Source organism: Lissotriton vulgaris, chromosome 12, assembly GCF_964263255.1.
Source record: "Lissotriton vulgaris chromosome 12, aLisVul1.2, whole genome shotgun sequence".
In the NCBI taxonomy this organism is placed as follows: Eukaryota; Metazoa; Chordata; class Amphibia; order Caudata; family Salamandridae; genus Lissotriton; species Lissotriton vulgaris.
In genome coordinates, this window is record NC_141700.1 from 646,365,993 (window position 1) to 646,438,081 (window position 72,089).

The following is a 72,089-nucleotide window of genomic DNA, read 5'->3' on the forward strand; positions in this document are numbered from 1 at the left end:
TTGACTCCCTTCTACTTTCTTTCATTCGCCCTTGCTTACTCACTCATTTTATCCTGCTCTCCCTTTCCATTTTTAGCTGCATCGCTCTCTCTCTCTCTCTCTCATAAATGCTTGAAAACAAAAGGCAAACGTGCGCCATTTGACAAGATCAGAGGCCTATATTAAACTCTGTAGTCTTACTTTTATTTTCATTAGGAACTAAAAACTACAGTTCCCACAACCCTATTGAAAACGTAAGCCATAAAGCAACAATTGTGATACCTGCATTGTACAGGCTGTAACACTCTCCACTGCAGCCAGAAAGACTCTGGGCCATATTATCAAGAAAGGGCGATACATTATCCCCGCTTTTATTGGCAGCAAACTGCCGCTAAAGCGGCGATAATGGGCTTGATAATATGCCCTTGTAAATTCCCATAGCTTCCCCATTCTTCACCTTCAACCGTCTCAAGGGCAGGAAGTTTACACACAAAGGGGCATAGTGGACTTCCGTAAGTCCCATTTGGAACAGGTAAATCATAATTTGCAGCCCCCTGACTTGGAGCCCATTGTTGTTTTCTTGACATCCCTACTGCTTCCACATCTGCCCACCTGCCCAAGAGGAAGATTATATATGGTAGTGATGGTTTTATTGCCGAATTTTATCAGGCATTTGATCCCGTGCTTATTCAATGATTGTAATGATTGTTAGAGGTATACTTTGAGGCCAAGGAGTCTGAGGTGCTCCCCTTGGCTCTGAGAGAAAGCTACATCTCTGTGATCTTAAAACCTGGATTCGATGTGTCCGATTAGTCTACTTATCGATCATTTACAATGGTCAATAAGGACACAAAGGTGCTTTGTAGAGAATTTACCCTTAGGTTGCATTCGGTGATCTCACAATTAATTCATGATGACCAATGTGGTTTCGTACCCAGATGTAGCACCACAATGAATTTATGGAAGCTGATACATGTGCACCATGAGATGAAAGGTAGAGATTAGGAATTGGCAGTTGTCTCCATTGATATAACCTAAGATTTTAACATGGTCGACTACCATTATCTTATGAAGATGAGTACGAAGATGGGGTTGGATGTATGTTATCGTGCTTGGGTGTGTCTTTTATAGTCTTTCCGTCATAAAAGATTCCCTTTGGGCACCTTAATTCAGAGACACCAATTCTTTCAAACACATAGACAAAAATTAATATAACACAAAGGCCCATCAATTGAAGCAATACAAAAAGTAATAACAAAATTCTATAAAAACTATTAGATTCAGCTTGCACAGTTTATTCATATATATTAAAAAACAGTTAAAATAAAGACATAATTAAAATTGGGAACACAGACAATATAAAGAAGGAACACATTATATACAAAAAATCATAAACCCTTCCTATTACTAAAAAATATTTCGCAATAGTCCGCAACAGTCAGAATAATCCTTCATCAATGTATATTGTACTTCTCCCTTTGTTTGAAACAAAGGGAGAAGTACAATATACATTGATGAAGGATTATTCTGACTGTTGAAGAATATTAATTTTTAATGTGTACCTCCTTTTTTAGTAATAGGAAGTGTTTATGATTTTTTGTATATAATTTGTTCCTTCTTTATATTGTCAGTGTTCCTAATTTTAATTATGTCTTTATTTTAACTGTTTTTTAATATATATGAATAAACTGTGCAAGCTGAATCTATTAGTTTTTATAGAATTTTGTTATTACTTTTTGTATTGCTTCAATTGATGGGCCTTTGTGTTATATTAATTTTTGTCTATGTGTTTGAAAGTATTGGTGTCTCTGAATTAAGGTGCCCAAAAGGAATCTTTTATGACGGAAAGTCAAGTTGTGGTACCCTATCCCTTTGGTTTTTGGGTCCCTCTCTCTTTTATTAGAGATTATGTGTCTTTTATAGACCAATAACGCTAAGGTACAAGTCGGTAAGTTATGCTCAGATCCATGGAAGGTGGGCAGGAGCACTCATCAGGGGTTTCAGTTATCGCCTCTCCTGTTTGCTATAGCATTGGAGCCTCTAGCCATCCACATCCAACAGGTCATGGCTGAATGTTGGATCAGAGTTGGGCAGTTAATCATCTGGCATCCCTATATGCGGATGACACCCTTTTCTATCTATCGACCCCTCGGAGTCCCTTCCCCTCCTATTACATTACCTGGATGCCTTTGGGGAGCTATCAGGCTTTAGGATGGATCACAGGAAATCTTTGGTGTTTCCTTTGGGAACACTAGTTGGTTGTGAACTGAACATGTTGCCTGGATTGCCCCATCATTGGGAGACAGACCGTTTCCGATTCCAAGGGGTTATAGTGTCAAACTGCCCCCAGAAATGCATGCATTATAATAATGGGAGGGCCATTTAGGGCCTGCGGTCCTCTGTTCAATTTTAAAACTCCCTTCCACTCCACCTCATGGGCCAGGTGGGAGTATCTAAGATGGTGTTCCTCCTGTGTCTGTATTCTATGCAACACTTGTTAGATACTCTCCCCCATGCTTTTTTTCAGGTATTACGGTTCCTCATTACTACGTTGATATGGGATGGGGTAGGAACAGAGTGGGAAGGAATTTCCTTTCTGACTGTTGGAGGAGGGGGTGTAGTGGTCCCTAATCTGGAGCTATTTCATTTGCTGCTCATTGGCTTGCTGAAGGTGGAACTGGGAGAAATCAGTTTTTCAGGATGAGGAAGGGGAGACCTCTCTCCTGCTGTTCTTGATGGCGGGTGGTCGGGATGCGGCACCAGTGGCATATCTTATTTGACACAGACAGATTTGCTGTGGGAATGGATGGCCAAGGTAGAGTTGGGAAAGGCTCCCTTGGATAGGAACTTGGTTTCTGGATCCGAGCTGGATCTGTAGATATGTCTGCCTCACAGGAGGGTGGGTGCAAGACGCAGGGAGACCATTATCCCACCGAGGATTTTATTACATTCTAAGCGGCACAGAAATGCTTCCAGGTAGGGTGTGGGCAATGTTACAACATGCCAGTAGAGCAGCCATAGTTAGGGATATATGGCCCACTTTCCTGTCGGCCCCATGTACGTCGATTACTTTTTGGGGACTGTTAGATTTGGGTGGGTTCCGCCATTTGGTCTCCCAATTGTACAGAGCCATGATGGCGGATTATGTACAGGTCCCGTTTCCTGCTCGGGTGGGCAGGAGTGGTGATCTAGGGAAACATCTTGAGGATGCGCAGTGGACGAAAGTGTGTGCTCTGGTACAGTCCATATTGTGTAATGCCAGATTTAAATGTATACACTTCTATTTTTCACACCGCACATATGTGATGGAATGGACCTTAGTAAGGCATGTAGTTGTCCCAGATGCCAGGCCCCTGGGGCCTCTTTTTTACAGATGGTGTGGAATTGCTGGCACTATATGCATTCTGGTTAACAGTGGTGGAGCGTGTGAACGTAGTGGTGCGAATACCAGTCACAGCAGAACCTATTGTTTGCTTGTTGGGTGACATTCATCGGCGAAAGGGCCGGAAAATTAAGTTCAAGTTTGTGCATTTACCACTGCTACTTGCCAAATGGTGGGTAGTGATTACCAGGATGTGTTCGTTAGGTCCTAGTGTGGAAAGATGGATAGCGGATTTGGCTGAGTGTGTAGTGGCTGTGATTTAAAAAATGCACATGTGATGATAAGGTGGAAGAGGACTTGAGGGTGTGGTTGGATCTTCTCGAAAGGTGTGCACTCCTAGGGGACACTCAATTGCACTCACCGACAGAGGAGGGAGACTCTATTGACACAGAGAATGGCTGAATTGTGCCCTGATTGCAAAGGAGTCTGATATGGATGCAATGCTCCTGTGATATTGTTTGATACGAGTTGTATAATCAGTGAATCTTTGTGACATAGTTGGGGATGACTAGTGATTGTGTAACTGTTTTTGTTACTTTTTGACAAATCACATTAAAAAAGTATTTTTAAAAACTTGTGTTTTCTTATGAGTTGCATCATCTTGGACCAAATGTGTGCAAATTGTCTAAAAGTAACAATATATAAATTAGGCATCAATTGCTCAAGAAGGGGGAATGGCTAACAAAATAGCAGTCAAAGAGCAAGTCCACATTCTAAATTTCACCTTTACACATACAATAAACAGTGATATAAACATCACTGAGATTCTTGCCTCAGTCCTTTTGAGGTTTTATTTTCTCACATAATTCTCTATGGCTCCTCTAGCAAACACGTTGGAGCTATATGCAATTGAATTCTATTGACTTCCTCTGGGCTATTTGTTATAATGTTGAATTCGTAGTAGGTGTCCTAAATTCATGAATATTTGATCCGCTCCATTGTGTTTTTTATCCTTATTATATAATCTTGGGTAGTTCTTTACAGTGACGCCATGGTGCATGAGTGCACCAATGATTCTTGGAGAGTGCTCGGTGCATCCAGTATTCCAATGTTCATGCACCATGTTGGGCTTGAGAGCCGAGAGCTGTGAAATGTTCTACGAGCTGAGAGCTGGGACCCACAGTGGCAGGTCATTGAGGAAGCATCAGAACTAGACCCTTTAGAACTGCAAGATGATGTTTGGAGATAGCCAATAAGGTTCTTCCTGAAGTAATATGATGACTTGGTGCTTAAATCCTGGAATCCTGTCAGAAGTTATTGCACCTCAGTAATGCAGCCCACAAGGTACTCTGATTGTGCCGGTAACGCTAGTACAGAGATTGGTGGCACCACAAAGAGTGCTGTGGGTTGCTTACTAAAACTCATACCCCGAAAAGGCTTTTCTTATGCAAATTGATGGGGCATTCCAAGACCCACCAACCCAACTGCAGCATTTCCTTTACCTTTTGTTGTTGTCATTTCATGGTAGTGCTGCGCATGTCCCTTGGCCGATGCTGCCCCACCCGTTTTTCGAACGTTCAGCACTGGAGCTGAACGTTCGACGCAGCCAACTGGCTAATCATGAATGAGAAAGCACACATGTTCATTTCCTCTTGACATTGAATCCATGAATAAATACCATAAAAAATACAATAATATTGCGTTGAATGACCTGACTGACTTACTTCTTCCATTGTCCTCACTCTTAACAATGACAACTCATGATTATGCTATGCTTGTCCTCTTCTCTGTTGGTTGTGGCTTTGAATCAAGAACTAGTTCACTTCAGGATTCAATCATTACAGTAGCCAGTGGTGTTTACAACCATGGAACATTGTCACCATTTTGCACCAACCCCACAATCCCAGGCAAATAGGTTGATGCACGAGCATCTGTGAGCCTGGGGGAGATCAAATGGAGTAGGCAAGGTAGCATTCCTTCTCAGCTGGCTCCATGTCATGCTTCCTTCGCACTGTCGCTCACTGGATCATTGCCAACAGCTCAAAGTTGGGTTTGCAGCCACTAAAGCACATATGTAAGGGTCAGTATAACAAGACTTGACTTTTGACAACAGAGTAGGGCACAGAACATCACACCTTTTATTCCATCCATGGCTGGGTGAGAGAATGAATGAAATTGGCAAGCAAAATATCATGTGGCAACTCTAAGTTTTTTGGCCCACGCCACCAATGTGCCATGAGAAGAGACAGTCCTAAAATCATCCACTCCTGTTTCCATGAGGCCAGAATCTTCCTTCAACACACTGTGGGCCAGATGTAGGTAGGCTTTTACCGGGTGGTAACGGCTGAAAATCGGTAAAATCGGCCGTTACCGAGGAAATGAGATGTAGGAGGCCATGAATTACCGACTTGTGAAAAACCGAGTCGGAAACATACCGACTCGGTAAGAATGACCCGGTAAAATTACCGTGTCGGAATATACCGTATACATAAATACCGAGTTGGTATTCTCCGACTCGGTAAATCAGGAACGGTAAAAATTAGCCATGGAGATGTAGGTAAGCAGAAAATTACCGATTCTGCCGAAAAACGGTATTAATTAGTCGGTATTTACCATGCATTGAAAGCAGGTGGTAACCAAGGGAGGGCTATAAAAAAAGTCCCAAAATGCACCTCAGGACCCATGATGGCGGCTTTTTACATCATAGCAAGACGGCAGAGACTACAGGCAGCAGGACAGAGAGAATGGCTAAGGGAGGAACAAGTGTACAGGCAGAGGATAACACTGTTCCAATTGACAGAGCCTGAAATACTGCAGAGGTACAGGCTACACCCAGACACCATCAAGCAATTGATCAGGGACCTACACCCTCTCCTGGACCACCCAACACCCAGGGCCCATGCGATCCCACCTCATGTCCAGGTGCTATGTAGCTTACACCCGCTGGCCTCAGGGAGCTACCAGAGTGTGATAGCTGCAGTGGGTGGCGTGTCCCAGGGCTGCCTGTCCCGCTTCTTCAGGCGGTTTATTGACGCCATGATGCAGAGGATGGGGCATTATATTTCATTCCCTGTTACACCGGCAGAATTAGCCAAAACCAAGACTGACTTTTATCACCTGGCACACTTCCCTCACGTGATCGGCTGCATCGATGGCACCCACGTCCCACTCTGTCCACCTGCAGCCACAGAGCACATATACCGGAATCGCAAATCGACGCACTCCATCAACGTCCAGGTCATATGTAATGCAGGTAACCTCATCACTGACATCGTAGCCAAGTTCCCCGGAAGTAGCCATGATTCATTCATCTTCCAGAACAGTGGAATATACACGCGCCTACTTGCCGGAGAATTTGGAAATGGATACCTGCTAGGTAAATCACATTGACACACCCTGACACTCACATAAGATCTACGTCTCATGTACTTGCAATTAATGTCTATCTTTCTCCCCCTAGGCGACAGTGCATATGCCCTGCGGTCCTTCGTGCTCACTCCCTACCTCAACCCATCCACCAGGAGTGAAAGGCGATACAACGTGGCTCACAGATCCACACGAAACGTAGTTGAGCGCACATTTGGGCTCCTAAAGAGCAGGTTTCGCTGCCTCCACAAGAGTGGAGGTGCACGGCAGTACACCCCAATCATCTGCTGCAAAATAATAGCGACCTGTGCAATGTTGCATAATCTCGCCACCAAGCAAGGCACTGAGGTGGAGCTCACATATCATGAGAACATTGATGACGACCCAGAGGTGGCAGAGCCCCAAGCTACAGTGGCAGCAGCAGCTACAGATGGGAGACTGAGACGGGCAGAGGTTACACAACAATATTTCTGAGTGAGTAAAGAGACACAGGCATGAATGTAACTTTGTTGAAGTAGTTTAATAATCACTACGCCACAGCATTGTTAGCTCACATTGGGCTCACTAATACAAACACTCCATGAGTGTGATGTCACGGTTAACACCACCGTGACTACAGCCTTGGTTGGAGTGCTAAGTCATTGTTTGTGGGCACGGGCCACAGGGCGGGGCTGCTGTGGCTGTGAATCTATGTCCTCACGCTGGCCTGTCACACTTCCACCACGCCTGCCACTTCTCCGTAACTCATGCACAGGAGTGCCTGCACCACTCCTGCTGGCGGACCCCTCGCTTTCGGCAGCACAAGTGTCGCCTCCAGTGCCAGTCTGTTGCGCGAGCACCAGCTCCATTGCAGAGGTCATCCTGGCCATGCCTTCACTTAAATTGTTGCAGCACTGCACTATGGCAGTTGCAAACGTGTTCAGGGCTGTGGTTTGCTTGCGCGCATCCACACGGGCCTTGCGTCTCGCCAAATGGTCCCTGTCCAATTTGTCACACAGGACAGTCATGCACTGTGTGATATCCGATATTCCTGTCGCCATGGATTGCATGCTCTCTGCCATTTCCCCTATGCCCTTGCCTACTGCATCCAGTTTCTCATTTGTTGTGCGTGCGTGCCTCTGAACCCCCATCATTGCTTTCGCCTGCAGGCGCTGCACCTTCACCATGGTGGCCTCCAGTCCGCAGAAGACACCTTCGACTTGCCGCACATCCTCTTCCTCCCGTGGACGTCGCCCTCGGACACTGGCCCGCGTGACTCTGGGAGTGGGCTGCTGCTCGGTATTGCCTCTGTCCTGTGTGCCACCCTCCTCCTCCTCCTCCTCCGATGATGTTTGCAGTATTCTGCGAGGGGGCACATCATGGCTCCTGACTCTTCCCAGCACTGGGGATGGTGATGTGGGGGTGGGTGATAGTTCTGCCGCTCCTGTGTCCTGACTACCGAATAGGAGAGGGGATTGTGGATTTTCAGCAGTTGCCTCCTCAGGTATCGGGGCTGCCTGCTCTTGGTCCTGCCCTGCGTGAGATGTGCTAGGTCCGGCTCCTTCCCTCCTCTTCTCTCTGACCTCAGCTGTGCTGCGCTTTGACTCTCCTGTGGACAGACATGGACATTGTGTCAGTTATGTTGATCACCTGTGTCATGTGATAAAATACACTTCTATTGCACTTTAGCCTGTCTCTCATTTGCCTATGCTACTTGTCTGTTGCTCCCCTTGCTGCAATGCACGCTGACTGCTCTGAGGTATCTACACGTGACTACATTTCACAGGATGCATTGCAGGACATTAGTTAAACCTGTTGTGGAGTCTGATTTGTCCTGTGAGGGGAATTGGTAGAAGGGTAAATGATAGTGTTTTTGCATCTTACCTGGTTTCTTGGCTCCTCTTGCTGAGCTGTCTGCGTCTCCTATTCCGTGTATGCATTCCTTCTCAAGGGTGGATGCAACCATCTCCTCGATGTCGGTGAGTCTGGGGGCTCTGTTACTTCCTCCGCCTGTAGCATCACATTCCTTGCGGTGGGCAGCAAGCTTTTTTTTGGTGATAATGCGGATGTCATACCACCGTTTTTTAAGGTCTTCTAGGTCACGGTGGGTGACACCAATGGCATTTACCTTGCCTTGTATGTCCAACCAGGTGCTGCGTTTGATGGATTCTGCAACATGCAGAGTTTGCTTTCCTAGAATTCTGCCATGATGTCTGACAACCTCCGAAATCAGCACCTGCAGTTCCTCCTGGCTGAACTTCTGCTTCCTTTTGCGCTCTGCAGCTTCTCTCTGTGCCTCCTGGCTCTCCATCTTGCAGTGTATTTTTGTCTCAGGTAAGGCTGCTCCACACTCTGTCCTCCTGCTCTCCTGACTGTTTGTTTCTGCACCTGCATGGGCGTGGCCTGTCCCAAGTACTGGGGTGTGGTGGTTGGATCTGATTGGTTAGTTCCCCTGTGGCTTGGAATTTGGGTGTGGTTGAAGTACCTGATTGGTTCACAGGCGCACATGTTTGTCAGTTTCAAAATCTTCGGCGGATAGTTCCGACACGGTAAATACCGGGTCGGTGTTTACCTACTCGGTATTTACCGGGTCGGAAGTTGCCATTCATTCCTATGGGCCGTGGCACCGGTGGATCGGTTTGGGTTTTTCCGTCTCGGATTTTACCGTGTAGGTATATTCCGAGACGGTAAATACCGTTTCCGATTACCGACTGGTTCCGAGTCGGTATTTGTTACCGCCTTCATTACCTACATCTCATTTTCCTACTCGGTAATACCGAGTCGGTATGACTCGGTATTTAAGAGGTCGGTAAATAAAATTTACCTACATCTGGCCCTGTGTCTCTTAGAGTGACTCAAATGTCAATCTAGGAAACTTAATGGGTTCCCAGTAGAAGTGCAATTAGTTTTAAACATGGATAGACCAAGCACATTTTAACTTTTGCTTTCTTTCAGAGCTTTGTTCTCAGTCACCAAAATCCATTGACGCCCATTAAAAGCCCTAGGTTTTTACCCTTCCTCTGCACTAGTCCTCATTAACTAAGAAGCTCTGCCACTGAGGATGGCCATATATCCAATCTCCTTATGATGTCTAAAATTTTTCTTTTATAGGCACCTTCTAAGTCCCCTTGAATTATGTTTCTTAGGTTGTTGTTGTAGCGTGTCAAATGCCAGTGGTTCTTGCAACTTCATATTTATCTTTGAGAGGGTCCTTAAATTCTGTCAATTACATTTTCTTACCTGTAAAAAGTTTTAGAACAATTTACATGCTATGATATGTGTAGCATGAAATTCCAAAATATTGCGCAAAATCCCTCTCTTGAGAAGGGGCGCATGCACTGAAGGTTGTGTTTTATCCAGAGTCTAGTGGCAGTATCTAAAAAGCTAAAGTCCAGCTAGTTTCAGCAGGAATTTTCATAGCTTTCATTTTATATAACCACACAATTAAGTAAGCCAGAATGTCTCTAATCATACGTTTTTCGACATACTTGAGAAGACACTATTGATATTTCAAGAGATATCCCAGTTACAGTTTATTGTAAAAACATTAAAATTAAACACATTCTTAGCATGTTTCTCTGCTTTGCAACCACACATCGAAATGACATGCTCTGCACTACAGCCTCAAACGAGCAGTCATTGCAAGTATCTCCATTTCTCAGTGAATGCAGAATCTGTGACATGAAAGCAGTTTAATAGAGAATATAACTGGGAAATATTTGGGATGGGGTGTAAAAGTATAAGGAATTTGCATAGAACATTCATTTACATAAGATGAATCATTTCTAGAAGCTTGAGGGCAAACTTTATAAAATGGGTATGTAATTCAAATCAAATCTTTCTAAAGTCTCTGAAGAGGCATGTATTCCTGTACATAGGAAACATGACACTGATCTGAAGTTATCAATATTCCAAATGATGACCTTGGTCTTTAGAGCATGTAGAGTTCCTTCTAATATTTCCCTAAAGACATAGCTTCATTTTAGATTTCCAAAAGACATTTTCTCCATACAGATATATTTTAGTCTTGCTATCCTTGTGTGCAAATGGATGAGTTCGACTTGATGCATAATTTCATAAATGTCGCAACACAACTGGAGACAAGAACTATAGACCTCTGGGGTTTTTTGCACTGTCAACTTTTTCCGCATATCTCTATTTACGCAGATTGCCATTCATGATGCTTGATGTTACTAGTGAGGCAGAATGATATATGATTTTGGAAACCCAACCTCATCTAAAAAAAGCCCTATAGCTCATAGCACCTGATTAGAAGCATTTCCATCTGCTAAGAAAATTGCAGCTAGAAGAAAGCCTATGGTATGACCATTATCCTTCTATGTAGTGGCCATCTTTCGGTGTTCTTACTGTGAATCATAAAGCCATGGTAGTCTTTACTAGCAAATTTTGTCATTACATGGACCACCCGCCAACCTGTTTGTAATGATTTATGATAATATCCTTCTGTCTGTTTTGAGCAATCATGTGTTTACTGATTTGTGGAGCACTCTGGTCTTCTTTGAGGCAACTTCAAATAATTTGAAGTAACAGAGACAGACAAATAGAGAATGACTGAGTAATCTGGGTTTTTTTTTTAGAAAGGACTTTATAGGACATCTTATATTCTTCGTGATGACATTGATAAAACTTTGGTAAAATCAAAATCAAGGAAATGGAGAAGTTCACCCTATTCATGCATGTTTCAGTTAATGTGTTAGCATCACATGTTAGTTTTAGGCACCGGCACAACATTATGGGGAAGGACACGGCACCTGACTTCAAGGGGCTAATTTGGGTGACAGGGATGCTGTTCTGCCATGGGCCCATTCATAGTATAGAAGAGATTAATATTTAATTCCCTTAGGAAATGCAAGAAACTTTTTTCAGGTCTCAGGCGTTGTAGGACTTCCTGTACAGTTGACCCTTAGACGCTAAGTGACCTTGTTCCTAACCATTTGTATCTGGATGTGCTGATGAAGAGAATGCTAAGAGAGGCAGAAGATAGGGAAAGTGATAGTGTATACGGCTCAAAAACTTTGGATAAGTACGTGGTCATATAGAGACTTACGGATCATGCAAATAGTCTTGCACTGTTACTATAATTTGTGCAACAGCCAGTGTAGCGTTTACAATGCAGGTGTAAGAAGGCAAAATATGAATAGTAATTTACAAATCAATGGATCCTTATCTTTTTTTTAAAAGACAGACACATTTACCTGCATCCATTCCAAGGGGATGCTTTTATCTTTAAAGACCGTCTCAGTTATTTCTAAGAATGATGATACAGGATTGAAACACATTTTTATTATAAAATTCACTCAGAAATCCGTGGCACCTAGCAATTTTTCCAATTTTCCCCACAAGCCAGCTGAATTGCCACATACCTAGTAATGACTCTTCATCTGCATGCCTAACATCAAAGAGAGCTTGGATCACAGACACACAGCACAAACTGATCTAATGCCCCGCTCTAAAGTTACTATTTCTGTGAAGCGGCTTTGGCTTTACATAGCACTAAAGCATGATGTACAAAGGGTTCCCAATTATTCTAAATCCCACGTATTCTTCATTGAGCAAGTTGAAGTCCCACATACTAATTAGGTGATAACCTGAGCTTGATAAGCTGACTTCATTGGATCAAAACCACATCCTGAATTATTCATTATTAAAACACATTAGACCATTCATCTTGGCTGTGGCAGCATTTTCCTTCACTTTTCATAAATCAGGCTAGGACAATTTGATCTCAAAGAATAAGTCTCTGTAATAGTATGCAGCACCTATTTTAGAATCACCACCAACAAAGTTCCAACTTTCTGTTAATACCCTAGCTGTTTGCCATCATGTTGTTTTTTTGTTAAATTCAATTGCATTAGTCTTGGATGGATTGGGGGGTAAGGTCTATTAGAACAGAATCATCCACATGAAGCACAGCTGGGATTTGCTTTCCACCCAACTTTGAAGAAAATGTAAGCCCTATCTCGATCTCATCAAGAGTATCTAAGCTATATAAATTAAATTGAGGCGGGCCGCTGCACATCCCTCCGTCACCTCTGATTATAGTCTACCCAATCAGTTTAACTTCCTTCATTGGCCCATTTTAGAAAGATGCAATGCTATATATATGACAACAGCAGTAACCACTTGCAAGATATGACTGGAGCCAACTTGAATATTCTGCATAGCAATTCTGCAGATGTGAAAAGCACCACATGATCGCAGTGCCAAAACAAACTATTTTGGCGATTTTGGCCCGATAAATTGTCAACTTGTGTCTGTAACAACCACAGTAGTGATATTTCAGTACATTTTCTTTTTCTTTGTTTTGCTGTCTCAGAGGTGTCCCCCGACCAAAGGTTGTGTAGGCCCACCTTGCCTAGGTACATGAAACAGCATATGGCACAATATGGGTGCAGTAAGTGCATTGCTACCTAAGCTTGAGGAAAGACACCTGTTTGGGAGTCTTGGTGACCCCCACTTTGCATAGCCAGCTCTTAGGAATGATGTTTCAAGAGGTGGCTGTTTGGTGAGGTTCGCGATGAGTGGCATAGAGCCTCTGGTGACTCAATGCCCGTGCATAATTAAGAAAACTTCCCATCACTGGGGATATTGGAAAACAGGTCTCCACAGGGAGAAGAGTGGGGCTCATGGTCACTGACTTCGGACCTTCCTCAGAGTCATCTTAAGGGTTTTTGGGGACTTGGGCAAAACATTTTCAGCGGCCCCGCGTCCTCCGGTCTAATGCTCTTTTGGACTCAGCCATCTGCCTTGAGGCACAGCCTAATCGCCCTCCTCTCTCCCTATTGTCCTGCTGCTCACTCTTTTCACCCTCGTGCTCTCATTTCTTCCACTCTCCCTTGTTCTACCCGTTATTGTGTCAGTTCTGTGCTTTGACCTGTGCTTTGTCGTTTGTACAAATTTTGCTGCACTGTACAGTCTTTTGTGCCCATTTTGCTACTCTGTCCAGCCTTTTGTGCCCGTTTTGTTGCTTTGTCTAGTCATTTGTGCCCGTCTTTATGCTCTTTGTCATACTTTGTGCCCATCTCATTTCTTTGCGCTCGTATTGGTACCTGCTATGTTTTTGGTGCCCATTTTGTTGCCTTTGTCCAGTCTTGTGTGCCTGGTTTGTGCTCTTTCTCGTCTTTCGTGCCTATTTCTTCTCTTTGTGCAAGTATGTGTGCCTGTTTTGTTGCCTTCTTTTTGTGCCTGTGTATGTTGCCTGGACTCATTTCTGTGACTGCTTTTCTGCTTTTCTCCTCCTTTCTCCCCGTTTCTTCCCTAGACCAAGGGACTTTCTCCACACACCCCCTCCCATGCTTTCCTGCCTCTCTCCTTCCCCCTCACCTTACCTGTTTCTCTCGCATTTTGCTCATACCTCCCCTGCCTGCCGATGCCCGCTCCTCCCTAGCCCTACCCCGCACACTCCTCATCCTAGGACCTACTTAATGGTGGCCGCTGCACGATCCCATTGAGCAGGGGCTTAGGTCCAAGATCCCACTTACCTTGGATTGGTCCTCCGACCAGTCTAAGGCCCTTTTGGACCCAGCTATCTGCTTTGAGGTCCAACCTCATCACACTCCTCCTCTCTTCATCTTCGTCCTCTTACTCACTCTTTTCACCTTCTTGCTTATGCTTTTTCCCCTCTCGCGTGTTCTACCCGTTATTGTGCTTTGAGCTCTTCTTTGTCATTTGTTCCCCTTTTGCTTCTCCGTTCAGTCTTTAGTGTCTGTTTTGGTGCTCTGTTCGTTTTTTTGTGCCCATTTTGCTGCTCTGTCCAGTCTTTTGTTCCCTGATCTGCCTGCCACCACTGGTATCGTAGCGCCATACCGCCAGACTGCAGTGTGCTGCCTCGCCTCGCTCACACTTCTGCTATTGCCCAATTGAAGATCGCATTTGTTTCATAGCGCTAGATTGCCTGATTAATTATTAATTTAATAATCAATTGTTGTGTCGTAGCGCTGGATTGCCTAAGTGCGCTTTAATTATATTTACAATTTTGCTGCGCTGCCTGTGAAATTGACTCGTGCCTGATTGTGCCGGTGCCACTGACATTTGCATCGCGCTTTTTCACTGATTGTGCCCCAATCCTGCTTCGCTTTTGGCTTGCTGCCATTTTGTTTCTGTTGTTGTTGTTGTGCCTCCCTGCCTGGATCTCCACCCCGCTCCCGCCTCCCAGCTGCTCCTCCCTCCCACTGATACAGTAAGCCCCGCTCTCCCATCGTAGCGCCGTGACCATCCTGTTCCTAACAGAAGCGGTCACTCCTCACGCTGCTCCCCGATCTGCCTGCCACCACTGGTATTGTAGCGCCATACCGCCAGACTGCAGTGTGCTGCCTCGCCTCGCTCACACTTCTGCTATTGCACAATTGAAGATCGCATTTGTTTCATAGCGCTAGATTGCCTGAATAATTATTGATTTAATAATCATTGTTGTGTCGTAGCGCTGGATTGCCTAAGTGCGCTTCAACTATATTTACAATTGTGCTGCGCTGCCTGTGAAATTGACTCGTGCCTGATTGTGCCGGTGCCACTGACATTTGCATTGCACTTTTTCACTGATTGTGCCCCAATCCTGCTTCGCTTTTGGCTTGCTGCCATTTTCTTTCTGTTGTTGTTGTTGTGCCTCCCTGCCCGGATCTCCATCCAGCTCCCGCCTCCCAGCTGCTCCTCCCTCTCACTGATACAGTAAGCCCCGCTCTCCCGTCGTAGCGCCGTGACCATCCTGTTCCTAACAGAAGCAGTCGCTCCTCACGCTGCTCCCCGATCTGCCTGCCACCACTGGTATCGTAGCGCCATTCCGCCAGACTGCAGTGTGCTGCCTCGCCTCGCTCACACTTCTGCTATTGCCCAATTAAGGATCGCATTTGTTTCAAAGCGCTAGATTGCCTGATTAATTATTGATTTAATAATCATTGTTGTGTCGTAGCGCTGGATTGCCTAAGTGCGCTTTAACTATATTTACAATTGTGCTGCGCTGCCTGTGAAATTGACTCGTGCCTGATTGTGCCGGTGCCACTGACATTTGCATTGCGCTTTTTCACTGATTGTGCCCCAATCCTGCTTCGCTTTTGGCTTGCTGCCATTTTGTTTCTGTTGTTGTTGTTGTGCCTCCCTGCCTGGATCTCCACCCGCTCCCGCCTCCCAGCTGCTCCTCCCTCGCACCTCCCCTTCCTCTATCCACATATGATAGATGCCTCTGCGCGCAGCGTTCACGCGCAGCGATCGCGCCCTATGCGCGCCGAAGGTGCGCCAAAGGTAAGCCCGTCTACGCCCGTCCGCGCCTGGACCGCGCCCAGCGCCAGACCCCCTGGTCCACGCAAATCCCATTCCACCCGCATAATATACGACGCCGCAACGCTCTCAGCACTTAACCCCGGCCCACTCCCAAACTGCTACCAAGTCGCTCCAGGACACACCCATGGACCCTTCACCTGCCACTCCTGCAAGTTCGACTGCATCAGGACCCACACCAAATCCACAAACTCTAAACAGAGCTCGGACAGTAACCACCTAAAGTGCTTACTACTTAACACCCGCTCAGTCCACAGACACTCCATCGAACTTTGGAATCTACTCGACACTAGATCGCCGGACGTCGCCTTCCTTACAGAAAAATGGATGAACGCCTCATCAGCCCCCGACATCGCCATAGCCATCCCGGACACCTACAAGATCATCCGAAAAGACCGCATCAACCAAACAGGAGGAGGCATCGCCATCATCCATAAGAACACCATCCGCATCACGACCAGCTCCGACGATAACCTCGCTACCGCCGAACACCTTCACTTCCAGATTCACACCGACCCCAAAACCACACTCAGAGGCACCCTTATCTACAGACCCCCAGGACCCCCCTCACAATTCAGTGAAGACATCGCTGACTTCATCCGCCCACATGCCCTCCCATCCGAGAACTACATTCTACTGGGAGACCTTAACTTTCACCTGCACAAGAAAAACGACAACAACACCACCACCCTTCTAGACAACCTGGCCAATCTCGGACTCAAACAACTCGTTGACACCCCCACCCACTCTGCCGGACACACGCTTGACCCTATCTTCACCTCCAGCAAGCACATCTCCTTTGATCACACCACAGCTCTCCATTAGATGTACCACAGCTGCGTTCACTTCCACTACAAAAAATCCACGACCCATAATCCCCCACAACCTATTCCCCGAAGAAACTGGAACAAAATCACCACCGACCAGCTCTTCTCGTCGCTTCAACAAAACCCCCCTGCCAATTCATCTGACCCAAACCAAGCAGCCACCAACCTCACACAATGGATCACCCACATCGCAGACGAACTAGCACCCTTGAAAAACCATCTAATCAAGCAAGGTAACAAGAAAGCCCCCTGGTTCAACGATGACCTTAAGAAATCCAAGAAGTTCTGTCGAACTCTCGAGAAAACCTGGAGAAAAAACCCTACCACTGACAACCTGGCCTCCTTCAAGAACGCCACCCGCAAACACCACCAACTCATCCGATCCACCAAGAAATCAGCATTCAAGGATCGACTTGACAACAATGCCCAAAACAGCAAGGAACTATTCAACATCGTCAAAGAATTCACTAACCCCTCCGCAGGCACTAACGACATCACCCCCTCCCAAGACCTCTGCAACTCTCTATCATCATTCTTCCACAACAAAATCGCCGAAATACATAACAGCTTTCAAAACCAGTCCGAAGACCAGCCCACTACACCCACCTCCGAACCAAAACCCCCCTCTAACAACCTTTTTCGCCTGGAACCCAATCACCACTGAAGACACCATCCGCCTGATGAATTCCATCCACTCAGGATCGCCAACCGACCCTTGTCCGCACCACACCTTCAACAAAGCAGACTCCATCATTGCACCCCATCTCCGAGACGTCATCTACTGCTCCCTCAACTCCGCCACCTTCCCGGAAAACTGGAAACATGCCGAACTCAGCGCCCTTCTGAAGAAACCCACGGCTGACCCAACCGAACTTAAGAACTACCGCCCCATCTCGCTCCTCCCATTCCCCGCCAAAGTCATCGAGAAAGCCGTCAACAGTCAGCTCGCCGCCTTCCTCGAATCCAACAAATCCCTAGACTCCTCTCAATCAGGCTTCCGAGCCAAACACAGCACCGAAACCGCCCTCATCGCAGCAACAGATGACATCTGAACACTACTGGACAACGGAGAAACAGTTGATCTCATCTTACTTGACCTCTCTGCAGCCTTCGACACAGTCTGTCATAGCACCCTCATACAATGCCTCAGCAACATCGGAGTACAAGGAAAGGCATTGGACTGGATCATATCGTTCCTCACCGGAAGAACCCAGAGAGTCCGCCTCCCCCCTTTCAAATCAGAGGCCACCGAATTCATCTGCGGCGTACCACAAGGATCATCGCTCAGCCCCACCCTCTTTAACATATACATGAGTCCCCTTGCATCCATCGCGCGCCAACACAACCTCAACATCATCTCCTACGCAGACGACACCCAGCTGATCCTCTCCCTCACCAAAGACCCAAACACCGCCAAAACCAACTTACACAATGGAATGAAAGAAGTAGCCGAGTGGATGAAGAACAGCCGTTTAAAACTAAACTCAGACAAAACAGAAGTCCTCATCTTAGGTCCATCCCCCTCTGCCTGGGACGACTCATGGTGGCCACCGGCCCTCGGAACCGCACCCATACCTACGGACCACGCACGTAACCTGGGCTTCATCCTGGACTCCTCCCTCTCGATGACCAGACAAGTCAACGCCGTCTCATCATCTTGCTTCAACATCCTACGAATGCTCAAACAAATCTTCCGTTAGATCCCCACCGAAACAAGAAAGACAGTCACCCACGCACTGGTCACAAGCCGATTGGATTACGGCAACACCCTTTACGCCGAAACCACAGCCAAACTACAGAAAAAACTGCCAGACTCATTTTGGACATTCCTCGGCAAGCTCACATTTCCAACCACCTGAAAGACCTCCATTGGCTCCCTGTCAACAAAAGGATAACGTTCCGTCTCCTCACCCACGCACACAAAGCCCTCTACGACCTAGGACCCGAATGCCTCAACACGCGTCTATCCTTCTACACCCCCTCCCGCCAACTACGATCGTCCAATCAAGCCCTCGCCGCAATTCCGTGCATCCACAGATCCACCATGGAGGGAAGATCCTTCTCCTACTTAGCGGCTAAAACCTGGAATTCTCTCCCCACCCACCTCCGCCTCACTCAGATCCACTTCTCTTTCAGAAAGCAACTAAAAACCTGGATATTCGATAAGTAAACTCACCTCCCTCCCTCAAGCGCCTTGAGACCCTCTGGGTGAGTAGTGAGCTATACAAATTTTGGAACTTGAACTTGAACTTTCTAATCTTGTGTGCCCATCTCATATCTTTGTGCTCCATATTTGTGCCTGCTTTGTCTTTTGTGCCTGTTCTGTAGTCTCTATCAAGTTTTTTTGTGCCCGTTTTCTGCTCATATCATATTTTGTGCCCTTCTTGTCTCTTTGTGCCTATATTCATGCCGTTTTGTTGCCTTATTTGTGTTGCCTTGACTAGTTTCTGTGACTACATTTTTGCTTTTCTCCTCCTTTCTCCCCCTCTTCTCCCCTCGCTCCAGGGACTCTCCCCACACCCCCTCCCATGCTTTTCCACCTCCCTCCTCCCCCTTCTCTTCCTTGCGTCTTCTCCTGCCGGTGGATTCCTGTCCCTCCCTAGCCTCACCCCCACCTGCTCCTTCTCCTCCCACTGGCGTAACGAGAAGTGAGGGGGCCTTCCTGCACGGTACTTAGAGGGTCCCCCTCCGGGCTCAATCAGGAGCTCTCCGGCCACAGTGCAGTGCCGAGGGGGCCCCTTGGAGCTAGAGCCCCCCCCCCGCAACGCGGGGGCTGCGTGGGCCTGTGTTACGCCCCTGCCTCCTCCAGTCCAAGACCTACTTAATGGCAGCCGCTGCACAACCGCGCAGTTGGCGAGCAGAAGGCTTGCCATATGCAAGCCTGTCTGTGACCATCCACACCTGCCTGCCCCTGGACCGACCCCAGCACCAAGGACACCACCCCTACAGCTACACTTTCTCTGATCAGTGTTCTTCCCAGGATGTACATGTAATGAGAGCAGGGGACTGTGGGGGGGATCCTTAATGGATGGTCTTCATAATTCCCTCAATGTCTTCTGTGGCAAAGGGCTCCAGTTTGTTAGATGCAGTTGGGGAGGAGGCTTGAGGAAGAACAGTGATCAAGACCAACCTCACCACCACCATCAACTCCCCCATCCTTAGTGGAACCTTCCCAGATAGCTGGAAACAGGCAGAAGTCACAACTCTCCTGAAGAAACCCTCGGCAGACCCGAAAGAACTCAGCAACTACAGACCCATCTCGCTCCTTCGTTTTCCCATCTGAAGTTCTGGAGGAAAGGTCAACAGGCATACTCTTGAACGCATTATATATATAGTAATTCTAAAAGAAACACAAGTGAAAATAAAACAGCGCCTACGAATGGGGTGACAAAGATATATGGTTTTACTATTTTTCTTTGAATTATTTTTGCCAGAATTAATTCAGTTTGGCTTCCCGAACAAATATGGTTTGTTTGACTTACCTTAATAGTATTTTTTCTCCACTCATCCATTTGTATGGATATTTCCCTAGTCCAAGAGCTGCAGTGATTATTGGACAGCCCCCTATTTTTTAACATTTAAAACAACTCTGGGCTGCCCTGCAGCGTCACTGTCCTGCCAAGCCCAGCATGCACAGTAGGGTATTGACATTCTTACGTTTGTGAGGAACAATGGTAGTCCAAGGCATCCACCCGAGGGAAGGACTAGACCTCAGGATTGTATGTAAGATTATCGAGTGCAGAAATGTTGTACTACAAAATATTACAGCCAGAAAATTGACCAACATAATTTTATTACTGCACATATATATATGCTAAATAAAGGTTTACTGTTCTTAATTCCTTCTATATGTACATTGGTCAGGTAAGCCAAAACATAGGCCAGGTATATAAAAAATCAGTAGATCTTCGTATGCCCAAATTTACTTCACCATCAGCATTCTCCAGCAAATATAAGGTGAAGGAGAGATTGGGAGACAGACTTTCCAAACAGCCTTATGTAATAAATCCTTTCAGGAAATGTCTTTATTCAAGCAGGACGAGCTTTATTCTTTATAAGACACCTGGCCTCCTCTGTGTAGGAGCCCTGCTCCTCACAAAACTTACCATGAGTGGTCTACTCTCCAATGTGGGCAAAGAGCACCACTTTCATCCAACTAGCCCTGACTTCTAGAGGGAGCTACTTCCTTGTAGTGCAGTTCAATAAGATGGGAAAGGATCCAATTCAGGGTAGTGGGGGTAGGGATCTTGCAAGGTATATGGAAGGGCCCTCGCTATGGATTTAATCATGAGCTCTCAGGCCAGAGTACTGTGCTGAGGGGGCCCCCTGCAGCTTGGGGCACCCCTGTCTGTGCTACGCCACTGGTTATTCCCTGATGTAAGGAAATCATGCCAAACACTGTTTAGAGGAATTAGTCCTTGGAAAGGAAAATGTAAGAAATCTTGTTGGGAACTTTCTTTCCTGGTCATACTGTTAGGGCCATTCTTCCCTGATCATACTGCCTAAGTTCCAAAGGTCTTCCCAACCCCATTTTATGTACATCTGTTCTTTGATAATGTTGGCCAGTTGCTGTATGGTGCTGTGACAAATTGGGTTGAGATGCAGTCTGGTAACACAACTGCCAGCTTTGGACCCTCTGGACCTTAATGCAAATATGGCTTCAACACGTGACTACAGTTGTGTCATTCTGGGCAAAGCATTCAAGATCTAGGTGGTTGACTTTGTGAAATACAATTTTGAATATATGAAATTAAATTCAAAGACGTAGACACTAAATCCCACACAACAGTCATGCACGCTCCCATCCATACCACTGCTATGGAGTAGTGTGTTACCTGTATACAAATTTACTTCTTCATCAGGGGCACGAAGCACTATATAAATGAAACCACAGTACAACCTTATAGGTGAATGTTGAGATTAACCAAATGACAGCATGCCGTCTTTCAGAGCTGCGGCTCTGACTCATGCGTCTTGCATCTTGCAAACTAGCTTCCGAAAATATGAGTCTCCTGGATATAAATATGGTAGCTATTTTATTTGCTTTAAAAATATCTACTTTCCACATAGCTTACATTATTACCATTGCTTAATGTTAATATGAAGATAGAATCTGCAATCCTGTGACTTGTCAAATGTTGTCAAAACTTGTCAGTGTTCAAAACATTTTACTAAATTGTTTACGAATCAAACAGATAGCAATGCGGAATGTAGTAACATGATTTCAACGTGAAATCGAATGGTATTTAAGATCTCCGATTGCTAAAAAGAATAAAATAAAATTAGTCCTGGGCAGAAATTGCAGAGTTTAACTCAACGGAATTCTGTGGGATTACAAAAAGCACCACGCTGCACGCCAGAGGGCGCAGCTTCTTGAGTTCAGTTTGCTGCCTTCGAGTAGATTTTCTACTCGAAGAGCAGCTTTCTGACTGCGAATGGTTTGGACCTCCTGCGACCGTCTGTGTTGGAGGAATCTTGCCAGGTGCCCTCCTAGTGACTGAAACTTGGGCTAGGGGAGGCCAAATCTTGCTTGCCAACTTAACATTGGCGAGCTACGTGCAAAAAAAACTCCGCCACGTGGCAGTTGGTGAAGTTTGGTTGGAAGTCTGCATTACACGTGTAACGCTGAGTGGCCAAAACTTCGCCAATTTCATCAGCTGAGCGGAATATATCGTCCACCACTAAATAAAAGGTCAAAATAAATAAATAAGGTACTCAGACATAATGAAAAAAATATATATAAAAAGATGAGCTATTGGGAGTATAGAAATTCTATTGTAATACATGATTATCAGCTAGATCCATGAAAGAAAAATCGGCTCGCAAAGGGCCAGATTCTGAGAATCTGGCCCTTTGCGAGTGCAATGTTTGCATTTGGGATTCATCATCCCAAATGCAAAAATCGCTAATAAAGAATTCGCAAATTTGCGAGGATTAGCATTTAAGGAATCTCTAATAGAGATTCCTTAAATGCTATTCATGAAACATTTAAAAATTGCGAATTCGCAATTTAGGAGCGCTATTTACCACGAAGTCAAACCTCGTGGTAAATAGCGAAAAACTTAGAAAAATGCATTTAAATGCATTTTTCTAAGTTGCATGTTACACACACACATGTCTTTTGGACATGTGTGTGCGCAACACCAATGTAAATTCACATTTCAGGGGTGCTACATGGTGTCCTTTGGACACCCCTGGCACCCTTGAAATCACATCCTTATTTGCGATTAGCAAATTGCTAATCGCAAATAAGGAATAACTCCCCATTCATTCCTATGGGCCTTCAGGCCCATAGGAATGAATGGGGAGTTATTCCTTATTTGCAATTAGCAATTTGCTAATCGCAAATAAGGAATGTGTAGGAATCGCAATTTATTTAGCGATTCCTACATGAATCACATTTTGCAAGTCCTTAATAGCGATTCCTTAATAATCGCTATTAAGGACTCGCAAAACGGCACTATGATGAATCTAGCTGCTAGTTGTGTAAGCATAGATTCGGTTTGTCGAATGTTCTTAAGCTGAAATTTTTCATAATGGAACTATTACTAGAACGGCAGTCTTCAAGGAACTCATAATACTTTTATAATTAGATGTGATATTTCAGTCACAGAGGGGTCCTCTTTATGAAACACTGCTCTTGACGAGTCCTAGCTCACGCGCCCGCGCCCCTTGCCTTGGTGTGAAAGCTGCTCCGAAAAGCAGGCAGCTGGGCAAGCCCAGCAGCATCCCTACCACGGCAAGGGGTTCAAGCAGAGCGGGTACCGGGTGGTACCGCTGCATGAGGCGCGAGACTGCAGGAACATCTCACCCTTCTCCGAGCATCTGGCAGATTCAATCTGCTCGTGATTTTTATTATCGGTCTGAGCTTTTCAGTTTACTGGCTTGAAACCAGAGTCACTGCTCGGTTTTAAAAGTTTCCCTGAGTGTGGGGGAGTTCAAGGCACAACTTCATCCAAGCACAGCCTAAAGATTCGAGAGTTGTTCATCCATATGTGCCTAACCTTGCTTATGTTTACAAACTCTGAGCTTACAAACATTACGTTCTCCTGGGTAACTTGTAATATTACTAAATTATATGGAATAATATGGAAGTTTGTAAGTGGTATTTGGAAGTATCTTGGGGGCGCACGTCCCGGAAGGTACCATTCCAGGTCCGTTCGGTTCCCTGACTTTCTATTCTGCTGCGCCACGATATCTCTGTTTAAAATCCTAGTAGGTGGGGCCTTTAATCCGATACTAAAGTTGCTGAAATTTGAGGTTAACAGGTGGAGCGTGACCAGTCAGCACCCACAACAGGCCCAGCGATGTCATGAAGCGTTAAACTTCACAAGTGCGACACGAGGTCATAATTCGAAATTGAGAATACCCCCAAAGAAACATAAATTACCAAACGGGTATTTTGAGTGGCCTTGAGTAATCCCCTCAGTGAAGGGACTGGCATCATTGTTTATATGTCACTCATGTTTGCCACGGGGATTAAAAACCTTCCCCTGGCTTGCAAGCTGAGCCACACATCTGTAATACAGCCTTCACCGGCATGATGGAGAGTGAGATATGAAACACTAAACCAGCGCAGCGTTTTTTTTTTTTTTTTTTTTTTTTTTACACATCCCTTCCAATAAAATCTATCTGTTGTGAAGTTCAACTATGCAAAGTGACTTCAAGCAATAAAACTTAATAGATCTGGTGGGTAAGACGCGTGGAAAAATATTTTAAAGGGGGAGTAATCCTGCAAGCATAAATCCAAATGTGTCTAACTCACACGTGTAATCCTAAAAAGCACTGAAGTATTATGCAGTAAACCACATCACTTCAGGATTGTCCATTCCGGATGTTTTGACATATTAATGCAATATCATCAACTAAACGTGCAGCATTCTGAAATAGCACTCCAGCCTTAAAAGTATAGGTTGCCCATATTTTAGTCCGGGTCCAATGCCACAACATCCACCAGGTAACCATTATGACGCAAAGGTGTCTTCATGTTTTAAAGCGAAGTGTACATGACAATTCAGGCTAGCTTATGTGTCTTCCTTACTGACTACGTCACACATCTGCTGTAGTTTTAAATTTAAACAGTTACATCGTTAGGTCGGAGCAAGTTTATGTATACATTGAGAATGCATCCATTGTAGGAGCGAGCTCTGGTGGTACATGCATGGCGGAGTGTGCTGTAGGTGACATGGAGCGCACAGTGATTGATACGTTATGTAACAGATTATTAGCTAATATATCTGGTTGTACTAGCAGTGCACAGATAGGCTCATATAAAGTTGGAATTATGGCATATTAAAACTGTCGTTTAGGGGCGCCAGTCGAAACAGCCCATGAACTTGTTTCATCAAGGAAGCAATTCATTCCCGACAAGGCTTCGTGATAACAACCGTAATAGCTCACTGTCGCCACCTCCTGGCTACCTCGCTATCAGTCCCTTACAGAGAAGGAATTTGTTTTATATTCAAATATGATAGTTAAGATTCGGAACACCAAGTGCTCAAGCAGGCGGCACAGCCCCTTTCCTGGCTCTCACGATAAAAATCAATTATGCAATGCATCGTTGACAAGCACGTCATCCTGATGAGGCAGTCCTTCATTTGCTCGAGGTCAACTTTTGTTATTTAATTCATTTATGCGTTTTCAGTAGCACGGACGTCACCCGAAGGCCGAGCTCTTCTCAATGAGTACAAGTAATGACAGGAAATAATCGTCCAAAAGCAGACGTTAAGTTACATGAGGTAAAGCGACAATTGTGAAGCAAACAAAATACATGAGGTAGCCAACAGTGCATTGCAGAAGGGTTAAGTGATAAGTGTGCGGTTGCAAGAGAGACAAAGTACAATTGGAGGTAAAATACTGCAATATGTGATAGACACTCAGGCCTAGAACAAACGTAAGGTAGGAGATGGTGGCACGTGTGCAAGCAGCAAAGGCAAACAACGGTTACAAGGGAAAATACAGTATAATTAGAGGTGAAATACTGCAATACAACAGAGAACTGGGAATGACATTTGGCGGCTACGGGCATCTGCTAGTGCGTGCTCTAACAAATCTCAGATATTGATCTTGCAGTAAGTTGCCAGGACATTCACTGTCATGATTATTACAGCACAGGACATGTCTTTCACAAGCCCACCACTTTGCTTGGACAAATATCACTGGTTTGCCATTATCAGCAGATACAATAATGCTAATAGTCACCTGCCGATCCCCCGTATAATATGTCCGGACAAAAACAACTAACCGCCAAGGAATCTCTGTAAGAGGTGTGGCTTTTGTAACTAAGGGCGTGGCCTAAGACCGTATTTAAGCAATCCCCATCAGAGGTGCGGCTTATGTACCTAAGGGCGTGTCCTAAGAACCGTTCTAGGAAATCTCCATAGTGGTGTGGTGAAGGGTCTGCGATAGAGGTGCACCTAAGGGCTTAGTAAAGGAGGAGAGACTAAATCACTCACCCAAAATGCAATGGTCACTATCAGGCTTAAGCATCTGAATAATGGGTTTAAATTAAAGGGTTACAGCGGCAATGGTGGGTTCAAGGTGAAGGGTGCCTCTGTAATAGATCCCGAATGTGATGTGCGGGGATATGTAACGCCACTAGGTAAACAAATACATGAGGTAGCTAACAGTGGATTCAGAAGGGAAGAGTGACAAGGGGCAAGTCACAAGAGAAACAAAGTACAATTGGAGGCGAAATACCGTGGCAAATGTTCCACAGGGACTTAAGAGATGCTTCCCTGATGGCGCCCTAATTACACGTGACACACCACCTGCGGGCTATAAAATTGTTGCCTTGTAAGAATGCTCTTAGGTTGGGTACACTTGTCTGGACTGGGGGTGAACATATCCCTCCTGGATTTACAAGTAGTTCGAAACAGCAAAGTGAAGTAGCTAGGTGGGTGGGGGGCTCTGTCATCGATGGGGGCCTCCTCCAGAGCTGTGGCGGAGTCACAGGGCGATCTGGAAGCAGATGGACAGTAGGGGTACCTCTGCGGCAGAAGGATTCAGTCTAAATACCTCCTCCTGGCACAGTAAGGGTGCCTGAGCCAAGAACCTGGAGCCGAGGGGGTTCCAGGAAACAGCGTCGGCGCCCCGTTAGTCCTTCGGGCGGTCGGGGGGCCTGAACCGACCGGGGGTGTGCCTCATCGCTCCGCCCTGACAGGGGGGGCGGGAGTAGAACGAAATAAAGTGATAATTTACTGCACCGTCAGAGCATCGACTCGCCGTGCAAGATGGCTCCTTAGGCATGCGGGTCAGCGAGGGGCTGCCGCATTGGATCGCCTGTAAGATGACCCACCTTATCAGCTCTTGTTGTACGAAATAAACCTGCACCACGGTTTCCCACAAATATGTCTCATGAGTTTCCTTGGTATTTAAGTGTTAACGTGCGCAGTGTGGAACGAGCGCTGGCGGTGTGGGCACTATGCCGCTGGCCGCGCGACACAGAGGGGAGCATGGGCGAGACAGCGTCTTAGTCCCACACGTCGCACGAGAGGAGCCTTGCAGCACAACCCCCCTCCTTGCTAAACTGCCAATGGGAGGGCGCTCCTAGGCAGGGGGGGCGTTCCCAGGGGTTTTATAGCAGGCCCAGCACGTTGCTCGGTCTTTCCTGCCGCGTCGGTTCCTCAGGCTGCTCTGCGCTGTTCCCACCCTAACCCTGACCCAGCGGCAGAGCGGAGGGCAGAAGTTGGAACTTTTAATTGTCATGTTTTGTGTTGCAGGCGGAGTCACAGGGCGATCTGGAAGCAGATGGACAGTAGGGGTACCTCTGCGGCAGAAGGATACAGTCTAAATACCTCTGCCTGGCACAGTAAGGGTGCCTGAGCCAAGAACCTGGAGCCGAGGGGGTTCCAGGAAACAGCGTCGGCGCCCCGTTAGTCCTTCGGGCGGTCGGGGGGCCTGAACCGACCGGGGGTGTGCCTCATCGCTCCGCCCTGACAGGGGGGGCGGGAGTAGAACGAAATAAAGTGATAATTTACTGCACCGTCAGAGCATCGACTCGCCGTGCAAGATGGCTCCTTAGGCATGCGGGTCAGCGAGGGGCTGCCGCTTTGGATCGCCTGTAAGATGACCCACCTTATCAGCTCTTGTTGTACGAAATAAACCTGCACCACGGTTTCCCACAAATATGTCTCATGAGTTTCCTTGGTATGTAAGTGTTAACGTGCGCAGTGTGGAACGAGCGCTGGCGGTGTGGGCACTATGCCCCATACAGGTATGACAGGGTTTTCATTCTAGATTGCTATAACAGATAGCCACATGGCCACTAAACACGCATTGAATATGCTCTGTCTGGAGAGAGAAACAGGATAGAACTTACTAACAACAAAACATACAACAGGCAATTAATTTAATGTGTTCAACCTGCTTTCCCTGTTTTTTTACGAACAGAGGGGCATATTATCAAGACAGGTGATAAAATTATCGCCGTTTTAGCGGCAGAAAACTGCGGCTAAAACGGCGATAATGGGCTTGATAATATGCTCAATGGAATTCCAATTGAAGCCCATGTTAGATGTCCTTCACATTTAACATGGGCTTCAATTGGAATTCCATATAACATATTATCAAGCCCATTATCGCGTTTTTAGCGGCAGTTTTCTGCCGTTAAAACGGCGATAATTTTATCGCCTGTCTTGATAATATGGTTGTTTGTGGTGCCCTGTCTCTCCCGCGTTGGTAAAAGGGAGGGAGACTTTTTCTGTCCTGTCCTTCTATGTTTATATAAGGAGAGCGGTGTGTGGCGCCCCAGTGCTGTGTGCGTGAAACGTCTGTATAGATTGTGAGGATGGATAAAGCGCAGTTGCTTTGGGCATTGCTGTAAAATGTGTTTCAACGTGATGTATGTTGATTGACTGTTAGTTTGCGGGAAAGGCATTTTGAATGGCCCTCTTCTTCTGGTGTGCCTCTTCCAGTCACCTCTTTCACTCCTGCCTCGAGGCCGGTGCTGATGGAATCTTCTCTCCCCTCTTTCTCTCTCTGGAAATGCCTTTCTCCTCTTCCTTTGCCTCCACCACAACCCCCCCCCCACCCATTTCTTCCACTCCTTTTAATTCTGCCTGGCAGCTGCTGCTGAACAACAACAATCTTCTTTGTCAGAGTTTAGCAACTGCTACACTGTGTGCAATTTGTAGAAACACCTGAAGCAGCTTCTCAGCATCCTTGGCATCTACACTGAACCAACTGGGCAAAAATGTGTTCACCCTGACAATTGCTATCATTCTTTTTAACCAATAGTTTGTTAGAGAGGGTACCTCTTAGTGCATCATGCTTTGCAACTGAGAGTAACTATGTTAATGTTTATCTCCAGCCGCACCACTAATGTAGCAGTGCTCACTCAAGAAAGTATAAATCACCAGCTGCAGACCCAGCGAAAGGAGAATCATCAAACCAATCACTTCCAAAACTGCATAAGCTTTCAAACTATATGGGGCATTACTTTCTCCCTCTCCCTTTACCCTCACCTGGTTTCTCCTCTATGCCTCCCCTTCCTCATTACCTGATTCTACAGGCATCTCAGACAGCAGCTGTGCAATGTGGACCCATCCGATGTTTTGAGTCGCTGGTGCAATCATTTGGGGGGCTGCTGGATTGTTAGGGGGTCTGAATCAGGGTCATGTAAGCTCCCTCGCCTGCCTTTACTACCACTCCAGCAGTGGCATTTCAACTCAGACGTCAAGGCAAAGAGGACAAGGGTATCTTCCCTGATTGGGGCTGGTAGGCCCTAGAATGGCTTAGGACCAGATGTTCTGCTCCCTTTTATGTAATACAGGCCCACTCCCTCATAGCACACCTATGCCTTTACCAACACTCTCAATATCCTCCAAATTACCATGTCACTGCCCACAACTCTCTTGCAGTGCTGCTCCTACCCACACCCCTACCATGTACTCTCAAAAGGAGCTATCATTTCCTACACACATCCTAACCCCAATGCTTTGCCTCAAAGCTCAACACATAGACTCACCCTCTCACTGCCTAAATCTATTCTCCTTACAACCTTTCCCACCTTCTCCGGCATCCTAAATTCCACGGTCTTCCCATTTCATCCTCTAATATTCACCCTTCCAAGCCTCCCAGCTCTCCATTCGCCCACACCTACCCTGCTTCTCCTCATCATTCTATGGCAGTGAAGGCTCGCATAGGGCATGCTGCGGGGCGGTGCAGCGGGATGGGGGAGGGCCAGGGTGGGGGGGGTATTAATCTCGGGCATACGATGGAACGGAGGAACGTAATAATTACTTTCCTCCGTTCCGTCGTATGTCCGAGTTTACTACCCCCACCCTGCCCATCCCCCACCCCACCCCATCCCCCGCAGCACGCCCTATGCGAGCCGCCACTGTTCCATGGTAACCTCTTGTAAATGGTCTTCCACCAACACTTGACCCTAAAATCTAACCCCTCTCCACTACTCAACCTCCTATTAAGCCTTCTAACCCCCCAGCCACTCAATGCAGAAACCTCCAGAATAAATCCCAAGCCCCATCTCCACCTTTCTCAAGCCTCCAGTCCACCGCATTCTTCCTGACTTCCATCAGGTGTGCCAATTCACCTAACCAACATCAGAAAAAATTGTTACACCCTCCCCCAAAACGAACCCTTGAAGAGAAACTAGCACTGTCTAGAAGACAAAGTAAGACTCCTCCCCATCTCACAATGCCAACATTCAAACAATCAGCAACTACTGATAACACTAACAACTCAATTCCCAATATCTCACCACCCAAGCACCATACACTTCAACCAATCATTTCACAAAGTCACAGCAATACTTCTCTCTCTCTCTCTCTCTCTCATCTCTCATGCATTGCAGAATTCAGAGACCAAAAACTACACCCTAATGCTCCACCTCAAACACAAAACAAAGGCACACCACGCCACTCCCCCTGATTTTGCATCTCCTCTGCTACCAAAAATCGGCCACAATGCATGAATATCGCTGAAAAGTCAGCGATATTCATGCATTACCGAGCTAATGCTCTTAGCCATGTTATCCACCTCCCATTGGATAACATGGCTAAGAACTGCTCAGGGCAGGTGTTAGCTTTTGGAGATATTCGCGCTGAGCGGGAATATCTCCAAAAGTTGGTAATAGGAGATAGCGATGTTAACGACTGTTTCCAGTCGCTAACATCTTGGCACGCTCACTTTGCATGTCATTAGTGATAAATATCACTGACATGCAAAGTGGGGCCCAAGATGGTCGCTATCTCCTACTAGCTGTCACTAACTGGTGTTAGCGACAGCTAGGTAATAGGGAGATAATTTTATCTCCGCTTTCTTGGCTTTTAAAGGCAAAAAAGCGGAGATAAACCCCCTTGATAATATGCCCCTGTGTCACCTAAATTGCCTGTTAATAAATGTGTGTTCAATGAGCGAGAAAAAGTACCACATCTTGGACTTACTAATGGAGGCAGAACTGAAAATACTCTTCATAACCGAATCACGCCTTGAGAAGACATGGCTTCAACACTATATGAACTAATTGCACCAGATTATCACACCATTAAGCATAACTGCACTGGTAAAAGAGGTGGCAGCTAAGCCACAGTATTTAAGGAAGCAAGAAATTCCATTAAAGATGAGGATATTTCCATGTAAAGTTGTGAAAACTACCTGAGAAGCAATCACAGCCTCACTTTCTCCTGAAAATTTCTCCTACTCTACAGACTGCCTCCCAGGGATGGAACACTTCCAGACACCTTTTTAAACTCAGTATTTGATGTATCTACCAGATACACAAACCTGTGTATCCTGGGTGACCTGAACATCTGATTTGATAAAACGAATGTGCTGTACCCCAAACCTACATCTCAGCTATTGATAACCACAACTTACGTCAGCTTGGTCTTCATCCCATTAACACTGTGGGCTCACCTTAGATGCCATCTTCGGCAACTCGGAATTAGTCTCCTTTCAAAAAATTACTTCAGTCAATTGGACAGATCATCATATATTTTTCTTCCAACACAAGATCCCACTGCAAACATTAGCCAGTCTAAACTTACCCAAACTCCCTAGAGACCTTGAAACAAGGTAAACATGGAAGAGCTAGAAACCCATCTTAGCTCTAACATAGGTCTGGAGGCAATACACACATTAGAGAAACTATTTGGATGGCTCCATGCTACTCTTGATTTATTAATCCCTCAGATAACTGCAAAAATACAAAAGAAAAAGGCCCTTGGATGAATGCAGAATTAAAAAAGAGATAACAACAAAGCACAATGCTTCAATGGACCTAGCAAAAAGCCAAGAACTCACATGACAAAATGCACCTACAGAGATATTAATGATGTATATGTCAGAAATCAAAAAAAGCCAAAATGCTTTACTACTCTAGTGGAATCCATAATGTGAAATACCCCAATAAAGAGCTGTTAAAAAATAATGGCAGAATTAGACAACCTGTAAAGCTTCCAAGGAACCCTTCCCAACTCTCAGGAGTTTTGTAATAAACGTGGGACTCATTACAAAGCCTAAGCAGATTTGTTGGAATCATACTTAAAGGCAAAAAACTAAGGGGCATATTTACGAGTTCTGGCGCATCTCTGCATATCAGCAGAGATGCGCCAGAACAAATGCGTCACGCAAAACTACCCTTGCGTCATGGCTGATGCGCCGCATTTATAATGCGGCGCGCCGTGGGGCAAGGGTAGGCAGATGCGTGATGCATCTCTTGACGTAAGGGCGGCGCATCGCTGAAGTCGCGTCGCAAGCGCGTCGCAACTCCAGCAATGCTCAGGTCCGCCCAATACTTAACATGCTGCGTCAGTCCTTACGCCTGCCTGAAGCAGGCATAAGGAATTGACGTAGCATCGTCGCCGGAATGCCTGCGTGAAATCTTGTAAATTTCACGCAGGCACTTTTGCGAGGAGCACTGATGCCGGAACGCCCACCCTGCGTGGGAACGCCCCCATTGTGGCGCTGGGCTTTATAACGTGACGCATCTCCCTAGATGCGTCATGTTGTAAATGCCTCGCAGGGATGCGCCACGTTTACGCCGCTGTTGCGTCACGCAAGGCGGTGTAAACGTGGTGCAAGGGGCTTGTTAATCTGCCCCCAAGGGCCTCATTTATGAAGGCCTTGCGTCACTGGTGGGTCACTTTTTCCCATTTTAAAAGTGTTGCACCGGCAGCGCAAGACCTTCATAAATAAGGCACTAAGATTGTGTGAAATTCACGTAATTTGCTTTTGTGTAATTACGTAAAATTTTGCCAAATTATAAGAAACTAGCAGCCCGTCCCGACGTTGTCCGGGTATGAATTTCTGCCAGCCAGTAGTATATTGTTTTGTAGGATTTCGTTTTGATAGCATTTCTTATCTGTGACAGGCCTGTGAAACGCTCTGATTCACAGTGCACTGCTGATGCACTTAAGAGTGCGCGTTCAGTAGTGTGTGAACTCGAGTTTCCCTACTTTATTTTTCCTTGCAATATTATATAGCGCAAACTCGACAACATGGCATGAGCGCAATTTACATTACAGAAGACCACATTCATTTGTGGTAGGCACGGGGAGACAAAGCGATTTGCCTAAAAATCACAGGATGTTGAGCTGATGCCGATATTCGAACGTAGCTCCCCAGCTCTAAAGTTCGCAATTCTAGAACTTGTGGCGGGAGGTGTGTCTAAAAGTGTATGTCGGTGCTGGCCATGAATGAGAGAGACCTGTGCATTTTTCAAATGGGTGGTGAAAAAATGTGAGTATGTTGCTGGAGATGTGGGCCGCCGTGCCACTAATGTACTTACCAGAGGAGGGTAAACACCCATTATTCTGCAACTTTCTTTCTGCATACCATTACTCCGCATACTTTCATTACGAAAGTGCCATGACTCCGCAATGCCATTATAACGCATGGCATTACATTTTATATGCTTTTACCACGCATACATTTACAACGAAATTCGTTGTAAATGCATGAATAGTAAAAGCTTGTTTTTGTTTAAATTTTAGATAAGGTAAGTATGGGTATAGGGGTATATGTTTTGGGGTACTAAGGTATATGTTTTGGGGTGTTTGGGTATTTTAAGGGTTCAGTTATAGTTTTGGGTTATGGGGTACAGGGGTAGTTTTAGGGTTTAGGGATAGGCTATGGGTTTTGGGGTACAGGGGTATTTTTATCGTTCAAGGCTTGGTTCGGGTTTTGGGGTATAGGGGTATTTTTAGGGTTCAGGGGTAGGTTTGGGTTTTGGGGAACAGGGGTATTTAAAGGGTTCAGGGCTAGGTTTGGGTTTTGGGGTACAGGGGTATTTTTAGGGTTCCGGGGTACGTTTGGGTTTTGGGTTACTGGGGTATTTTTAGAGTTCAGGGCAAGGTTTGGGGTACAGGGGTATTCTTAGGGTTCAGAGGTAGGTTTGGGTTTTGAGGTACAGGGGTATTTACAGGGCTCAGGGCTAGGTTTGGGTTTTGGGGTACAGGGGTATTTCTAGGGTTTAGGGATAGGTTTGGGTTTGGGGTAAAGGGTATACTTATAGGGTTAAGATGAGTTAGTGTTTAAGGGTGTTGGGGTATTCTAAGGAGTAAGGGTGGGTTATGATTATGGGGTGCAGGGGTATTTAAAGGGAGCAGGGTGGGATTCGTTTTTAGGGTGTAAAGGGTAATAAAATAAAATAATAAATAAAAATAATATAAATAATGCAATTTAAAAGAATAAATGTTTTAATTAAATAAAAAAATGTGTATATATATATATATATATATATATATATATATATATATATATATATATATATATATATATATATATATATATATATCACAATTAAGAATTGACCTTTTCAAATTCTGTAGAAAAGTCAGACTATTAAAATATTTTAAAGGCAAGACATACCCTTAGAAACTCAAGTCTCCTGAGAAAGAAATACCTTCTCTAACCGCAGGGGATATAGAGACTCTCGCGGTTATGAATGACCTGGCGGAAGAGGGAGATCCCCTAACCATGATACCACCGACAGTCCAAAGTAGGGACTGGGCAGGAGTGACTCAAACGAAACCAGATAGTCCTTTCAAACCGAAGTCACGTTTTTGTCCTATGATGCCAGCTGACGCGATCGACACCTTCACAGATGTGATGGTCAAGGAACTTTGGAGCCATTGCAAGGCAACAAGTAAGAAGAAATCTGCAAGTGACAGCCTAACTTTGCAGCAAAGGAAAGCAATAATGAACCTGAAAGGAGATGACAAGATCATATGTAAACCTTCCGACAAGGGAGGAAATGTTGTCTTAACGACAAGGGATTTTTATACCAAGAAAGCCCTATCCCAATTGGATGATCATAGGAACTATGTGAAAGTGACCAGAAGGACATTTGATGAGAGTGTCCTTGCATATCGTACCCTACTCAACAAATGGTACCACAAGGGAATGCTTAGTAAGGAGGAATTTGCCCTCCTGGAATGCAAGCACCCAACGCTACCAACCTTTTACCATCTGCCTAAGCTGAATAAGCACCCAATGTGTCCACCCGGACGTCCTATTGTTTCGTTTGTGGGAAGCCTGACGGAGCACATGTCAAGGTTTGTGGACTACTTTCTCTACAACTTTGTGAAAATGTTAAAATCATATATAAAGGACACAACTAATTTTCTTCTCAAAATTGATGAACTGAATTGGACAAATTACTTGGTAATGATGACACTTGATATTTCAAGCCTCTACACTAGCATGGATCATCTCCAAGGGGTAGAAGCAATAAAATGGTACTTGGAGAGAAGGCCTATCAATTTCACTGCACACAATGAAATGTTGCTTGAATTTATAACTTTTTGTTTAAGTGACAATATTTTCCTGTTCCAAGATCAATTTTACAAACAGATATGCGGCACCGCGATGGGCACCTGCTTCTCCCCCAGCTACGCTAATCTTTTTGTCGGCTGGTGAGAGGAGCAGGTGGCCTGGGCGGCTGAGAATGCAGTCTGGACAGGGAATGTGGTATCTTGGAACAGGTATATCGATGATTTGTTCATTATCTACCGAGGGACAAAAGAGTGTGCAGAAGCATATGTTAATGTACTAAATAATACCAATCTCAATCTTAAATTCACTGGGGATGTCAGTACTGAGACAGTTAATTTTTTGGACCTTAAGGTGTTTATAGCCGAAAGAAGAATCTGTACTGCACTGCAGAGAAAACCGACAGCCGGTAACTCTATACTACATGCACAGAGTTGCCATTCAGAGAAAACTATATCCAGTATACCCTACGGTGAAATATTAAGAATAAAGAGAAATTGTACACAGCAAATTGATTATGAGAGAGCAGCCAAGGAAAGTATAATGAGGTTTCAAGTGAGAGGATACAATAAGGAGACCCTACAACAGGCCAAGTTGAAAGCTGACAAAAAGTTGAGATCTGAATTAATCTCTGATAAGAGTACAGGAGCATCCAGGAAACAATTGGCTGACAGAAACCGTATGAGACTGATTGTTAACTATTCTAGTGATGCACATGAAATCAGAAAGAACTGTGTGAAGAACTGGCATATACTCAAATCCGATCCGATTATCGGAAAGGATTTACCTAAATCTCCATTAATGACTTTTAGGAGAGCTAGATCTTTGGGCTCCAATATTGTACGTAGTTTATTAATTTATATATTTTTTGCAATTTTTAAAGCGCTGCAATTACCCGTGGGTGTCTCGGCGCTAACAGCTAAAAGCTAACTGACCAGAGATTAAACACTGAAACAGTGAATGAAGGTGATCTACGAGGAATGTCATTGAGAAAACAGCCAAGTCTTTAGCTGCTTTCTGAAGACAATCAAAGATGGACTAATCTTTATGTTAAGGGGAAGGGAGTTCCACAATTTCGCCGCTGCTATGGTGAAACATCTGTCTCCCCAGGTCACTTTCCTTGTTCTAGGAATCTGAAGCATGTGAGTCGTGTTAGAGCGCAACGTTCTAGGGGTTGCCAAAGGTTTAAAGGAACTTCTCAGGAATTTAGGGCCCGTGTTGTTTATTGCCTTCTAGACAATACAGAGGGTCTTGAACTTCGTGCGACTTCTGACTGGAAGCCAGTGCAGTTGGTCTAGATGTCCAGAAACAGAGCTGTATTTGGGAATGCCCAATAGAATTCTGGCGGAGGCATTTTGTATTAGTTGCAGTTTGGAAATAACCTTTTTTTGAGCATTGAGGAAGAGGGCGTTGCAGTAATCAGTGCGAGAAAACACCAGTGTGGATATGAGTGTTTTTCCCAAAGCTATGGGAAGATACGGTAAAAGTTTCTTTATTTTCCTTAAGATGTTAAAGGAAGATGACACTACCGAATTCGCATGATGATGGAAAAGGAGCTTGTTGTCAAATATCACTCCCAGATTTCTGACTTTACTAACAGGTTGGGGTGGAATTCCCAATTCCTCAGGCCACCATGAAGGGGACCACAAAGGTTGAATATTTCCAAACAGCATAACTTCCGTCTTAGATGAGTTGAGTTTTAAGCAGTTGGAAGCCATCCAACTGCTAATGGCCCTCATACCATTCTTGAAATTTGCTGCGACCGTGGGTCCATCTTTGTGTATAGACAACACCAGCTTAGTGTCGTCAGCGTATGTTGTCAAATTGATGTTATGCTCTTTTATTACCCTCGCTAAGTCCGAAACATAGATATTGAAAAGAGTCGGACTTAGCGAGGAACCCTGAGGGACTCCACAGGGAAGGCTGAAAGTAGGTGAAGTAAAAATGCCCAACTTGACAGCTTGTCTACGATCAGCCAAGAATGATGTAATGAGGTCCCTAGCTCTATGTTTGATGCCGATGGCCTCGACACGGCCGATCAGAGTTGCATGATCGACCGTGTCGAAAGCCGCCGACAGGTCCAGCAAAATCAAGACAGCCTGTCCACCCTTATCCATTGTAGCCCTGATTTCATCTGCCGCCTTGATCAGGGCGGTCTCTGTTCCATGACCTTGCCGGAAACCGAACCGGGTTTCATCTAACAGGTCATTAATATGAATATAGTCAGATAGTTGTTTATTCATGACCGATTCAAAGATCTTGGCTGGAAACGGCAGAGAGGCAATGGGACGATAACTGGAAGATAGTGTGGGGTCCAGGGAAGGTTTTTTGAGAAGCGGCCTGATAATGGTGTTTTTCCAGATGGTAGGGTAGGGTAGGGTAGTCATTGTAGTAAAGAGGAAAAACCCTCTCCATTTGGTAAATTGGCAGGGTTTTATCCTTGCCTCAAATGTAAAGCTTGTAAGAACAGCAAGAAGGTGAATAGTTACCAAGTACCGGGGATGAGAGAGCCAAAAAAGATCACTAGTTTAATGAACAGTAATACAAGCCACACAGTGTACTGTCTTGTGTGTCCGTGTGGCTCACGCTACATTGGTAGTACAACTCATCCAACCAAGATTAGGATCTTGGAAAACCTGAGGGCCATACAGAATAAGGATCCCACATATCCACTTCGCACTGTTTCATCAAAGCAACAGAAAACTCCTGAGCTTTTACTGCATGGATCAGGTGCCTGCAGATGTAAGGGGAGGGAATAGGTTGCTACAGTTACGAAGGCCGGAATCTCGTTATATAATAGAGAACCAAACCAAAAAACCAGGTGGCCTCAATGCTGGGGAAGAGTTAGTAGTCCATTTATGATTTTCCTTTTAAACTGAATTTTCTTTTGAAACTGAATTTCCTTATACATTGCAAGATTTATACAAGTATGCACCTTTATTCTTCTGTGTGTATGCCCATTCAGGGCTAAATTGTTTTGATGAATGACATATTCTATGCACTACGGATAAGCCCATCCAGGGCGTAATTATTAGTGATTTCAACTTGATTGACACCACTTAGTAACGGTGGTTTGTATTGCATATGAAGTCTTTTCTTTATGTTCATTGATGGGATGTATTTAAGCATTGCCTGATGGTGACGCCGGCCTCTAATTGAGAAAGGTGGTTGCCGAAACGCGTCTGTGAGAGAGTGATTTGCCAATAAACTTATTGGACCTGTCCCTGTGAGTGCTTTGTGCTTTCTGTGCCAGAGTAGCATAGGTCTTAATGTGACCCGCGTGGTTCCGTCACTCACCATCACAGCACCCGGCCGTGAGTGAAGGGAAGCAGACGGGCAGTAAGCTTCTATATATATAGCGTAACAGGCCATCTTCTTTGAGAAATTCACAAAGATTCATCAACCGGCGCCAAAGTTATTCCCAATAGAATGTTGTGGATTTCCTATGTAAACTAGGTCCTAACTATAACTACCTACTAGCGACCGCCAGTAGGTAATATATATATATAAAAATACACATATATACAAACATATATTTGATGTTTTAATAATGTACTTTTACAATGTATATGACTTTACCACACATGCATTTGCGTTATAATGACATGTGTGATAATGTCATATGCGTTGTAAAAGATTTAGAAATGATGTCTTTGCAGAGTAATAGTCCGGCGTTATAAAAATTGCGGAGTGATGGTATGCAGGATGTTGGTTTGCGGAATATCATCACATATTCCTGGGGGAGGGATAGTCCCTTTCTTGCTATTTCCGTGGAGGCGGGCCTTGCGTCCGGATGTGCGTGGCACGAGGCCTGTGCGCAACAGAAGTGGAAAATCTCCAGTGTGTGAAGTTAAGGCGAGATTACATTTCCCGCACAATGGCCCCTGCTTGTGCTCCTTCCGGCCCTTGGGAATAGCGCCATGCCTGACCTCCATACAGTAAAGCAGGTGCATGTCACTGGGAGCGCGGGGGAAGCACACCCGGAACTGGAATGTACAGAACCTGGGAAGAAAAAACATTGAAATATTGGGGACAACGCTCGCTTTTTTTTTCGGGAATCCCGTGCCCCGCACACGCCCATGCCCCCACCACACGCCCACAGCACACAATATGAGACATGGCATGAAGGGCGGAACGTACCACATGCCCCCAGCGTTTGTCACAACCCCAGCACACGCCCACAGCACAACGCAGACACGCCCACAAGGGACTACTTTGCTGGCACGGTTCTTTTACCTTTTAAATGTATATGGTGGGCGTCTGCATAGCCTATGTCCTTCTGCTGCAACTACCCTTTCCAACACTGTATTGGGTGTTGTGATTGGTGCTGTGGTTCCTGAGATTACCCGCCTCAGATGTTTGGGCTCTCTCTTTATTATATTAGTATAGATTATATGTTCCCACACAGAATGCAAATCCACCATTTTATGTTTTCTCATATCAACTTTTGACTCAAGGACACATAACAGCAGTTGCTTGCATTATGTTCCCAATGCCTTTGCGGTAAATTTTTAACATGAATTTCACATTTGTGGTACATTTTTACTGTGAATGGTGCATAATTAAGAGAAGCAGTGTAATGGCGTTATTTCAGGAATGTACTACTTACATACAAGCTCAATGCAAAATTCCTGAAATTGTGCAAATTGTGTCAATGCAATTTAAATTTCACCCAGGCCCAAAAAAACTATTGCTTCAACCCACTTGCTAAAAGCAGCCCCATTGGAAGGACCACACCATCTCTGTTATCTTTCCAAGAACAATTTAATGACCAATTTCCAGGATTAACTGATGGCTAGCAGACTTGCCAGCTGTCCTTCCAAATCTTGTCCCCCACAATTCCCCTAGGCCTGGGCAGAGTTTGCAAAGTTTTCCGCACTCCATGCTCTGCAGAGCACGCAGAGTTCCGAATAACTCTGCTCCGCATAGAGGAGCAGAGTTTTTTCCTTGCTCACCAGTATCAAGTTGGTGAGCACGAGCGAGGAAAATCCAGCTCTTCCCGAGATTTCTCAACGTGGGCGGTCAGATTTCTCAATGCAGGTGTTCAGATTTCTCAACGCGGTCAGTCGTGAATGGTCGCGACCGCTCGCATTGAGGAACCTCCTGTTCACGTTGAGAAAGCTGTCGCTCAGTTACAAAATCTACTTGAGGGGTAAGAAATGAAGCAGTACCCTCTGGAGCTGGACATGGTGTAGTTCATACTGATTTTATAGCGCGGCGTGGAAAATCAATACGAACGGCATGACCAAACAAACTCAGCCGCTTTGCTGAACTCCACTTAACACATCAGAGGTTTTGGACACTTCACAGAGTTCCACAGCGGAACACCACAAACTCCACCCAGGCTTAAAATCTTCATTAAAATCCTTCTACCAACATCAACAGTCATCCCAGTAAGCAACCTGATCAACAACTTCCTTTCAACAGGAGTTTTCCCAGGAAAGTTACAAAGGGTATACATACACACACTACTAAAGAAAAACAATCACTCGGATCCTCACAATGCCAACAATTTTAGACCAATAGCAAGTGGACCATTCATGGAAAGAGATGCTTTTAACCAGATCTCAAATTTTGTAGAAGATGAAGTCCTTTTCTGTGACTTCCAAAATGGATTTCACACTGGAAGAGACAGAATCAGCACCAATTGCCATCTGGAATGACCATAAAAACACCCTGGATAAAAATGGGGTTTCTGCATTACTACTTATAGATCTTTTGGCAGCATTTGATACTGTCAACCTTGATACCCTAATCCTCAGGTTCAAATGAGTTGATGATAAAACGTGCAAGGGGATTTCTAGCTACCTACACCATGAAACAAATTCAGATGTCGTCTTTCTTATCAAAACCTTATAATATAAATGCGGGAATCCCCCAAGGCTCTATCATTTAACCTCTAGCCTCTAACCTTTAGCCTGACACGAGCGGAGAGCTCACTATTACCTTGCACTGATTAGACACCAATTTAATACGTTTTTAATACGTTTTGTAAAAATTGTAAAAATTGTATGTGCGCATTTTAAATTGCGTTATTCTTTGAGACTAACGTTTTTAGTTGTGCAGGTTCGCTTCTTGTTGCCTCTCGTGGCACACTCTCCCCGGCCATCAGGGTCTGGAGAGGGGAGTGCGAGGCGCCATCTTGGGTGGGTGTCTCCCGGGAGCCTGGACGCAGTCAGCGTTCTAGTGCTTCCCGAGGGAGAGCATAAGAGGGCCAAGACGACGTGGCTCGCGGCGAAGCTAAGGGTTGGTGGCAGCACCCTGCTTTGCTTGCGGAGTCCGTCTGCATAGCATTTGAAAGCCTGACACGAGCGGAGAGCTCACTATTACCTTGCACTGATTAGACACCAATTTAATACGTTTTTAATACGTTTTGTAAAAATTGTAAAAATTGTATGTGCGCATTTTAAATTGCGTTATTCTTTGAGACTAACGTTTTTAGTTGTGCAGGTTCGCTTCTTGTTGCCTCTCGTGGCACACTCTCCCCGGCCATCAGGGTCTGGAGAGGGGAGTGCGAGGCGCCATCTTGGGTGGGTGTCTCCCGGGAGCCTGGACGCAGTCAGCGTTCTAGTGCTTCCCGAGGGAGAGCATAAGAGGCAATGTGCCTCTGGGAGCGCAGCGGACGGGCGCAGCGGGCGCGACGGTGGCGCGCCGAAGGTGCGCCTAAGGTAAGCCCGTCTGTGCCCGTCCGTGACCGCACGGGACCAGGGCCATGTCACTCTGCCCGTTTACCCTTTCACACATACACCGCCCAGGAACTCTTATACCTCAGACCTCCAGCGTCCCTTTGCCCCTCACTCCCTTGCCACACGCTTAAACGCCTGAGCGATCTAGGCATTTCTCAGGTCATTTTACCTCCTGGACAGAATTACAAACGCAGTATGGCATCTATTAAACTCCCCATTAGCTCCAATCTACCTCTGCTCAATTTGGACTGTATTTACCTTAATACTAGATCTTTGGTGAAGCATCAATTGGACATATTTCTGCTACTTACTTCACAGAAACCCGACCTATTACTACTCACGGAGACCTGGCTCACTGAGAATTCGCAGCCGGACATACTGGCCTCACTCCCATCAGACTATTATATATTGGCAGTAAATCGCGCCCCAGGTAAAGCTGGAGGGGGAGTGGCGGCCATTATTAATAAAAAATATAACTTCATCAGTCGCCCGTCCCTGCTGCTACCTGGCACTGAAAATCTAGTCATAAAAACTGATACTGAGAAAGGCGCCATAGTCCTGGTTTTACTTTACCGTCCCCCACAATCTATGCCCGCCTTTCCCTCAGGACTCGCCGAACAATTAGCGTCTATCACTATGAAATACCCTCATACTATCCTTAATGGAGATTTTAATCTGTGGTTTGACAACTTGGACACTGACACCCAAGCTAGAGAATTGTTTGATTTACTCACCGACATCAACATGATCCAATTCACACAGTCTTCCACTCGTGAGAAAGGCCATCATCTTGACCAACTATGGTCGCATAATCTCCCACTATCATCTATCTTGATTCAGCCCTGTATTTGGTCTGATCACCACTTTGTCTACTTTTCCCTTCAAGTAAGGAGACAACATCAGACTCCTCCGCAGCCTGGAGGGGAAACTCGCAAATGGGGGGGCGATAGATCTTTCTGCTTTTCTGGACACTTTGGCCTCTACCTTGCCACCATTCGACAACATGGGAGACGTAGATGATATCTATGAAGCGCTCTTCCTGTGGATCCAAAGTGCTGCCAATATTCATGCCCCTAGTGTAAAATTCTCCCGCTCACGCGACAAAGAGGCTCATAAATGGTTCTCTGCGGACCTCAAACAACTCAAACTAGAGGTCAGGCAAAAAGAGAGAATTTGGCGCAGAAATTATCTTCCACAAGATAAAGAGGTCTATTGCCTGAGCCGCCGTCTCTACCAAAAAACCATTCTTAAGAGGAAGACCGACTACTTTTCAGGCATAATTCTGAAATCCCAGAATCAAACTAAAGACATCTTTAGAATAGTGAACGACCTCTGTAACGATGAGCGTACGTCACTACCTATCGCACATTCTCAAGCTTTATGTGATGACTTGAATAACTACTTCATTAATAAAATCATTACAATCAAACAAAGTATACCACCTCACCCTGCCAGCAACATCACTGAGGACGCATACATGAATCCAGAGATCTCAGACCACATCCCCCCGATTGACCCCAAACAATTGTCGGAACTCCTTCAACGGATCAAATCAGGGTCACCTAATGATATTTGCCCCCCTTCCATCTTTAGAAAATTAGGCCTATCCCTCCCACATGCACTCCTGCCTATTCTCAATGAATCCCTCAGACAAGGCAGAGTCCCCACAGATTTTAAAAAAGCCCTCCTTATACCTTTGGTAAAAAAACAAGGGAAGGATCCTTCGGATCTTACAAATTATAGACCTATTTCCCTGCTGCCCTACCTCTCAAAGGTGCTGGAGGCTCATGTCTCTAAGAGTGTCTCTAATTTAATCGAGACCACCAACTACTTGGAGCCTAATCAAGCGGGGTTCCGCCCAGGTCACTCAACAGAGGCGGTGATCCTGGCGGTTCAAGACAACCTTAGAGCCAATGCGGATGTCGATACACACCAAGCCCTGGTACTGCTTGACCTCTCGGCTGTGTTTGACACGGTTGACTATGACATCTTGCTCAACCGTGTCGAACAGGCCGGCCTGGGAGGACCAGCGTTGAGCTGGAACTCTTCCTTTATCGAGGGCCGGATCTCAGGCAATTCAACTGGGCAGCTTTATAGGCACTAGGCATACATCCACCTGTGGAGTCCCGCAGGGGTCGTCATTATCCCCCTTATTATTTAATCTTTATCTCCGCCCTCTTCTTTATTCCCTTAAGAAGTTTAAAGTCACGGTGTTCAATTACGCGGACGATTTACAGCTATTATTCCAACTGAACATCCCTGATGCTGTGTCCGAATTTCAGAACACCATGAAACACATCCAATGCTGGATGAACGAAAACCATCTAAAACTCAACCCGGGCAAAACAGAACTACTTTTGCCCGGGAACAGTCTATCCAGCTGGAGTGTTAACTACTGGCCAGCAGACCTGGGCATCCCCCCTGTAAGGTCCACTGCTGTAAAGAGCCTAGGTATCACGCTCCACACGGACCTGTCCTTAAAAACCCAGGTGGGCGCCGTGGTCTCAGCAAGCTTTTTCCAAATGAGGAAAATAAAAAAAATTGCTCACTTCCTCACCCAGTCTGCCTTAATCCAGGTTACTATTGCCTTGGTCATGTCCCGCCTGGACTATTCCAACAGCGTCTACCTGGGACTTCCAGTGGGCCTGTCGAAGAGACTTCAACTAGTCCAGAATCAGGCGGCTAGACTCATCTTACAACAGCCAAAATGGTCTTCTATTAAACCAGGACTAGAAAAGCTACACTGGCTTCCGATTTCCCAGCGCATAGCCTTTAAAGCAGGCTGTATCACCTTCAAGGCCACACAAGATAAAGGCCCTGCCTTTATTCGCAGTCTGGTTTCTAAATATACTCCCACCAGAAGCCTGCGCTCTGCTCAAAAATCCCTATTGGAGGTGCCTCGCTTTAAAAGGAAGCGACAGGGAGGCTGCTGCTTTCGCCATCTAGAAGCCTCACTTTGGAACTCCATCCCCTTACCGATTAGGCAGAGTAAGGATTTACTCACCTTTCGTAAGGGTCTAAAAACCTGGCTGTTCTCTCAAGCCTACCATTAGCCATTGTTAGCTTAGTGTTATGTTATACGGATTCTTCACTCTCCCTATAGCTCCATGAAGCCCACGGGCGTACGAGCGCTTTATAAATTGATTTTAACATAACATAACATAACCTCTATTTTTCAGTATTTACATTAAATACTTGCTAGATCTAATCAACAGTTCTGGCTTCACCTGTTACATCTAGGCCAATAATACGCTTATACTACGCAAATTGAAAAAATCCAAGGACATTTTAATGCCACATTGCCATTGACCAGTGAATGACACGAATTCACCTCAAATTAAATGCCGCAAAAACAAGATACTTGCCAGTGAGGCCAGGCAAACATTTAACCCTCTATGCACCTGGCCAGTTGAATTTGGTCAAATTCCACAAAAATATCTAAAGAGGTACAAAACCTTGGAATTACCATGAACTTCTCCCCAAATGCCCAAGTGATTAAACTATCAAATTAGCCTTTCTTACCATGAAAAAACTGCAGCACATCATCGAACATCAAGGATGCCCTTTAAGGTTCAAGTAACAATATCTCTTAGCCTATCAAGATTGGACGACGCTAATGAACTATATCATTGCTCACCTTTATCAACTATGAGGTTATAGAGAATCCAGAGCTGTGCTGCGGGACTACTTTTATATGTAATATAAAGGCACAATCCCATATCTCGTCTGCCTTTAATGCCCTTCAGTGGTAACCAGTTGCTAGAAAACCCACTTTTGAGTTTTCATGTATCACCCACTAGGCGGAAAATAGTAACAACCCAGTATTCCTGAGGAAAACAATCACTAAACACATCCAGTTGGGGAACCTACTCCTTAGATGAGCACCTCGACTAGATAATCCATGTTTATAAGAAAAAAACTGTTGCTGGCACATCTTTCTCTATTGAAACAGCCACATTGTGGAACTCTAACAGCAAAGATAAGGGCCACAGAGAGTCACATGGCTTCGAGGAACCTCGTTAGAGCTGGCTTGCTATCTATCTATCTATCTATCTATCTATCTATCTATCTATCTATCTATCTATCTATCTATCTATCTATCTATCTATCTATCTATCTATCTATCTATCTATCTATCTATCTACCTTTTCTGTCTGTCTGTCTGTCTGTCTGTCTCTCACCTATTCTTTTACCACCCAACATTCATGCATTCCCATTTGTTGACCAGAGTCTACCCCTTTTCTCCACTGCACGCATCCCAAGTCTTCCCGGGATTTTTATTACCACACTAGCTGCACCCGGCCACGCGTTGCTGTGGCTCAATCTGGTTAAATGGAAGAGAAAGAAAAGAGTAAGCGCACGTTTGTAATATGTTTAATTTCACAATGCTTGTGGGTATACAATATGTTTTTGTGACTATTGTCTGTATGCGTCCCTTGTAGTTGTTGTGCAGTAAGCAAATCGATAGGGTCTGTTCGTCCTTTTGATTAAAAACACACGAGTATTGTACACACGCGTATTTGAATCCAACGTTGTGCATATAGAAACACGCGCTAATGTGGCAAAGTGAACCAACTCCTCCCCCTCCCTCCACCCACTTCCCGGTCTGCCATCCTGACACCAACAGTCCATCCTAATATATGTAGACTATTGTCTCTATGTGTCCATTGTAGTTGTTGCACAGCAACCAAATCGATAGGGTCTGTTCGGCCTTTCGATTTAAAACACGCGTGTATTGGACACGCATCTATTCGAATCCAATGTTGTGTGTATATATAAACATGCGCTTAATCGAATCCAACGTTGTGTCAAAATTCTCTATGTGTCCATTGTAGTTGTTGCGCAGCAACCATATCGATAGCATCTGTTCGACCTTTCGATTAAAAACACGCGTGTATTGGACACACGTCTATTCGAATCAAACGTTGAGTATATATAAAAACGGACTTAATCTAATCCAAACTTTGTGTCGAAATTTAAAAGCAATCGTTGAAGAACTTTCGGAGATTTAAGATTTTGAACAAACGAACATTGAAATTTTTATGTGTCTGTTCGGGCTTTCGATTAAAAACACGCACGTATTGGACACACGCGTATTTGAATCCAATGTAGTGTATATATAAACACACGCTTAATTGAATCCAATGCTGTGTCAAAATTTAAAAGCAATAGGTGAAGAACTTTCGGAGATTTAAGATTTTGAACAAACGAACATTGATATTTTTATGTGTCTGTTCAGGCTTTCGATTACAAACAAGCGCGTATTCGACAGGCACGTATTCGAATCCAACGTTGTGTATATAAAAACACGCGCAAATTCGAATCCAACATTGTGTCAAAACGAACATTTACATTTTTATTTATATAGATTTCAAGTTTCTCCTAATCTGTATTATAATTGTAAAATATATAAGCATTAGTCTATGCATTGTGTTAGATCTTTATTACTAAAGCTTTTTATATAAAACTATCTGGGGCCCTCTCTTAAGATCGGTATTAACATCTTACTTGTGTGACTGACACACACACACACAGTAAGTGCGGAACACCGAGGCTGTGAATAGATGGGAGCAATCGACTACAAGGCATTGTTTTTTTTGTGGCCTCACTGCCAAGACACTTCTAATTATATGTGTGACCGTGACACTTTAGCACCATCTGATAGATAAACAATGTGTTTTTTTTTTGTGTTGTAAATTGTGAATGCACGAACGAAGCAGACCTGCTTCGTAAAACTATGGCACTACGGTCATTTGCACTTATCTGAAGGAACAAGAGCGCAGACTTTGATGGAATTCCAGGCTTATGTAGTCTTTTGAGGGGTACCTGCATTTTGGCAACTGTTTGTCCCAACTAGAAGAGAGTCTTAAATGGAGCAGTGCTAAAATGACTGTCTGCCCCATTCACACTTCCCATGTGTCATTTAGAAATCAGGGGTAGGGGATTGGCTGGGTCTGGTGGCTTAGTGGACTAATGTGCTCACTGTAGGTGCCTGTGTCTGACCTCATGGTCACAGGTTCAAATCCTAGAGGGTCCCCTCAGCCTATCATCTTTCTGAGGTCAATAAAATGAGTACCATTGAATTGGGTAACGCCAGACTTCTGTTATTCAGCGCCAAGATACCCTTGTGAGAAAGTGCGCTTTACAAATGCACATTATGGTTTGTCTGTGGCGTGGCAGGGCCTCTGCTGACTTTGTAGTTGGGAGCATTTATCTAGCATTCAAGCAGCAAACTTGGCCTTGAAAGGCCCTCCCTAATTAAGATAGGCCTTTTCCTACAATGTCTGCTGTCTTTTAGCCTTTCCATGTCTGCCACTGACATATTGTTTCTTCCAGACAGGAAAACTGCAAAAATTTCCCCCATACACTGGAAGAAAACATGCTAAAAGTCAAGGGCAATATTAGTTTTTAGTCCTCAAGTCTGTCCACAGCCTGATCTATTGTTTCTAATATACCTAGAGTGGGCTGTGAGTCATCCCCTTGCTCATGATTGGATAGTTTTGATGTCTTATTGGATAGTTTTGTTGTCTTTCTCATTTGTGTACTTCTGATTCAATGGCTTCTCACTTCCCACCCAGGAACATTTCAGACTCACAGTACTCTAATTAAATGACTTGTATTATTCCAAAGCTTACCGGAGAAGACTGTTGTTTTACTTTGCTTTCAACACGTCTGATTGCATGGGTTCCCTTGCTCTCGCTTCCTCTTTTTCCTCTCTCCCGCATGGTCTCTTAATGACCCTGCTGGGGGGGTCTCTTAAGTAGTTGTTTTATTCACTATTGGAATTAATCTGACAAATTGCTCCACCAACTAAGAATGATCATGCACCACAACCCATAGACTATAGAAAGAGCTATCAATATGTCAATCATTTCTGTGTCCAGGGTGGTTGAGGTTTTCTGTCAAAATATCTTTCCCAGACCAACATTTACACATGTGGGCCCTTGCGACCTCCAGAGGCAGGGTGGACAGTCTAATTGTAGGAGCACAGACAACCTGCTCTGCTTCATGACTATGAAAGAGTGCAGTGGTCTGAGGCACAGCCTGAGTGTGACAGTGGAAGTTCCGACCTCACCACCAGCCTGTGTGGTAGAGGCACCCCATGGAACAGTAATTTTGAGCTGCTGTGGGAATGGACTGGGTGAACAATGTCAACAGTTTGGCATATGGGGCCTGGACTACATCCTATCCTCTGCGGTCAGACGCTGGGATCCTTGTGCTCGCACAATGTATTCTGGAAACAGAAACTGTCCAGGTGGTCGCACCATGCCCTCAAAGTTTGATGCTGATTGCTATTCAGGGGACTAGTGTGCACAGAGGGCACTGCAGAGCAGTGGCTGGATCCCAGGCAGGGACTCGGACCCTGGCCATACATGGGGATTCCCCAGAGCTCTCACTGGGGCCTAGTCAAAGCGTTTCACCCTGGCAAAGCAAGGAAGCTCTCCTCACAATTGATGAAACTCATCCTGAACACTTTGTGGTACCAAAGGTGGTGTATGATGCCTTAGGAAATTGGGATGTTGGTTGACAGGGATGTACGCCCTGTTCAAGCAGCAATCACAATCCTTGTCAGGATGAGGCACAAGCAAACCCCAAATTAGCCATGCTCAACCCCCTAGTTGGCACAGAGGTGTCAGGCTTAACTTAGAGGCAATGTGTAAAGTATTTGTGCAGCACTTGAAATAGTAACACAGTGAAAGCGCACCACAAAACTAACCCACAACAGTATTAGAAAAATAGAGTGATTTTTAATAAATAAAACAAGACCAAAACGACAACAATCTAATTAGTAGAACTGGAGATAGGCCAAAGGTGTAAAATGCCAACTGTGGAAATCTGGTCGATCCGGACAAGGACAAAGTCACAAGTTCAGGCCAACCATGATGGAGTGTGGGCCGGCTACAGGTAATCAGTTAGGCCCGCTGAATAGAATACCTTAAATTCTGGTTTGCAGAGCATTGCGGGAATCTATGTCGAAGATGCGTCACACAGCTGAAGCGATGTGTCGGATACGGGATGTTTTGAGGCTACATGTGAGGTCTTGTTTCCGTTTACATCAAGAATCCCATCAACCAGGGCTTGCGAGTCAAAAACCAGAGTCAAGGATGCTTCGTGTAGTCGGGGTGATACATCGGTTCCAAGGAGCTGAGAGGCTGCGATGCAGGGTCCGGCATTGATATGGAGGCTGCATCGGCGAGAGACTCAAGGGCCTGCACTGAGGATGTGTCGCACTACTGCAGATCTGAAGGTGATGTGGGCTGCGGCGGCGATGAAAGTATTTGCTAAGGGTTCAATGTACGCAGCAGTGGAGATGCGTCAGTACTGCTCTGGGTTGCACAGCATAGGAGATGCATCAGTTCCATTGGATCCAAAGTGGCTGGCAATGCACCTTACACCAACTTCCAATAGTCCAGGATTTGAATGGCACCACTTAGCAGCGTAGAGTCACAGATGGCAGAGTTCAGGTGCAGATGCAAGGTTGTTGGAAGCCTGCTATGTACCTGAGGCTTCAGATCAGGAGGACGGCCAACTAGCCTTTGGAGTCACTCTAGGTTCTCGGTTCAAGAGATGCTGGTAGAGTCTTTCTCATCCAGGCAGGAGAGCAGCAGGAAGCAGGTCAACACAGCAAAGCAGGAGTCCACAGGGTGCATTCTAACAGAGGGTCAGTCCTTCGGCAGTACAGAAGTCCTTCATGGGACAGTATCCACAGGTTCAGAAGAGTACTGAAGTGGAGGTGTCTGAAATTCAGTATTTATACCCATTTGTGCATTTGGAGTGGGGGAGAAGCTTCTAGAAGTGTCCCTTTGAGGTCCTGTGGGATCCGGCCTTCCCGGCCTTCCCTGCTCTGGCTTCAGACTTAATACAGGGGTTATGCAGCCGTTTCTGTGGAGCCAAGACACAGCCTATTCAGGTGTAAGTGGGGCTGTGCCAGCTCCTACCTCCCATCTTGCCAATGATGGCCCATCCAGGAATACCTAAGCGCTCTGTTGTGTGTGGCTGTCTAGGAGAGATAAACAAAGCCCAATTTTCAGCTACACCCAGTCGTGCAACCAGAGACATGCTACAGGCAATAAATGGATAAAGAAAAAAAAACGCTAACTTTCTAAATCCATTCCAACGAAACATCACTAAATGGTATCGTTTCATTGATGATATCTGGTGCCAATGGAAAGGGTCTGAAGAAATGCTCGCCCAGTTCCATCAGTGGCTCAACACCAGACACCCAGGTATAAAATTTACAATGACATTCAGCAGAACATCACTGACTTTCCTAGATGTAGTGGTTTTTCCCTATGAAAACGAACTGACAACCACTTTACACCGTAAAGACACAGACAAGAACACAATCTTGCACTACGCGAGTTACCATCCGAAAAGCCTAAAATCCAACTTGCCGTACGGACAGATGTTGAGAATCCGACGGAATTGCTCCAGGAAGGAAGACTTTTTGATCCACTCACAAATACTGAGTGACCAATTACAACAGAGGGGCTATCCCCACAAGCTATTGAAACACTCAACCACCCGGGCCTGGCACACCCCACGTGAGGAATTATTGAAAACCAACAAAGATACCAAACCCCTTGAAAGGCCGGTATGTGTTACCACATTTGGGCCATACACTAATAAGTTGAAATCCATTATTTTAAAGAATTGGCATTTGATCAAAAACTCAGAAGTTCCGATGGAACAGCCTTTGTTTGCCCTAAAGAAAAATAGAAGCATTGGACAGCGCATTGTAAGAGCCGATCTGGGAGTTAGTCAAGCTAAAGCTGACTTACGTACACTGTGGAAACTTCCACCCGTAACAGGCCACCACAAATGTGGTTCATGTGCTTCCTGCCCCAACACAATAGAAAGCGAAGAATTTACATTCAAAACAACTAAATGGATACACAAAGGATTCTCAAATTGCAAAACAGCAAACGTAATATACGCAGTTATGTGCCCTTGTCCTAAGTTGTACATAGGAAAAACCACTCAAAAAGCCAATCAACGAATGGCCCAACATAAATCTAGAATTAAAAACAAAGTGCTGTCCGCGCCCATGGTACAGCATTTTGTGGAACAGAACCACAATGAAAACGACTTTAAATGGACAATACTACAAGCCATGAAAGTTCCTCCCAGAGGAGGAAACATCGATGCCATGTTACTCAAAAAAGAAGCTTACCTAATTCTTAAGTTCAATTGTGTGATGGATGGCCTGATGGAAATGTCCGAATTACAAAGATCTAACTAATGAGTCACCTGTGAACCCCACCACTGTTAAAGATACATCTATTAAGGAGACATTAGCCAATGCACTGCACCACTTCATTCCCCAAGCTTTGAAATTCAATACCACACAATGTCCAAACGCGTGAATAGCCCACAAGACTACAAATCCCACAATACCCAGCAGCATATTTAAACAGGAAACCGTGTTCCACCGGGTGTTGAAACCCAACTGGAACAGTAGCACACTGAGTGAGAGTCGCGCGGCCTCACAGAACCCCGAGCGCAGCCAGAGACCCTTAGACGAAGATAAGGACGCTTTGCGCAAATTTTAAATTAGAGCGCATACTGACTAGAGACACGACCGCTAAGTAAACGGTGGACACTGTCTTGATTTTTCAACAGAACTAGGAACCGAAGCACAACCGCCCACGAAACACAAACGTAGAAGTACCAGGGTCGTCTGCCGCGCTCCATACAAGTAAGCGAGACACAATCATAATCACGAACATAATCCAAGCAAATGTCCTATTTTGGGACTGACTTTAAATCTTTAATCATGCAGAATGAATTCACCGTGGAACGCGCAATAGACTCCTTCCAAAGAATATTTCGAGCTAGAGAATAACTAGATCGACAAAAATCAAGTAAGTGTCAGCACACCCCTTACCTAGATACCACATGTGTCAATAAGTGTTAAGTTAAACATATTCATTATACTCGCCAATCCTTAACTTTGTTTAGGTAATGGTGAAAACTCAAGCTCATTCGATGCCCCGCCTTTGAAAACAGCAATATCGTGACACAAGGTAAAAATCCCACAGGCTCAGCCTGTATATGAAGCAAATTTAAAAGTTTAGGAAAAGGAGATACTAAATGTCCCTAATTTTACACCATAGGTACACAGCCCAGCCCTGAGGAAGAACCCTATTGACCATAAGAAGGGTTTGGAAACGCGTCGGCTATTTGGCTGTCGAAAACAGGCGCATAAGAGCATAGGGCAATGCAAATATAAAACTAACATATCAGAACTAATTTTGGTGTACATGATTTAATATCTGTTTTATGAAATAGTGAAAGTGTAACTGTTTATGAATTTTTCCTTATTTGCCTTTATTTGAATATATTGTAAGATTTGAAATGTATGAAATGTTGTTTACATTGTATCCCCAGTAAAAGGGATGTTTCACCCTCTGTAGATTGCTAAAATATGTAAATGTGTTGAAATGTATAAACAATGACGAATGCATACCTTCTCGAAATAATGAAAGGGAGGTTCACACCAGCTGAATAAATAAGCTCTGGTGTTCAAAAATCGAGCCCTGGCACCTTCTCTTCTTTATTAACTTTCTAAAAGTGGCATTTTCAGAATGACAAATTAAAATCTGACTGCACCATACGTTAGGATTTTATATTGTGATTCCAGAGACACCAAACTTGAACTGGTTACCTCTTCCATTTGGAAACTTCAATTATAAAATGTAATAAGGCAACTCCAATGTTTTCCAATGGGAGAGATAGGCCTTGCAGTAGTGACAAATGAATTTGAGAGTTTTTTACTACCAGGCAATGTAGAACTTGAAGGTACATGTTATAGTTTTTAAATATGTTTCACCCTGCCCTCTGAGCTGTCCAGGGCATACCCTAGGGGTGACATATGTATTAACAAGCATTGGAAATGCAATAGGTCTCGCATTAGAAAAGTTGGAGTTATTGGTATTGTAAATGACATATGTTATTTATTTGTTGGTTTTTAAAATTGTTAAATTGATGGCTTTGTCATTTACAATGCCAATAGTTATAACTTTTGCGAATGTGACACCTATAGCATTTGGAATGCAACATATTTTGTATTTACGTGACTTAGATGGCAGCTCTTGTCGTTAGGCCACATCTCTAGAGAGCAGGAGAGTGCAGCAGGGGAGAGAAGCACAGCAATGCAATAGGTCTTGCATTAGGAAAGTTTGAGCTATTGGTATTGTAAAGGACACATTTTTTATTTATGTGCTTGTTTTGAAAATAGCGAATTAATAGCTTTGTTATTTACAATGCCAATAGTTTTATCTTTTGCAAATGTGACACCTATTGTAACACAATATGTGTTGTGAGGGTGAGTGAGGGTGAGGGTGAGGGGTTGAGGGTGAGGTGTTGAGGGTGAGTGAGGGTGAGGTGTTGAGGGTGAGTGAGGGTGAGGTGTTGAGGGTGAGTGAGGGTGAGGTGTTGAGGGTGAGTGAGGCTGAGTGAGGGTGAGGGGTTGAGGGGGAGGGGTCGAGGGTGAGGGGTTGAGGGTGAGGGGTTGAGGGTGAGGGGTTGAGGGTGAGTGAGGGTGAGGGTGAGTGAGGGTGAGGGGTTGAGAGTGAGTGAGGGTGAGTGAGGGTGAGGTGTTGAGGGTAGGTGAGGGTGAGGGTGAGGGTGAGGGGTTGAGGGTGAGTGAGAGTGAGGGTGAGTGAGAGTGAGGGTGAGTGAGAGTGAGGGTGAGTGAGGGGTTGAGGGTGAGGGGTTGAGGGTGAGTGAGGGTGAGGTGTTGAGGGTGAGGTGTTGAGGGTGAGAGAGGGTGAGGGTGAGTGAGGGTGAGTGAGGGTGAGTGAGGGTGAGTGAGGGTGAGTGAGGGTGAGTGAGGGTGAGTGAGGGTGAGTAAGGGTGAGTGAGGGTGAGTGAGGGTGAGTGAGGGTGAGTGATGGTGAGTGATGGTGAGGGTGAGGGGTTGAGGGTGAGTGAGGGTGAGGGGTTGAGGGTGAGTGAGGGTGAGTGAGGGTGAGGGATTGAGGGTGAGGGGTTGAGGGTGAGGGGTTGAGGGTGAGGGGTTGAGGGTGAGGTGTTGAGGGTGAGTGAGGGTGAGGGGTTGAGGGTGAGTGAGGGTGAGGTGTTGAGGGTGAGTGAGGGTGGGGGGTTGAGGGTGAGTGAGGATGAGGGTGAGTGAGGATGAGGGGGTGAGGGTGGGTGAGGGTGAGGGTGAGTGAGGGTGAGGGTGAGGGTGAGTGAGGGTGAGGGTGAGTGAGGGTGAGGGTGAGGGTGAGTGAGAGTGAGGGTGAATGTGAGTGAGGGTGAGTGAGGGTGAGGGTGAATGTGAGTGAGGGAGGGTGAGGATGAGGGGTTGAGGGTGAGTGAGGGTGAGGGGTTGAGGGTGAGTGAGGGTGAGGGGTTGAGGGTGAGTGAGGGTGAGGGGTTGAGGGTGAGTGAGGGTGAGGGTGAGTGAGGATGAGGGGTTGAGGGTGGGTGAGGGTGAGTGAGGTTGAGGGTGAGTGAGGTTGAGGGTGAGTGAGGGTGAGTGAGGGTGAGGGTGAGGGTGAGTGAGGGTGAGTGTGAGTGAGGGTGAGTGAGGGTGAGGATGAGGGGTTGAGGGTGAGTGAGGGTGAGGGGTTGAGGGTGAGTGAGGGTGAGGGGTTGAGGGTGAGTGAGGGTGAGGGTGAGTTAGGGTGAGGGGTTGAGGGTGGGTGAGGGTGAGTGAGGGTGAGGGTGAGGTGTTGAGGGTGAGTGAGGGTGAGTTAGAGTGAGGGTAAGTGAGAGGTTGAGGGTGAGGTGTTGAGGGTGAGTGAGGGTGAGGTGTTGAGGGTGAGTGAGGGTGAGGTGTTGAGGGTGAGTGAGGGTGAGGTGTTGAGGGTGAGTGAGGCTGAGTGAGGGTGAGGGGTTGAGGGGGAGGGGTTGAGGGTGAGGGGTTGAGGGTGAGTGAGGGTGAGGGTGAGTGAGGGTGAGGGGTTGAGAGTGAGTGAGGGTGAGTGAGGGTGAGGTGTTGAGGGTAGGTGAGGGTGAGGGTGAGGGTGAGGGGTTGAGGGTGAGTGAGGGTGAGTGAGAGTGAGGGTGAGTGAGAGTGAGGGTGAGTGAGAGTGAGGGTGAGTGAGGGGTTGAGGGTGAGGGGTTGAGGGTGAGTGAGGGTGAGGTGTTGAGGGTGAGGTGTTGAGGGTGAGAGAGGGTGAGGGTGAGTGAGGGTGAGTGAGGGTGAGTGAGGGTGAGTGAGGGTGAGTGAGGGTGAGTGAGGGTGAGTAAGGGTGAGTGAGGGTGAGTGAGGGTGAGTGAGGGTGAGTGATGGTGAGTGATGGTGAGGGTGAGGGGTTGAGGGTGAGTGAGGGTGAGTGAGGGTGAGGGATTGAGGGTGAGGGGCTGAGGGTGAGGGGTTGAGGGTGAGGTGTTGAGGGTGAGTGAGGGTGAGGGGTTGAGGGTGAGTGAGGGTGAGGTGTTGAGGGTGAGTGAGGGTGAGGGGTTGAGGGTGAGTGAGGATGAGGGTGAGTGAGGATGAGGGGGTGAGGGTGGGTGAGGGTGAGGGTGAGTGAGGGTGAGGGTGAGGGTGAGTGAGGGTGAGGGTGAGTGAGGGTGAGGGTGAGGGTGAGTGAGGGTGAGGGTGAATGTGAGTGAGGGTGAGTGAGGGTGAGGGTGAATGTGATTGAGGGAGGGTGAGGATGAGGGGTTGAGGGTGAGTGAGGGTGAGGGGTTGAGGGTGAGTGAGGGTGAGGGGTTGAGGGTGAGTGAGGGTGAGGGGTTGAGGGTGAGTGAGGGTGAGGGTGAGTGAGGATGAGGGGTTGAGGGTGGGTGAGGGTGAGTGAGGTTGAGGGTGAGTGAGGTTGAGGGTGAGTGAGGGTGAGTGAGGGTGAGGGTGAGGGTGAGTGAGGGTGAGTGTGAGTGAGGGTGAGTGAGGGTGAGGATGAGGGGTTGAGGGTGAGTGAGGGTGAGGGGTTGAGGGTGAGTGAGGGTGAGGGGTTGAGGGTGAGTGAGGGTGAGGGTGAGTTAGGGTGAGGGGTTGAGGGTGGGTGAGGGTGAGTGAGGGTGAGGGTGAGGTGTTGAGGGTGAGTGAGGGTGAGTTAGAGTGAGGGTGAGTGAGGGTGAGGATGAGGGGTTGAGGGTGAGTGAGGGTGAGGGGTTGAGGGTGAGTGAGGGTGAGGGGTTGAGGGTGAGTGAGGGTGAGGGTGAGTTAGGGTGAGGGGTTGAGGGTGGGTGAGGGTGAGTGAGGGTGAGGGTGAGGTGTTGAGGGTGAGTGAGGGTGAGTTAGAGTGAGGGTAAGTGAGAGGTTGAGGGTGAGGTATTGAGGGTGAGTGAGGGTGAGGCATTGAGGGTGAGTGAGGGTGAGGTGTTGAGGGTGAGTGAGGGTGAGGGTGAGTGAGGGTGAGTGAGGGTGTGGGTGAGGGTGAGGGGGTTGAGGGTGAGTGAGGGTGAGGGGTTGAGGGTGGGTGAGGGTGAGGGTGACTGAGGGTGAGGGATTGAGGGTGAGGGATTGAGGGTGAGGGGTTGAGGGTGAGTGAGGGTGAGGGTGAGTGAGGGTGAGGGTGAGGGGTTGAGGGTGAGTGAGGGTGAGGGGTTGAGGGTGAGTGAGGGTGAGGGTGAGGGTGAGTGAGGATGAGGGGTTGAGGGTGGGTGAGGGTGAGTGAGGTTGAGGGTGAGTGAGGGTGAGGGTGAGTGAGGGTGAGGGTGAGTGAGGGTGAGGGTGAATGAGGGTGAGTGAGGGTGTGTGAGGGCGAGTGAGGGTGAGTGAGGGTGAGTGAGGGTGAGTGATGGTGTGGGTGAGGGGTTGAGGGTGAGTGAGGGTGAGGGGTTGAGGGTGAGTGATGGTGTGGGTGAGGGGTTGAGGGTGAGTGAGGGTGAGGGGTTGAGGGTGAGTGAGGGTGAGGGTGAGTGAGGGTGAGGTATTGAGGGTGAGGGGTTGAGGTTGGGTGAGGGTGAGGGTGAGTGAGGGTGAGGTATTGAGGGTGAGGGGTTGAGGTTGGCTGAGGGTGAGGGTGAGTGAGGGTGAGGGTGAGGGGTTGAGGGTGAGTGAGGGTGAGGGGTTGAGGGTGAGTGAGGGTGAGGGTGAGTGAGGATGAGGGGTTGAGGGTGGGTGAGGGTGAGTGAGGTTGAGGGTGAGTGAGGGTGAGTGAGGGTGAGGGTGAGTGAGGGTGAGGGTGAGTGAGGGTGAGTGAGGGTGAGTGAGGGTGAGTGAGGGTGAGTGAGGGTGAGTGAGGGTGAGGGTGAGGGTGAGGGTGAGGGGTTGAGGGTGAGTGAGGGTGAGGGGTTGAGGGTGAGTGAGGGTGAGAGGGTGAGGGGTTGAGGGTGAGTGAGGGTGAGTGAGGGTGAGTTAGGGTGAAGGGTTGAGGGTGGGTGAGGGTGAGCGAGGGTGAGTGAGGGTGAGTGAGGATGAGTGAGAGTGAGGGTGAGTGAGGGGTTGAGGGTGAGTGAGGGTGAGGGTGAGTGAGGGTGAGAGTGAGGGTTTTTTATTTATGTGCTTGTTTTGAAAATAGCGAATTAATAGCTTTGTTATTTACAATGCCAATAGTTTTATCTTTTGCAAATGTGACACCTATTGTAACACAATATGTGTTGTGAGGGTGAGTGAGGGTGAGGGTGAGGGGTTGAGGGTGAGGTGTTGAGGGTGAGTGAGGGTGAGGTGTTGAGGGTGAGTGAGGGTGAGGTGTTGAGGGTGAGTGAGGCTGAGTGAGGGTGAGGGGTTGAGGGGGAGGGGTCGAGGGTGAGGGGTTGAGGGTGAGTGAGGGTGAGGGGTTGAGGGTGAGGGAGGGTGAGGTGTTGAGGGTGAGTGAGGGTGAGGGTGAGTGAGGGTGAGGGGTTGAGAGTGAGAGGGTGAGTGAGGGTGAGGTGTTGAGGGTGAGTGAGGGTGAGGGTGAGGCTGAGGGGTTGAGGGTGAGTGAGAGTGAGGGTGAGGGTGAGTGAGAGTGAGGGTGAGTGAGAGTGAGGGGTTGAGGGTGAGGGGTTGAGGGTGAGTGAGGGTGAGGGGTTGAGGGTGAGGTGTTGAGGGTGAGGTGTTGAGGGTGAGGTGTTGAGGGTGAGGTGTTGAGGGTGAGAGAGGGTGAGGGTGAGTGAGGGTGAGTGAGGGTGAGTGAGGGTGAGGGATTGAGGGTGAGGGGTTGAGGGTGAGTGAGGGTGAGGGTGAGTGAGGGTGAGGTGTTGAGGGTGAGTGAGGGTGAGGGGTTGAGGGTGAGTGAGGATGCGGGTGAGTGAGGATGAGGGGTTGAGGGTGGGTGAGGGTGAGTGAGGGTGAGGGTGAGTGAGGGTGAGGGTGAGTGAGGGTGAGGGTGAGTGAGGGTGAGGGTGAGTGAGGGTGAATGTGAGTGAGGGTGAGTGAGGGTGAGGGTGAGGGTGAGTGAGGGTGAGTGAGGGTGAGGGTGAATGTGAGTGAGGGTGAGTGAGGGTGAGGATGAGGGGTTGAGGGTGAGTGAGGGTGAGGGGTTGAGGGTGAGTGAGGGTGAGGGGTTGAGGGTGAGTGAGGGTGAGTGAGGGTGAGGGGTTGAGGGTGAGTGAGGGTGAGGGTGAGGATGAGGGGTTGAGGGTGGGTGAGGGTGAGTGAGGTTGAGGGTGAGTGAGGTTGAGGGTGAGTGAGGTTGAGGGTGAGTGAGGTTGAGGGTGAGTGAGGTTGAGGGTGAGTGAGGGTGAGGGTGAGTGAGGGTGAGTGAGGGTGAGTGAGGGTGAGTGAGGGTGAGTGAGGGTGAGTGAGGGTGAGGATGAGGGGTTGAGGGTGAGTGAGGGTGAGGGGTTTGAGTGTGAGTGAGGGTGAGGGGTTGAGGGTGGGTGAGGGTGAGGTGTTGAGGGTGAGTGAGGGTGAGTGAGGGTGAGGGTGAGGTGTTGAGGGTGAGTGAGGGTGAGTGAGGGTGAGTGAGGGTGAGGGTGAGGTGTTGAGGGTGAGTGAGGGTGAGTTAGAGTGAGGGTGAGGTGTTGAGGGTGAGGGCGAGTGAGGGTGAGTGAGGGTGAGTGATGGTGTGGGTGAGGGGTTGAGGGTGAGTGAGGGTGAGGGGGTTGAGGGTGAGTGAGGGTGAGGGGTTGAGGGTGAGTGAGGGTGAGGGTGAGGGTGACTGAGGGTGAAGGTTTGAGGGTGAGGGGTTGAGGGTGAGGGGTTGAGGGTGAGTGAGGGTGAGGGTGAGTGAGGGTGAGGGTGAGGGGTTGAGGGTGAGGGGTTGAGGGTGAGTGAGGGTGAGGGTGAGTGAGGATGAGGGGTTGAGGGTGGGTGAGGGTGAGTGAGGTTGAGGGTGAGTGAGGGTGAGGGTGGGTGAGGGTGAGTGAGGGTGAGGGTGAGTGAGGGTGAGTGAGGGCGTGTGAGGGCGAGTGAGGGTGAGTGAGGGTGAGTGATGGTGTGGGTGAGGGGTTGAGGGTGAGTGAGGGTGAGGGGTTGAGGGTGAGTGAGGGTGAGGTATTGAGGGTGAGGGGTTGAGGTTGGGTGAGGGTGAGGGTGAGTGAGGGTGAGGTATTGAGGGTGAGGGGTTGAGGTTGAGTGAGGGTGAGGGTGAGTGAGGGTGAGGGTGAGGGGGTGAGGGGTTGAGGGTGAGTGAGGGTGAGGGTGAGTGAGGATGAGGGGTTGAGGGTGGGTGAGGGTGAGTGAGGTTGAGGGTGAGTGAGGGTGAGGGTGAGTGAGGGTGAGTGAGGGTGAGTGAGGGTGAGTGAGGGTGAGTGAGGGTGAGGGTGAGGGGTTGAGGGTGAGTGAGGGTGAGGGGTTGAGGGTGAGTGAGGGTGAGTTAGGGTGAGGGGTTGAGGGTGGGTGAGGGTGAGTGAGGGTGAGGGGTTGAGGGTGGGTGAGGGTGAGTGAGGATGAGTGAGAGTGAGGGTGAGTGAGGGGTTGAGGGTGAGTGAGGGTGAGGGTGAGTGAGGGTGAGGGTGAGGGTGAGTGAGGGTGAAGGTGAGTGAGGGTGAGGGTGAGTGAGGGTGAGGGTGAGTGAGGGTGAGTGAGGGTGAGGAGGGTGAGTGAGGGTGAGTGAGGGTGAGGGTGAGTGAGGGTGAGTGAGGGTGAGGGTGAGTGAGGGTGAGTGGTTGAGGGTGAGTGAGGGTGAGTGAGGGTGAGGGTGAGGGTGAGTGAGGGTGAGTGCGGGTGAGTGAGGGTGAGTGAAGGTGAGGGTGAGGTGTTGAGGGTGAGTGAGGGTGAGTGAGGGTGAGTGAGGGTGAGGGGTTGAGGGTGAGTGAGGGTGAGTGGTTGAGGGTGAGTGAGGGTGAGTGAGGGTATGTATGTATGTATGTATGTATGTATGTTGAGTTTGAGGGTGAGTGAGGGTGAGGTGTTGAGGGTGAGTGAGGGTGAGGGGTTGAGGGTGAGTGAGGGTGAGGGGTTGAGGGTGAGTGAGGGTGAGTGAGGGTGAGTGAGGGTGAGTGAGGGTGAGTGAGGGTGAGTGAGGGTGAGGGTGAGTGAGGGTGAGGGGTTGAGGGTGAGGGGTTGAGGGTGAGTGAGGGTGAGTGAGGGTGAGGGGTTGAGGGTGAGTGAGGGTGAGGTGTTGAGGGTGAGTGAGGGTGAGTGAGGGTGAGGGTGAGTGAGGGTGAGTGAGGGTGAGGGGTTGAGGGTGAGTGAGGGTGAGGGTGAGGGTGAGTGAGGGTGAGGGGTTGAGGGTGAGGGGATGAGGGTGAGGGGTTGAGGGTGAGTGAGGGTGAGGGGTTGAGGGTGAATGAGGGTGAGAGGTTGAGGGTGAGTGAGGGTGAGGGGTTGAGGGTGATAGAGGATGAGTGAGAGTGAGGGGTTGAGGGTGAGTGAGGGTGAGGTGTTGAGGGTGAGTGAGCGTGAGGGTGGGTGAGCGTGAGGGTGAGCGTGAGGGTGAGTGAGGTGTTGAGGGTGAGGGGTTGAGGGTGGGTGAGGGGTTGAGGGTGAGTGAGGGTGAGGTGTTGAGGGTGAGTGAGCGTGAGGGTGGGTGAGCGTGAGGGTGAGCGTGAGGGTGAGTGAGGTGTTGAGGGTGAGGGGTTGAGGGTGGGTGAGGGGTTGAGGGTGAGTGAGGGTGAGGGGTTGAGGGTGAGTGAGGGTGAGGGGTTGAGGGTGAGTGAGGGTGAGGTGTTGAGGGTGAGTGAGGGTGAGGGTGGGTGAGCGTGAGGGAGGGGTTGAGGGTGAGTGAGGGTGTGGGTGAGGGGTTGAGGGTGAGTGAGGGTGAGGGGTTGAGGGTGAGTGAGGGTGTGACCATATCCATTCCAGACATTGATAATTAATTGGCGACAAAAGTTATTATTTGACGTGGCATATCTTAATTGCTAGGTTTTTTAATTACTAGTTGATGTTTAATTTTTGTAATCATTTTTTTAAGTATGCACCTCTTAAAAAATAAATATAAATATTGCTTGTTATGTATTTCCATTTGTAGACCTAGAATAGTTATGGTGCATTGTATGTAGCTTTAAAAAATAAAAATGTAGACTGCTCAATGTATTTCCGTGAATAGATGCAGGTTGCCTCTTTCTGTCAAATAATATCCCTTGTTCAACTTACTATAGTGGCGCGGCATACTATGAAGCAGAGGAGGACTGACTGTCAGAGCCTTGCTCTTTCCTCTCTTGCCAACAGGGCCACTCCAGAATAAGACCACGAAAACCATAATTTGTGAAACATGGCCATTTGACTCGCAGCCCGGTCAGTGGAGGGGCTCCGCTTTCTGATCCGTAGAGGCTGATGCGCAGTCACTTTCTTGAAGAGGAAATGGGGAATAAAAACTTTACTTTTGCAGTGATGTCGATGAACCTGGCTTGATGTCACACTGCTGCATTGTGCTGATTTTCTAAGTAAAAACATGCATAGTGAGGAGCACTAATACGGGTTTGAGATGGTGGAAGAGCTGCTTATCTCTTATGAGGATAGATTATCTGGGGGGAGGAAGGGTTCCTAATGGGAAGTGTAGACGGGGAGAAATTGAGAAAAAAGCTGAGCAGGGAGGGTGTTATTGCGGCTATCTGTTTGCCCGAGGGGAGGAGAAATGCAGGCCTGAGGCAGAGCACACGCTGAGAAGCTTGTGGGAGGGGGGCTGGGCTGCCTTTGATCTGGTAATGCGAGGCAGGCAGGCAGGCGGCTGGTGGCATTGTGCACGCGCTTTTTAGGGCTTGCGCTTGCGCAATGACCTAAAAAGCACATGCACTTGAAGAAATCGCCAGTGGAATCGCCAGTGGTGGATCAACACTGGATAAGCCGTAATAGAGCTTCGCCAGCGATGCGCAGAAGCGCATCAGCAGGCGAGCCCTAAAAAGGAAGTTTTGGACCTTGCAAAAGGTTTCTTTTGTAAGGTCGAAATAACAGTTTAATCTGCACACACAGCCTCAGCAATGGCAGTCCTGAGACATGCTTACAGAACTACGTAAGTGAGGGGCACAATCAGTGCTGCAGTCCCACTAGAAGTACTTTATTTACATGCCCTGGGTACATATAATGCCACTTTACTAGGGACATATAAGTAAATTAAATATGCCAATAGGGTATAAGCCAATATTACCATGTTTAGAGGTGAGAGTACAAGCATGTTAGCACTGGTTGTAAAGTGCACAGAGTCCTAAAGCCAGCAAAAACAATTTCCGCAACAAAGAAAATAGGAGGAGGAATGCAAAAAGTATGCTGATGACTATGCAGGATGGGCCAAGTTCACCAGGAGCCCAGACCCATGGGCCTGCAGCCCAAGCCTGCTAAAGCTCTCCCCTGGGGACCAACAAGAGCTTTTCGTCTGACTAAAAGCAGTGACTCGCTATCTGGCTTCTTGTATGAGTGGACAGGGCACTTGCACTATCTAGGAGAAGACACATATGAGAAACATTGCACACATAGCCTCTCCCTACTCATTTGGAGGAAGGGGGAAACATCACTTACAACGCAACTTTTACAACGACATACCATTACAACGCAACTTTTACAACGCAAAAACTTTTACAACGCATGTATTTACAACGAATGTTTTTACAACGCAGGTACCTTTACAACGCATACCATTACAACGTAAGTATTGGTAAGTATATAATTATATTTTAAATGTTATATGTTTGGGGTAAAGGGGTATTTTTAGGGTTCAGGGTCAGTTTTGGGTTTTTGGGTAAAGGGGTATTTTTGGGGTTCAGGGTCAGTTTTTAGTTTTTGGGTAAAGGGGTATTTTTGGGGTTCAGGGTCAGTTTTTAGTTTTTGGGTAAAGGGGTATTTTTGGGGTTCAGGGTCAGTTTTTAGTTTTTGGGTAAAGGGGTATTTTTGGGGTTCAGGGTCAGTTTTTAGTTTTTGGGTAAAGGGGTATTTATGGGGTTCAGGGTCAGTTTCTAGTTTTTGGGTAAAGGGGTATTTTTGGGGTTCAGGGTCAGTTTTGGGTTTTGGGGGTACAGGGGTAAGGGTAAAAATAAATTAAAATTAAATTTAAATTAAATTACATTAAATTATATTTTTTTAAATTAATTTACGATTATAAAATTAATATATATTTACCAATACTTACGTTGTAATGGTATGCGTTGTAAAGGTACCTGCGTTGTAAAAACATTCGTTGTAAATACATGCGTTATAAAAGTTTTTGCGTTGTAAAAAATGCGTTGTAAAAGCATGCGTTGTAATAACATGCGTTGTATCAACATAGATCCGGAGGAAGGCCACCAGAACTCCTTTTAAGAGGTGCACACTAGGTGACAGAGGGGGAAATTCAAACAAATGTATCTGATCTCCTGGAGCCCTGGCTGGACTTGAAGCCACAAACGAGCCCTCGTCGTGCCTTCCAGAGCAGCCATCTTGCAACACCATGCATTCCTATGACATGCATACATAGATAGTTGGAAGCAGAAGCTGCCCATCTGGTCATGCAGTGCCTTCCAAGGCAAGATGCTGCTTGCCATTCGGGGACCACCACGCATCGACAGAAAACGCAGAGTTGCATCTGAGTCCCAGGTAGGCGTTTGGACCACGACCGGACACAGAGGTCCTCATAGAAGTCTGACTGGGTCATGGACAAAGCTTTGTACCCCTGCGAAGTAGAGGAGCCATCCCAGGACCTGCGGAACCCCATTCTAGGCACTTTGTAACAATGGAGAATAAAGCAGGAGGGCCTCTCAGAAGGAGGCGGCACTCAGTCAGGAACACGTTGATCAGTCACACCCAGGCAATCTGGGAAATTGGAAATGAGGCACAATGTCCAGGTCACTCACCTGCACTCACTTATTCTTTTTCACTCCCTTGCACTCACTCATATTTTCACTCATTCTCGCTCATTTGCATGCACTCACTCATTCTCAATTATTCTTATTCTGACTCACTCATACTTTCTTACTCACTCTCAATCACTCTCGTATTTTCACATACCCTAAATCACACATTTTCACTCACAACTGCACTCAATCACTGTCATTATTGCTTACAGTCTCTACACTCTCACTCTCACTCACTTGCAGCCATTCTTGCTCTCGCATATTCTCACACACTCAGACTTACTTCTACTCCTTTAGTGACACTGCCTCTCACCTCTCACTCATTGTCACTAAGCATGGGCGGAAAATCTGTTTCGCTCGCGGATTTTGCGGATTTTCGGTAAATTCGCAATCCGCGAGATTCGCGAATCTCCCGCAAAATCCGCAAATCCGCGAGCAGCGGATTTTGCTCGCACTGTTCGCGTGAGTTTGCGGCTTCCCAGTACAACTTCGCGCCCCGCGAATAAGTGCAAAATTGCAGAAATACGATCTTAGCAAAACTGAAACTACTTACCAGGTTCAAAAGTTCAGGCTCATCATTAGTAGCCATTTCCTGTAGTGCTTCCTGAGGGGCCCCTCCAGAGTTCAGTTGCCAGTTGCAACTATTATGTGACCCTGCTCTGAACCTCAGAATAGTTACACATATGCCACAAAGGTCCTGAATTACAGCTAAGGGAGACAAGCAGGAGCCAGGCTGGAAGTTCAAATCCATTAATCAGCCCCTAATTCATTATTGTCAGTTGGGGCAGGGCAGGTGTTGTAACTAATTTTTCAACAATGAAAGCACTTAGCAAGTGCAAAAGATCACTAATCAGGAAGCACTAAGGAAGCAGGTGCCAGCTAAAAAAATATTCTGTGACACATTAATCAGCCCCAAATTAATTCAGGTCACTTGAGGCAGGGAAGGTGTGCTTGCGTTGCCACAATAATGTACACTGACTGGACAACCAGAGGGTGCTGTGATGAAACAGAGGGTGGCATGGGTGGGCCAGAGGGTGGCATGAGTAGTCAGAGAGTGGCAGTGGTGACAGAGAGTGGCAGTGATGAAGAAGAGTGTCCCAAACAGGCTGGACACGTAGAAACAACAAGTTCGCGAAACTTGCGACCCGACAGGTAAGTTCGCAATTTGCGACATTGTACAAAACCCTTGCGAACTGGCAGAAACCCGCGCAAACACAAAAAAAAATCCGCAAATTCGCGAGAATTCGCGGATTTTGCGGATTGCGAGTTCGCAAATCCGCAAAATTCGCGAACGCGAGATTCGCAAAATTCGCCCATGCTTAATTGTCACTAACTGAATAGGATGGGTTTTTCCCTCCACCAGCCCAGTGGCAAGCATAGTGAAGGGGCATGGCTGAAGCAGAGTTACCACACAAAGCAAACGTGTTTTGTTTTTCTGTGGCATTCGGTTGTATCTCGGCACTTTCAATGCTGATAGATGTTGCATTGAGGCACACAATGAGAAAATCAAATCATTTTGGGAAGGTTGTATGTAAAAATATTATAGTCACAAATATTGTGTGTGTGTTGCTGTGTGTTTAATATCATTTACATAAATATCGCCCCATTCGGTCTAGATTTTCTGTTATTAATTTCAAGTAGGTGTTATTTTTGTAAACGATACTCTTACTACGAATATTCTGATGCCGGGTTGGGGGGGGGGGGCAGGATTCAAACTCAGATTCTCTAGCTGCACAATTGGCAATTTATCCTCTACTCCACATTGCTTTCCTGTATGGATTGGAAATGTCACAAATGGGACGTTTTGTGTGTTAACGTTAAAATGATTTAGCTCAACCAGGTCTCTGCTAATGCTTGGCCCTTTTACAGTCACATGTGTACATTATTTATCTCTCATTGCATTCCAATCTTACCATGCCTCAATGAATTAATACATTCCTGCATTGCTGCTCTGCAAACCGAATTAACATTAGGGTAGGAGAATTAGGTGGAGGGAGGCTTCAGAAAGAAGAGTGCAGAGTTTTGTGTTTGCTGTAGGTGAGATGATTGATTTGGTGTGAATGGTGGCATGAGCCGCTCTGCAAAGTTTTGGAATGCTAAACCTTTCCCTCCTTCAGAATGGCACTGCAGTGTGTGTGTTGGGGAGTTTGGAGAAAGTATTTGTGAGTTCAGCAAACCTGTCAGCACATGGACTGGCCATAGCTAAACTGTTGTGTTTACCCTCAGAGTTGATATTATCAATTTGTCATCTGTCTTTATTGTTCCATCTTAGACCTCACAGTGGGCACGAAACGTCATGCGTGCGCACCCACTCGTGCGCACACACACGCGCGCGCACACACACTTTATTTTTGCAGATTTATAAAGCGCAAGCTCTACCCAAAGATATTGGAGCGCTTTACATGAGCACCAGTTACATTACATAATGACACATTCATATTTTGGTAGGCGCGGGGAGATTAAGTGATTTGACCAGAATCACAGGATGATGAGCCGATGCTGAGGCTCGAAACTGGCTCCCCAGTTCCAAAGTCGGCAGCCCTAGCCCTAAGGCTACTTCCTCTCCCCATATTTAATATGTACTGGTGCACTCTCCAGGAAACAATAACATGTGGATGCTAAAACACCTATGTAAAATGTCCGGTCCTTAAATATTTTCAAAAATTGTTCAGTGATGTTAGTGCTTTAAGTTTATATGGGAGGGCATTCAATAATTGGAGTCCAGGGCCTACACACCTCACCAGCTCAATCTGACTCCATTGAATACAGACACAGTCAACAGATTAGAAGTTAGGTTTTCAGTGCCAGGGCTGATGTTGAACAAACTCTAGAGGTCAACTACTCCACCACTAGCTCCATGAATACACCATTGAGACACTGGTCTGGACCATACCGGGTGCACCCCAAAGACCTGGTGCAATGGACGTCCTACATAACAGAACACAAAACAGTGAGCAATGGACAATTGTGGCCCTTCAAGTGGACAGAGCTTCTGCTCCTCATTCTTTACCCATTGTTACTGCTTATTTATGTCCTGATGTCTTTCAGAGCTCAGGGAAGAGTTTGCAATTTTACTTACATATCTTACATCACCTTCAAATCAAATCAACAGCATTTGTAAAGCGCAACACTTTCACTCTTAGGGCTATCTGAGCGCTGAGACTCCGACAAAGAGCCAGATCTTAAGTCTCTTTCTGAAGTCTGCTAGTGAGGGGGCTGAATGTAGGTAGAGGGGAAGGTCATCCAGTGATGTAGGAGAAGGAGTGTCCACTGCTGCAGCAGAGACAGTTGCAGGGGGTGTATGCAAGAGCGAATGAAGAGGAGCGGAGGTGTCTGGAGGGTTGGTGGAAGTTCAGTCGGTGATTGATGTAGGCAGGTCCTAGGGCTTTGTAAGGGTGCGTGAGGATCTTGAATTGGCATCTCTTCTGGATGGGAAGGCAGAGGAGGTCTATCAAGTGGGAGGCAATGTGGGTATGTTTGGTGAGGTCCAGGAGGAGTCTGGCTGCAGTGTTCTGTATGGTCTGGAGTCTTATGAGGAGCCGGCTGGAGATGCCGGTGTAGAGAGCATTGCCGTAGTCGAGGCAGCTGGTGACGAGGGCCTGAGTGACTATTTTTCTGGTCTTGGTTGAGATCCATCTGAAGATTCTGCAGCATGCAGAGTGTGTGGAAGCAGAAGGAGGCGACTGCGTTGACTTGTGGTTTCATTGTCAGTTGGCTGTTGAGGATGATGCTGAGGTTGCGTGCATGGCCAGCCAGCGTGGGCGTAGGTTTGAATTCTGCAGGCAGGCGCGGTTCGTCCATTGGGGCGTGGGGGCGTAGCCCCCCCTGCCCGACGACGCCCGCAGCTCCCTCATGACAATCATGTCAATGAATCAACATGACGTCAGACCGCCGGGCGGGCGTCATGTTGATTCATTGACATGATTGTACAGACGGCAACACAAGTACGCATGCGTGGGGACGGAGGGTGAATTTTTACCCGTGCCCACGCATGCGCACTTGTGTTTTGGCGGCGTTGCGCATGCCCATCAGGAGCCCTAATGGGCGTGCTGCGGGCGAGAGAGTACCTGTGCCCCTGGCGCCAGGATTGGCCAGGGGTGCTGTGAGCCTGTGACGTGTGAGGGACCAGCAGCAAGGTAAGAGTGTGTGTTTTTCGGTGTTCCAGTAAACTAGCTTGCACAAATGACTTGAGATATTTCAGTGTGTTAAAGCATCTGCTGCAGAAATGTGTGCGTCTATTCCAGGTCACCCGTTTATTTCACGGCATGGGGTTTTGGAAATGTAAAAATTCTCAGAATTTCTTTTTTGATAGTTGCAACAACAGCCTTCAACAGATTTCATTTTATAAACATTTTCCAGAAAATGAATTAACAACTGTCACCACAAATATAATGTTCTCTTTGAACTAAGGTTATAAAATTTCAAAATGTTAACAAACGGTAGAGGCGGAATAGCATGATATATGCATTTATTATTGCATGCATGTTGGTGTATGTTTGTATGTGAATTTGTATAGTACATACCTAGGGCTTACAGGATGGCAAATACATGGGCGGTAAAAGGTTTCCAGCATAAAAAGGTAGGGGTGATGTAATATGTAAACTGGCACATCCTTCAACATCGATCCTAAAGGCTTGTTAGAGTCCATAATTTATTTTTATATGGTCATAAAAATACATGAATGATGGATGGATGCAGGGTGGGTGCATTAATGATTGTTCGGTGGATGGGTGGGTGGATGGGTGCATGGATGGATGCATGCATGATGGGTGGGTGGATGCATGAATGATGGATGCAGGATGGATGGGTGGGTGGATGGGTGGATGCATGAATGAATGATGTATGGATGCAGGATGGGTGGATGGATGGGTGGATGCATGCATGATGGGTGGATGCATGATGGATGGATGGGTGGATGGATGCATGAATGATGTATGGATGGATGCATGGATGCATGCATGATGGGTGGATGCATGATGGATGGATGGATGGGTGGGTGCATGAATGAATGATGTATGGATGCAGGATGGGTGGGTGGATGGATGGGTGGATGCATGAATGATGTATGGATGGATGCATGCATGATGGGTGGATGCATGATGGATGGATGGGTGGATGGATGGATGGGTGGGTGCATGAATGAATGATGGATGGATGCAGAATGGTTGGGTGGATGGATGGGTGGATGGATGGGTGGATGCATGAATGATGTATTGATGGATGCATGCATGATGGATGGATGCATGATGGATGGATGGGTGGATGCATGAATGAATGATGTATGGATGCAGGGTGGGTGGGTGGATGGATGGGTGGATGCATGAATGATGTATGGATGTATGGATGGATGCATGGATGCATGCATGATGGGTGGATGCATGATGGATGGATGGGTGGATGGGTGGGTGCATGAATGATGGATGGATGGGTGGATGGATGGATGAATGCATGAATGATGTATGGATGGATGCTTGCATGATGGGTGGATGCATGATGGATGGATGGGTGGAATGGTGGGTGCATGAATGAATGATGTATGGATGCTGGGTGGATGGATGTATGGGTGGATGTATGAATGATGTATGGATGCATGCATGCATGATGGGGGGATGCATGATGGATGGATGGGTGGATGCATGAATGAATGAATGATGTATGGATGCAGGGTGGGTGGGTGGATAGATGGGTGGATGCATGAATGATGTATGGATGGATGCAAGGTGGTTCGGGCTCGCTGGCTGCGCTCGATCGCTGCGGTGCAATATGCAAACTAGTTTACACCCCACCACTTTCAAATGTCACCAGCCGCCCCTGTCTGCAGGCCAAGTGGAGGTGTTTTTCCCGAAGATCAGAACTTCAGTTTTGTCCAATTTGAGTTGGAGGAAGTTGTCTCTCCATTTGTCTATGTTGGTCATGATGTTGCAGAAGTTTGTTTTGGCATTGGAGGGGTCCTGGGCGAGCAAAGCCGATCAGTTTAGTGTCGTCAGCATAGGAGATTATGTTGAGCCAGTGAGGTCTGATGACATCTGCGAGGGGGTCATGTCTTTGTTGCACAGGGTGGGGCTGAGGGATGGTCCTTGAGGTACGGCGCATATGTTGTCTTTGGGTGGGGAGGTTAATGGAGGACGTCGGATGCTCTGTGTGCGTCCTGTAAGGAAGAAGGTGATCCACTTGAGGGCATCCTGCTGAATGTCTATGTTGTAGAGTCTGTTGACGATAGTTTTGTGGGAGATGCGGTCTCTGCTCCTTCAACAGTAGATCTTACCAAGCCATCCTGGCACTTGCTCCCTACTCAGGATGTTTTGTATATATGAAGGTAGCCTCTGAGCTTGGTCCCTATCTCACCTCCTCCAGTGGATTCAGTAAAGGTACTAGTGATCCTGGTCATTTCAAAAGCACCATACCCATGAGAGCATTTCCAACCCACACTACTTGGTAAGAAATTATTTGTACATCTCTTAGTGGAAGCTATAAGGAACAGGCAGAACTGACGTTTTCAAGAACAGCCGTTCCCAAATGAAGCAATCTTGTTTTACATGCATTCAATACCACAATCAACATTTCAGCCACACGGAAATTTACATAAACATATCTGCATATGATAGAATTCCTTGCCCAGTGCTGTGAAAATAGCAACAATTATTATCTTACAATAGAGCATTAAGTGGAGCAACATAGCGGACTTGAGAGAGTATTGGAAGGAGTGCTTTGCAATGTTTTTATATTGCTACATATCCCTAAGAAGACTGTGAAACCCTTCAATTCACATCAAGTTTATTGTTGTTTTTCCAATCGCATGCTAGCATGGTGTGGGTTGCAGTTTGGCCTACATGGAGGTGTAGGATGAGTTTTGAGAAAGTGTTTTGAGCATGATTC